The sequence below is a fragment of the Haematobia irritans genome, chromosome 1 (genome assembly GCF_050003625.1).
Source record: "Haematobia irritans isolate KBUSLIRL chromosome 1, ASM5000362v1, whole genome shotgun sequence".
Taxonomy (NCBI): Eukaryota; Metazoa; Arthropoda; class Insecta; order Diptera; family Muscidae; genus Haematobia; species Haematobia irritans.
This window is the reverse complement of record NC_134397.1, coordinates 11,123,451-11,195,539: the sequence shown is the minus strand read 5'-3', so window position 1 is coordinate 11,195,539 and position 72,089 is coordinate 11,123,451. Positions and strand designations below refer to the sequence as shown.

At 33.8% G+C, this 72,089-nt stretch overlaps 2 protein-coding genes across 2 annotated transcripts; one reads left to right on the top strand and one right to left on the bottom strand.

Moving 5' to 3' along the window:
- The first annotated feature begins 4,219 nt into the window (after positions 1-4,219).
- On the top strand, positions 4,220-9,593 carry LOC142220197 (transcription termination factor 2-like). The gene is made up of 4 exons (XM_075289194.1): positions 4,220-5,814; positions 7,254-7,611; positions 7,674-8,512; positions 8,618-9,593. Exons 1-4 carry the CDS (start codon positions 4,369-4,371, stop codon positions 9,395-9,397), a joined length of 3,423 nt encoding a protein of 1,140 aa, XP_075145309.1. The 5' UTR covers positions 4,220-4,368; the 3' UTR covers positions 9,398-9,593.
- Positions 9,594-45,169: 35,576 nt separating this feature from the next.
- Positions 45,170-52,543, bottom strand: LOC142221345 (uncharacterized). Its single transcript, XM_075291057.1, has 4 exons — positions 52,490-52,543; positions 48,611-48,777; positions 45,345-47,299; positions 45,170-45,204 (listed from the first exon to the last, which is right to left on the bottom strand). Exons 1-4 carry the CDS (start codon positions 52,541-52,543, stop codon positions 45,170-45,172), a joined length of 2,211 nt encoding a protein of 736 aa, XP_075147172.1.
- Between the last annotated feature and the right edge of the window lie 19,546 nt (positions 52,544-72,089).

The window sequence follows — 72,089 nt, the reverse complement described above, 5'->3', positions numbered from 1 at the left end:
AAAACATCTAGTTCCATCAAAAAAAATTTCGACACTGGCCTATTTCTGGTAACTCTGACCCCAGGAAAGGACATTTCTCATATTTCCAACATCAGAGGCATTCTGAATCAAATTATTAAATGGGAAGTCCCCAAGAAAAAAGAAACGGACATTCAATGCCGCAGATGCCAAAGGTGGGGTCATATCTCGAAGAATTGCAATTCCCCTTACAGGTGCGTCAAATGTAATCTCGACCATGAACCAGGTGAGTGTCTCCGTTCCAGAGAGGATCAGACGGACCCTTTCTGTAATAATTGTGGTGAAGCTGGTCACCCAGCCAATTGGAGAGGTTGTCCTACATACAAAAAGTATGTGGCCATACGAAAGCAAAGAATAAACAAAGCCATAGAAGAAAAGGCAGCTGCCAGAAACAACGTAAACCGTGCCATAACTTCGTCACTAGTATCTCCTGGACGAACTTTTTCTAATCTTTTTCAACAACAATCCACTAAAATGCACCCCATCCAATATGCACCAAAAAGCATCATAGATCAATTCATGGAACTAGCAAGTTACTTTATGGATCCTGAAGAACTTACGCTGGAACAGGAAATAAACTTATTCTTAAAAAACTACAAAAGTATGTCAAAGTCTGACGCAAAAACTGAGTTTAAGCGTCTATTTAATAAAATTAAACATATTAATAATGATCCATAGATACATTAAATTAATAACATTCAACGTAAGGTCTCTTAATGACACTAGTCGACAGTTAGACCTGGCAAGCTTGTTGCTCCATAACAAGATAGACATCGGATTCATCCAGGAGTGTCACCTGCGAAGAAATAGAAAAATTAGAATCAATGGATACAATATAATAACCGATAACTCACCTGTTGGCACAGCTGTTGTTATCAAAAATTGCATTAATTTCAGTAGAGTATATCTCAACAACATTGGAATGAATACTTGCCTTGTTCAAATTGATTTCATAACATCTGGAATACGCAAGCGATATCTCTTTGGCTCCGTTTATATCCCATGTAACCATCCCTCACAAATATTAGAATCTGACCTTGAAAAACTTTTGCAATTTTGCAAAACTTTTGATGCCTTCGTCCTAGGGGGTGACTTAAACTCAAAAAATACATCTTGGGGTGACTCTAACGAGAACTCAAACGGCAGGACACTTCATTCTTGGCTTGGTAATAATGTGCTCGATATTATACGCATTTGTGATACATCTCCATCTTATCCAAATGGCAGCTCATTTCTTGATCATTTCCTTGTCAGCACACAGCTCATAGACATCATAAACCAAAACTACAAAATTCAAACTCTCCCAACATTTTCTGATCATTTCCCGATCAAAATGGATTTGCAGCTTCATCAGGCCGGACCGCTTATGAGATCACCTAGAATTGTTACTTCATACGCTGCCACAAACTGGGACAATTTTCGTGACGATATTGATGACGCCATCTGCAGGCTAACTCCTATAACAAATAATAACCTCCAAAATCATGAAATTGATGAATTAATATCTGATTTCAACTTATCTTTCAGCGCAATCCATAATACCCATTCACAGCAAATTGAAATTAAGGATGGAAAATTTCCCCTCTCCGAAAGGACAAAAAAACTCTTTAGATTGAAGTACTCCTGGCAGAAAGACCTTAAAAAAATGTTTCATCGTGCTGGAAACAGGACATCCAGTGAGTATAAAATTTTGTCCAAACAAATTCAACTACTGAAAATAATAATAAAAGAGTCAGTAGCTATTGAACAAGCTAACAAATTCAAAAATACACTGGGAAAAATAAACCCTGGTCCTTCCGCCTTCAAACAAATTTACCAAGTAATTGAGAAAAATAAACACCCCTTCTGCAATAAGATAACGCACAATGATTGCACCATTACCAACGCCATTGATATAGCTGATCACTTCAAAAATTTTTATTCCGAAGTTTTCCGGGAAACAATTCCGCAACACCCGGTTCCTGACCTTGTTTCTAGAGTGACTTCATGCATCGAGCCCATTCCACGCCATATATACTCGTTCAATGAAAGCTTTACAGCACTTTCTAATACGGATTCGCAAAATTTTACAACTTCTGAAAAGATTAAAAATATTATCCAATTCATAAACAACAAAAAATCATCTGGCATGGATGGAATTTCAAATTACATTCTTAAAAAATTTCCCGAATCGACAGCAAACCTGTTGGCGGTCATTTTCAACAACTGTATAAATAATTGCTATTTCCCTAATGACTGGAAAAAAGCTAAAATACTACCGATAAAGAAAAAACCAGATAGTATCAACCTCTGCGATTTCCGTCCAATATCGTTATTGTCTAACGTGGGGAAAATTTTTGAAAATGTCATAAAAGAAAAACTGGAAAACAATTTCATTGTAGAACCCATCTCTGATTTCCAATTTGGTTTCAAAAAGACGCACGGAACGCAACACGCTCTTATCAAGTTTCACAACGACATTGTCGCTAACTTGCGAAACAAAACTTGCACCGTAGCAATATCCTTGGATATTGAAAAGGCATTCGACTCAGCATGTCATAAAGGCATCCTGTATAAACTGGTAGAACTGGGAACACCACCTCACCTGGTCAAATTAATTGAGAGTTTTTTAACAGATCGCCAATTCTCAGTATTCATCGAAAATGAATCATCCGCAATGGGTTCTATCAATAGTGGAGTCCCCCAGGGCAGTGTCCTAGCACCCTATCTATTCAACATTTTCCTCAATGACTTCCCTCATATCACAGCTGACTCTCAGGCTATCCTTTACGCCGACGATTGCTTGATATACGCGCATAGTCTGTCGCCGATTGATGCCTTACATAAAGCTGAGTCACATCTTAGCCTCATAAATGAATTCTACCAAACATGGGGCATCAAAATAAACGCAGCCAAATCACAAGCTACCTGCATCAGGAATGCTTCAGGAAAATGTCATAGATCAGTCGTCCCGCAAAGTAAAATACTGCAATTGTTTCTTGAGGACACTGAAATCCCATTTATGGAGACTATAAAATATCTCGGGGTCAATTTCAACAATCTTCTTAAATTCAATGATCACGGCCGGAATTCACTACAAAAGGCAAAACGAGTTTTAGGATCATTTTCATACATCATGAATAGCAGATACTTACCACAAAAGACTAAATTACTGCTGTATAAAGTGGCCATCAGACCGCTGCTTACTTATGGATTTCCAATTTGGTTCACCATCTCGCCGATAGTGATAAAAGAATTGGAAATCTTTGAACGTAAAATACTGCGGAGATGCATAAATAAACACTATGCTTCACGGAACAAAAAATTCTCCAATAAACACATATACGAGGTCTCGGAAGTTAAGCCTTTCAGTGAATATGCGTTTAACCTTCATACGACGTTCGTGCAGAAACTTGCCACTCATGAAAATGACCTTTTAAAAGAAATCTACAACTTGGAAAATCATACACATTGGTCTGGTTCGACCTACTTGTCATCAATCGCCATAATCAATGAGAACACACTTGATTACCCAGACCATCCCAATACGCAGCGATTCTATCACAAGATTCCTAGAACGCACAGAGGTTAAATTCTTACATTATTGTACACTTTTTTTTATATTCTACATAATTCATACTACTCTTACCCGTATGTCATTATTACTATAATTCATTGTAGCATATTGTTATAATTATGTATAATAATCTATACGTCACCTAAAATCGCACAAAATGTACCTGATATTTTCTCCGTAGCAAGCCACTTACACTTGCATTCGAAACTGTGATTTTTATCCAAGTAAAACACTTCAACTTATAAAAGCTTCAACTGAGCATCCGTTTTATAACTCAACACAAATACCACTGTGATATCATTCTGCATATTTTACACACTGTTAGTCATATATTTAACAGTCTAATTGTTATCTCGTTTTAAGTTATTCATTTATTTTTGTTATTTATTTATTATCGGTAATCTCTCTTGCATTACCATCAATCGATATAGGCCGCGAGCAAGCCTTTTCCTACATTTGTTTTGCTACGTATTTTCTTTATACGTTCACTAGTAGCCATTGCAAGCAAGTAGCTAACGTACTTAACCATCGTGTATTAGAATAAGACAACAATAGTTCTAAGTATTAAAAATATACATTCGCTCCTTACTCATTGTATCACAAACAAGAAGAAGACTCAATAAAAAAATACTTACTTACTTACTTAAAGACAAAACTTATTCCACTAAAAACATTAGAGAGCACATAAGACTCCCGTGCTGATAATGCTGTCGCTTAAATAAAATAAAAAACAACCAACCAAAGCATGCACGATCATAACAAAAACTTCGTTTTGAGAATACAACAATAGCAACATGGTGTCCAAGATGAATACAGAGGAACTGAGTATCGCGGGCGATACTCAGGAACTTTGTGTAAGAAATGATTCTTATAACTCCCACGAAGCAAATGATAGCATATTGCTATCATCCGATGAAGAGGATTCTGAAGAAGACAAAATGTCAATTCTCTCCAGAACTTTTCCATATACACAAACACAGTGTAATCGTTTTACCAAGAACAAAGAAAATCAAGCAATCTGGAATAGATCAAATATCGAAAATCAAACACCATCAATAATGAACGCATCGTATCCTTTGGAATTGTTCCAACAATTCGAAGAGGAATCCGATATATGCCTCAAGACTGAAGATAAACGCCTGCGTAGAGTATCTCAAGCCCAATATGACAGTGCTATTAAAAAGTTAAATACATTGAAATTACAATTATCGAATAATGAAAGACTATACAAAAGAACAGCCAAATTCGTGAAAGATGGAGGGCGCCAACTTTCCCAACAAATTAAACGCTTGAACAGAGACATCGAGCGTCAGAACACGTACATTGCGTCTATATATACTGATATTAATACTCCAAAGTATGAACCAGTGGATAAAGATATTAAGCCCTCAGTATCTGGGTTGTGGAAAACTGGACAGACATCTAATGATGCCAAATATTTGACATCAATTTCACCTTTGGGAAAAGTAAAAGTTGAACTTCCATCCATCTCATGTTTATGTACTAATCCATCTACATCCAAAGCATGGACCCCACTATGTTCATGCATTAAAATTGAGCAAGGGTCTTCTCCAACAGTAAATGGAAATAAACTCAATGGACTTGGTCATGTTGCTACCTCCGTTCTCCAGTCAAAAATAAATGGAAATACTCAAGAAGGTATAGACAGAAAGGTTGCATTTATAAAAAATGAAACAAACACGTCACCGAAATCCATGTCTCCATGTCCTAATCAAGGAGTTTTTAGTGCTTTATCATCTATGTTAAAAACTGAGGATGGGAAAACATTAGTAATAAAATCTATATATGCTGAAGTAAAACCTGAGATTGATGGGAAGCCTTTGAAAACTGAAGATATTAAACCCATAGTCATGAGTAGTAAGGAAGCAACAGGTGCACAATCTTCTGTAGTAAAATCTGAAGAGGAGAAAAAGCCAATCAAACTTGAAGATAATAAATTATTCTCGTTCGGTGTCAAGACCGAAGAAGATAAAAAGCCCATAAAATTGGAAGATGTTAAACCTGTGATTGGTGCTTCCCCGTTGATGAAAATTGAAAAAGAAGAAAAACCAAAAATTGAAGATATCAAAGGTGAAGAAACAAGTAGAGATCCCAAATCTGATATTCCCAATTGGAGAGATATATCTAATGCTATAAATCGTATTAGACCTTGTTATATGGGTAGACAAGGAGTTGCTACATTCAATATGCAAAAAGTATTGACCTTGGAGTGTCTTAAGGTAAGTACATGACACAGTTTCTTCCAATACCACTATTAACATTAGCTATATGTTGTCATATGGCCTAATATTTAGTAAGAAGTAACAATACAAAATACATAATGTGAAAAACGTCCAATATTGGAGATTTAAGATTCGGCTTAGAGATTGCCAAAAAACATCAAGAAATGTTCATGACCCTAGTTGTCAATTTTTTTTTAAACAGTGATGGGCAATTCCAAACTGATGATAATTGGAAAAGAAAATAAAACAACATTTTAAGATATAAAAGCCGTAGAAACAAGTTCAGATCCTAAGTCTGTTATTCCCAATTGAAGGTTATGCTATAAATCGTATAAGACCTTGTTGTATGGGTAGTCAAGGAATAACTATTTTCAATATTCATAAAGCATTGGAGTGTCTCAAAGTTAGTATATGATACAGAAATAGAAAAATTACCTTTTATTGTTATCACTTCAAAAAGTCGGCTTTTCGAGTTTTGCAGAAGAAAAGAAAATGATTTTACGTTTTTTAATTTTTAAAATTTTGGTACTATTTAAGAGTCCGCTTCCGACGTAGCGAATTTCAGACTTTTGATGAATTGTCAGCATTAAAAGATCATCAAATTCATAGTTGACTTTTCGTTAAAAATCAATTAAACGTTTTTTAAGCCTAGATTTCAACTGTCATTTGCTATTAAAAACAGGGATATCAAATCCACTATTAGTAGATTTCGTGCCTAATGTGGATGGGCTATTAAAGGTCGATTAATAGATTTTTGACAATATCAAAGTTTTATTACTCGATTAAATATCTGGGATTTTTGCCCTGACTTCTAGTGTGTATGCTATCTCTTTTGTCCTTCCTTTTAGTAAGGAGAGCAAAGGACTGCTTAAATAAACATTCCAACGTATAGGCTTGATATCATATTTTAATGTTAGTTAGGTTAGGTGTGGTGGTGGTCACTTATTGAAGAAGACACACTGAGTCTAACAAAGGTGATACCACAAGTGGTGAGATTCTTTGTTATAAATGAGTGTTGTTCGGTTCTATATTTGGTTCTATGTCACAACGAATAAAACCACTTAGGAAAGCTTTTAACGCACACAGCATTTGCATAAGGAGATAAACGACAGAAGAAAAACTTTTTGGGTAACGTTTTGATCCCAGCAACTGTCGTAGAACTATTAAGATATGGCTCAATTGGCTATTCTGCGAAACTTTTTGTTTTCCTGCAAATATTACATATATGGAAACTTTATGAGGGTATCATAGAAAGAACAAGTTAGAGTGCATAACAAACCGAATACTAGCTTAGCTGTATGTCAGCCGAAATGAGACAGGGAAAACTTTTCAAACAAACCTAATCTAAGCTAACCTTGTTGGGACCAGGCTCTACAATAACTAACTTTTGAAAGACTATAAGTAAGAAATGAAAACATACTCTTTTGTGATTCAAGAAACTTCACGATTCCTTGGAGACATGTCCCGGCGAAGATGTTTTAGCCGATAATCCCACAGGCCTGAAAGTAAATCTAATGGATCATCAGAGACATGCATTGGCCTGGATGTTTTGGAGAGAGACACAAAAGCCCAGAGGAGGAATATTGGCTGACGATATGGGCTTGGGTAAAACCCTCACTATGATTTCTTTAGTATTGGCCTGTAAGAATATGAATATAGACAATAATAATGCTAATGAAGAAAGTGTGCGCTCCCATAGCGAACACAGTGATGATAGCTCATTTGAGTCGGACCTAGATGATCTCGATGATGGATATCCTGAACCATTATGGACATCGCATGGAAGAAAAATTTGTAAAGAAAATTCTCAAGTATTTTAAGGACTTGGTAAGATTTAATTGTTTAATTTTCTACAGATTATCCTGGTGGTACTTTGGTAATATGTCCTGCAAGTGTAATAGGTCAATGGGAACATGAAGCAAAAACTAAAGTTTCTCGCAATTGTCTTAAAGTTCTGGTACATCATGGCAGTAAAAGACATAGAAAGCCTAGATTTGTGAAAAACTATGATTTGGTAATAACATCTTATCATGTTGTGGAGCGTGAACAGGGTTACGATGGAGTCCTATTTAGCATTGATTGGAAACGCATTATACTGGACGAGGCTCACACTATTCGCAATCACAAAGCCCTCATATCCGAAGCGGCATGTCAATTGAAAAGTCAAAAGAGATGGGCCCTTAGCGGAACTCCTATACAAAATAAAGAATTGGATGTCTATGGATTGTTAAAATTTTTAAGATGTCCACCTTTTGATGATCTGGCACATTGGAAGACTTGGATAGGTAAAAGTGCTGGTGGCCATCAACGATTGCATACCATCATGAAAACGCTAATGCTTAGACGTACCAAAATACAATTACAAGGGCGTGGGTTTTTACCTAGCTTACCAAAGAAGACTATCGAGATGATTGAGGTGAAACTGGACAAGGAGGAAATGAATGTTTATCAGAAAATTTTAATATTTTCACGTACCCTATTTGCTCAGTTTCTAATACAACGAGCAGAGCGAGATCCGGAAATGTACGATAGAAGATCATTCATGAATACTATAGATCCTGATGGTTTCTATCACAAAATGTATTTAAAGTTTAGAAGAGTGAATAAGGTTCCCAAAAAGATAAAGACACATGAGATTTTGGTTCTTCTATTGCGGCTGAGACAGATTTGTTGCCATCCGGGACTTATTGATGCGGTAAGTGGTTAGAAGAGGACTAAGGAAGTTTAAGAATATTTAGTATTCTTGAATGTTGTTAAATTGATTACTAATTGATTGCTTTGTCTATTACTCCGTTACCAGATGTTAGAAGAAATCGACCGAGAAATGGGCTCCGACAGTGATGATGATAATCAACCAGAAATTAATTTAATGGCAGTTTTGGATAAATTGACAACCTCTGATATTGCTGAGGATGATGCTAATTTCGCCAGTGTCGCTCTTTGTCTACACACTGAAGAGGATGATGATAGTACAATGCAACCGGAAGATAGATTAATAGCAAAAGCCTCTACGCGTGTCTTGAGGCGCTCAAATCCAGTGTTCAATTTTGATCGACCATCTTCCAAAATTATTAAAATCATGAAAGTGCTTAGAGAACGTGTCCTTTCAACTAATGACAAGGCTATTATAGTCTCTCAATGGACGGGATTTTTAAACATTGTAAAGAAACACATTGAAAGGGAAGATGTGGAAACGTTGTGCTTAACTGGTGCTACCCCAGTAAAAGATCGACAAGATATCATTATGGAATTTAATAATCCTAATTGTCATAAACCCATTTTACTATTATCCTTGACAGCCGGAGGTGTGGGCTTGAATTTGATTGGGGCAAATCATTTATTTCTCATTGATTTACACTGGAATCCCCAACTGGAGTCACAAGCCCAGGATCGTATTTATCGTGTGGGCCAGAAAAAAGATGTAAACGTCTATAAATTTATGTGTAGTAGTAGTGTTGAGGCACGTATTAAAGAAATACAAGATAAAAAACTTGAATTAGCCAATGGAATTTTGGATGGTGCTAATGCTAGTGGTGGCAAACTAACCATAAATGATTTGAGAACACTTTTTGGTGTATAATTTAATATACAAATGTATATTTTTTTCTATATAATATTCATATTTTTTTTGTAATCCTAAACGTATAATAATATATTTATACAGATATTTTTTCTGTATTTCTAATTTTTGTCTCTTATATGTGAATTGCTTTTTTTGTTGTTTTTGTTAATAAAAATGGAACGTATAATTTGCGTTATTTTATACAAAACACTAATTTTACTTATTTTCATCTTTAAACATGATGGCAACAATTCTGATGTGTAGCTTAGGACTACGAGGGTCATCCATTGATGTAGTACTTAGGTATCACCTCAGAGCGGGTGGTTTAAATTCTACCTACCCATCTCTTCCAAATGGCATTGTGATTGTGTCTCATTCGGACGATTCTAAAATCATTCGGTTGCCACTCGAGCCAAAAATAATCTACAAAAATTTGGAACAAATTTTACCAAAAAACTACCAATGAAAAAAAAATATTTTGTAAACATTTTATTTCTACAAATATTTTGTCAGTATTTTATTTCTATAGAATTTTATTTTATTTCTATAAAAAATGTCAAAATTTTATTTCTATAGAAATGTCAAATCTTTATTTCTATAGAAAATTTTGTCATTATTTTATTTTTATAGAAAATATTGTCGACATTTTTTTATGGAAAATTTTTATTTTTTACACAAAATTTTGTCAAATCGAAAGTCGAAAATATTCAAATTTGACTAATTTACTTTGATGGTTGAATTTTTATAGAAAATTTTTCGAAATTTTATTTTTATAGAAAATTTTGTCAAAATTTAATTTTTATAGAAAATTTTGTCAAAATTTTATTTTTATAGAAAATTTTGTAAAAATTTTATTTATATAGAAAATTTTGTCAAAATTTTATTTTTATAGAAATTTTGTAAAAATTTTATTTATATAGAAAATTTTGTCAAAATTTTATTTTTATAGAAAATTTTGTAAAATTTTTTTTTTATAGAAAATTTTGTAAAAATTTTATTTTTATAGAAAATTTTGTCAAAATTTTATTTTTATAGAAAATTTTGTCAAAATTTTATTTTTATAGAAAATTTTGTCAAAATTTTATTTTTATAGAAAATTTTGTCAAAATTTTATTTTTATAGAAAATTTTGTCAAAATTTTAGTTTTATAGAAAATTTTGTCAAAATTTTATTTTTATACAAAATTTGATAAAAATTTTATTTTTATATAAATTTGATAAAAATTTTATTTCGACTAATCGACTTTTGATGTTGGCCAAATTTGATTAAAAAGGGAAGAAATATGTAAAAGTTGGAAAGCCGTTGAAGACTTTATGACTACTTTTAAGGCAGCAATAGTACGCAAGCACAACAGATAAGTGTCACGCAGATTTTTAAGTTTCTCAATCACAAGCCGTGCGGAGGAAGCTCGTGGGAAGTACGCGTGAATTATCGATGTCATTGTCATTGTGCCAACGTCTTACAAAGTCTCTAGAATGACAAATTAGAATTTATAATTTTGGGATAGCAAATCGAAACTTAATCAAAGTATTGACCATGAAACAGTAAAGCATAAAATCTTCTTATTCTTTTTTCTATCACCACAAGTTTCCATTAATTATTCACTTCATTAAGTCATTAACTTAAAAAAAAAAAACAATTATTGAATTAATTTAAAGATACACTACACAAGTCCATCATAAGTCTTGTCCTTGGCCTTAGTTCTCAGTATAAAAGGGTCAGCTTATGGGCAATATAGAACACATAGCAAACAGCGTTGGTCATCAAAGGAGGACAAATCAAAAGAAAGTAAAATGTACCAACGCAGCTCGAAAGTCACACATAATAATTGTTCGCTACGTTTATTGCTTGTATTGATTCTCTCGTTTTGGTGGCAGTGTACATTGGGTTTTGGAATACTCAGTACCAATGACATTGGACAAAATCCCAATATACGATGTCCTGGAAGAAATGAACGAAATTGGCGTGTTTGTGAACACGGTTATTACATTGTCAACGATGATCCTGAAAATTGTGAAAATCGTTTTGTTTGTTATATTGGTGTAAATGAGCGTTGCTATCCCGGAGAAGATCGTTGTGTTGAAGGAGCAATGTGTACTGGCTGTGGTATTTGTCAGAAATGTGAAAGTCCCGAGAAATGTTCCGAATTTCTATTGTGTCCCAATAGGGAATATGACTTTGTTAACTTTTTCAAACGTTTCATGCAAAAACGTTTCATTGCACCGACGAATGATTAAGGCTATACAGAAAATTGGATACAAAAAAGGCATTAAAATTCAAAACGATTCCAAAAACATAACAAAGTAAAAAACAAACAGAACAATTGATATTTGTTATGTGTATGTGTATATATTATCTAGCATAGAATTATATAATAAAAAAATAATGAAAATTAAATACAATTATATTTAAGGAAGTCCTCTTTAAAATGATCATTAACGCTAAATTCTGAAACCAAAATATGTGGGTTTAAAATAAAAACTGAAAAGAAAAAAATAAAATTTAAACTATAAAAATTATATCTTTTATATCTAACTTCAATAATTTTATGACTATCGATATTTCAATTTGCAAAATTCTTTACTTACTCTCTGATTCTTTTGGGCTTGAAAAGTTCGAAAAATGTACTTGTTGATTCTGATGACAACTCTTTAAAAAATAATGTTTGGTATGACAAATTTTAAGAAGACAAAGACTTTTTCGATAATGGGAAAAGTCGACTTTGGACTTTTGCGATAATTGAAAATTTAATTTCGTCTTTTTGCACAAAAAGAGCTGCATTATATTCCCATATTCTGGAAAGGGAAATAAGTTTCCCTTCTTGAAAAACCAAAATTACTACTGCTGTATCGACGAAAAAGTATTTTATTTGAAATGTTAGAGCTGATTTAGGCATTGCAATGAGAATCAAATATTTGACTCTTCTACTTTTTAAAATGTTTAAATAGTCGAGTTTTTGATATTTACAAAATATGAAAAAAACGATTTACGACTTTTTCAAAATTCTTTTTTTCGACTTTTTATTGTTTTTATCTACACCCAAAGAAATTTTTTAATACATACAGAAGAAAACCTTGCTGAAATACCAAACATTTTCTGGTATTTTTTTAAAGTCGATTAACTTTAAGGGTTTTTTTTATTTGGCTCGAACAAACAAAAAAGTTAAGCTGGGGCTATCGTATTGGACAGCTATATATAAAAAAAAAACTATATTTGATTCTTGCAGTTTAGAACCTAAAAAATTTAAGAATTGTCAGTTAGACCACAAAATACAAAAATATAACAGCAAACACCAATTGCTGTTTTTTGGAGACAATTCCTCTATGCATACCAATTTATGCATATTTGTTAAAAAAAAATGATTGAATGATGAGGCTACTATGAGATGGTGTTTAATTAAAGTTTAAAAAAAATTTAATGGTTCAAAAGCTGTAGTAGAAAAATGGGAAAAATCGGTGATAAAAGTGGTAATTTTTTGAAATTTTTGCTATTTTGAGCATGAAGATGAAATTTTTCCGACTTTATATATTCAGCACTTTTATTGGCCGAGTCAAGAGCTACAACTTTGTTGAAGACTGGGATAAGTGATTTTTTGTTTGGAGTCAAAAAGTTGAATTTTGCGTCACAGTCTATGAGTACAATAAATTTATATTTATGGACCGATATGGACCAATTTTTGCATGGTTGTTAGAGACCATATGCTGACACCACGTACCAAATTTCAACCGGATCGGGTGAATTTTGCTCCTCTAAGAGGCTCCGGAGGTCAAATCTGACGATCAGTTTATATGGGGGCTATAAATAATTATAGACCGATATGGACCAATTTTTGCATGGTTGTTAGAAACCATATACTAACACCACGTATCAAATTTCAACCGGATCGGGTGAATTTTGCTCCTCTAAGAGGCACCGGAGGTCAAATCTGACGATCGGTTTATATGGGGCTATATATAATTATGGGCCGATATGGACCAATTTTTGAATGGTTAATAGAGACCACATGCTGACACCACGTACCAAATTTCAACCGGATCGGGTGAATTTTGCTCCTCTAACAGGCTCCGCAGGTCAAATCTGACGATCGGTTTATATGGGGGCTATATATAATTATGGACCGATATGGACCAATTTTTGCATGATTGTTAGAGACCGTATACTGACACCAGGTACCAAATTTCAACAGGATCGAATGAATTTTGCTCCTCCAAAAGGTTCCGCAAGCCAAATCTAGGGGTCGGTTTATATGGGGGCTATACGTTAAAGTGATCCGATATGGCCCATTTGCAATACCATCCGACCTACACATAAAGAAAATTTCATTATAACTCAGCCAACGAAAAATTGTCATTGATATAACGAAACATTTTCATAAATAGAATGAAAATATTCGTTAATAGTACGAAACGTTACGTTAATTAATAGAAACTTCGTTATAATAACGAAATATTTCGTTGTATTAACGAATTCGTTTCGTTGGCTGACTTTTAACGACACATTTCGTTAACATAACGAACTTTTTTCAATAACAACTACTTATGCCAAGTTGCAAGTCGATAGCTTGTTTCTTTCGGAAGTTAGCGTGATTTCAACAGACGGACATGCTTAGATCGACTCAGAATTTCACCACGACCCAGAATATATATATTATATGGGGTCTTAGAGCAATATTTCGATGTGTTACAAACGGAATGACAAAGTTAATATACCCCCCATCCTATGGGGGGACTTTTAAAAGAGTGACTTGGATCCCTAAAAAATGTACAGTGAAACCTCTCAGAAGTGAACACCCAAAATTTTGTCCAATATGTGGAAGGTGACCACATGAGAGGTTAATTTTTATATAGCAAACTCCTCAAAAAGTTGTCGGCTTTTCAGAGTGTCTGAGATTGAGAGGTTTCACTGTGTATCAAATTAATTTTTTATTTTCATTACAATTTATTTTTAATTGGCTCTAGGATTATTCATTTTATATGGTCTTGTCATTTTTGTGTCTACGATTTGCAATTAAAACAAATGTCGTCTCAACCGTGCGATGAATATGGTTTGGTTCGCCCCATAAATAATTGGGCTATACTTATTAACTAATTAAGCATGTTGCTTTATGAGTGGAATATGACATTTGTTGCTAAATTTCATGCACTTTAGATGATGCGACTTCTCAAGGAGTTCAAGGGCCTAAAATTTGCATAACGGTCTATGTGGGACTTTTTCAACAATGGAAATATATAAACATGTATGGGTAAAAAAATCACTAGATTCTAAATGTTAGGTAAATCGGCTGAAAACCATGTATACTACCCCTTATACAGCAGACTTTTGCTGTTTTAGATGATATTTTGTTCTTCTTTTATTTCGATTTTAAATGAAGCGGTCATCTTTTGTTTTTGTTATTTATAAGTTGATTCTATCCATGCAATTTATTCATTTCCTTGTTATATTAAAATTGTCCTTATTCTCTGCAAGGGTGGACAGTTATAAATATTTATAAGTGAATTTCATGGTCATGCTTTATTGACGTCTTTAATTTTATAAATGCTAATAATATACAAATATTTTTTAGAAGAAGCCATGTTATGTGCGTGAAGATAAATTGTAAATTTAACTAGCCGAGACACAAACCAGGTATTTTTTGCCTGCGCACCTAATGGGTTAATTACAATTTGGGGAGGATAAAATATTTAATAAAATTCAGCACTTTCCAATATATTTGCTTAATATATTTTGGTATTAAACGAAAGATCTTGAAGAGCACTATAAATGCAAGTGGTTATTACTATCGAAAGCATCCCAGAAATGTTAGTTTTGCTGCTAATTGGTTGGTTACTTCCAACCAATTGGCGCCTTTAAAATATATATACACAAAGAAAATTTCATTAAATTTTTTTTTCTACCAATGGTGAAACATAATATGTTAGAACAATACAAACAATAGTTTGTTTGGACCAATCCTATATGTATGATTGAAACAAAATGTGTTTGGGGCATATGTTACAGACGCGATTTTTTTTGAGGGTGCACACACTAAACCAGTTTGAGGGTTGTTTTCTATGGGTGTATATAATATTAAAATTAAGATACAGATCTCATGTTATTGTCAAAATAAATCGTAGCCTATATTTGAAGTTGTTTTATCTGTAGACCAAAGATGCAATATCTCATTTGGTTTAAAATTGATTTCTTTAAATTAAAAATGTATGTCTTTACATTAAAGAGAATTAGCCTTACTTCAAGGACACCCGACTTTAATGTAGGGATGACACAAATTTGAAAGATTAGTGTTCAAAAATTGAAGCAGTGAAATTTTAAAACTGCCAATTTATTTTAATCAAAATTTCTTTATTTTAAATAAATTTGCCCTTATTGTTCCGTATATGTTGTGTCCTAAAATTAAGGAAGTCTATTTTTATACCCTGCGGAACAGGGTATTATAAGTTAGTGCATATATTTGCAACATCCAGAAGGAGACGAGATAGACACAGGGTGTCTTTGGCAAAAAGCTCAGGGTGGGCTCCTGAGTCGATATAGCCATGTCCGTCTGCCCGTCTGTCCGTGAACACATTTTTATAATCAAAGTCTAGGTCGCAGTTTTAGTCCAATTTACTTCAAATTTGGCACAAGTATGTGTTTTGGCTCAGAATAGAACTCTAATGATTTTGGAAGAAATCGGTTCAGATTTATATATAGCTCCCATATATATATTTCGCCCGATATGGACTTATATGGCCCCAGAAGCCAGAGTTTTACCCTAATTTGCTTAAAATTTTACACAAGAAGAAAAATTAGTACTATAGTCAAGTGTGCCAAATTTTATTGAAATCGGTTGAGATTTAGATATAGCTCCCATATATAGCTTTCGCCCGATTTACACTCATATGACCACAGAGGCCAATTTTTTGCTCCGATTTAGTTGAAATTTTGCACAGGGAGTAGAATTAACATTGTTGCTATGCGTGCCAAATTTGGTTGAAATCGGTTCAGATTTAGATATATCTCCCATATATAGCTTTCCCCGATTTACACTCATATGACCACAGAGGCCAATTTTTTGCTCCGATTTTGTTGAAATTTTGCACAGGGAGTAGAATTAACATTGTAGCTATGCGTGCCAAATTTGGTTGAAATCGGTTCAGATTTAGATATAGCTCCCATATATATTTTTTTTTCTGATTTCGACAAAAATGGTCAAAATACTAACATTTTCCTTGTAAAATCGCCACTGCTTAGTCGAAAAGTTGTAAAAATGACTCTAATTTTCCTAAATTTCTAATACATATATATCGAGCGATAAATCATAAATAAACTTTTGCGAAGTTTTCTTAAAATTGCTTCAGATTTAAATGTTTCCCATATTTATTACTAACATTGTGTTCCACCCTAGTGCATTAGCCGACTTAAATTTTGAGTCTATAGATTTTATAGAAGTGTATCAAATTCTGTCCAAATCGAGTGATATTTAAATGTATGTATTTGGGACAAACTTTTATATATATAGCCCCCAACACATTTGACGGATGTGATATGGTATTGAAAAATTAGATCTACAAAGTGGTTCAGGGTATAATATAGTCGGGCCCGCCCGACTATAGACTTTCCTTACTTGTTTTGTATTAGGTTAATAGTTTTCATGGCCTTTCGGCTATCCGTGGGTAAGTTCGCTCTTCCTGGTCTTGTGTTAGAGCTAAGCCATTTCACATATTCCATTATTGTCCACAAAATCAAAATTTCACTTGCACTTTAAATTCCATTCAAAAGCATTGCCCAATCATTTTGTTTTAAATATATTTCCTAAGTTGCTATGATTGCAATCTTTTCAGGACGTTTGTATTTAAAAATTGCATTTTTCCCACGTTCAACCATAACACTTTTCCAACGCATTGTTATTCACAAATTTCCTTTAGTTTTTTCTCCTCAAACTCTTTTACTTATTTGTATGGCTTTGCATGCGTGTGGGTTTGCATGAGTGTTTATCTTGAAATCTATCCCCTTCCTATACACTATTAGAAAAATATGTTTTTCATATGTTCCGATATAAACAAAATGTGTTTCGGGCACAATTTTTAAACACAATACATTTAAGTACAAACATGTAATGTTCCTAAACTAACACAAAATGTTTGGGACACATATGTTAATATGTTAGAATATATTATGTTTGGGCCATGAATATTTCATAAAAATAATATGTGTGAATGTAAACATATATAAATTTACAAATTTCGAGTAAACAGATATATGTTGGGATACTTTATTCAGAGAGCGACAGAGAGAGAGTTAGTATAGAGAAAGAAATAGAGATGGAAACCGGGAGGGTTGAATAAAAAGATATCAACATAACACAGCGAGAGAATGAAATGAGAGCAATTTCTGTGAAACCGCTTGTATGTTGTTTCGGAAAACTGTCAAAATTTTAATATGCTTAAGTCTAAATATTATTTAATTTGAATATTAGAATGAATATTCAGAACCAAGAGAATAGACATTTGAAAAAAAAAAACAGCATATTTGTATTACAGAAAAAGATGCGAAGAACTCAAAAATTTCGTGGAAGTGAAAATTATGTGAGGGAATGAGCACAATCTTCTTTGTGGAATTCATCCAAGCATAAACTATTTTTGGACTCAAAATGCTTCCAAACATATAATATGCTCACATAAAACGAACATATTAATGTTTCGGCAGTATCCAATAATATACGTGCTTCCTGCAAAATATGTTTGCAACATATGTTAGAGAAGCGATTTTTTTTGAGGGTGTAGGAATTTTCTTTCCATTCGAATTCATTCATAATCATTGTAGTAACACAATAAGAAAGGATTGTTCAAAGTACATATACTATACAAGGACAAGTGTGTGTGTGTGTGTATGAATGCACGAATGTGTATGGACTAAAATGAAATTGTGACTCCACCAGAAAGTCCACCCAGAAAGTGTAAAGTGTACACTTCCTGTGAAACTAATTTGGTATTCAGTGTAGAACAGCCACATTTAATCAAATCAATTTTGCCAAAGCATAGTTTTATTATAACAATTTCTTTCTTCAACGTGAGAGTTTGAATGTAGATGTGTAAGAGTGTGTATATGTGCGTTTGGGAGAGAGTTTTTGTGTGCATGGCATTGGCCATGTTTTTGTGTCTGTGTGTATGTGCATTTTGTATGCTGCCTTTGTTTTGCGTTGCTGCTGTCGTTGCAATTTTCCGGTTTTGTGTTACAATTTTCCTTTTAAACACTTCTGTTTTTATGCCAGCTAATGAAACATTCAACAACAAAAACAGACAGCTCCTTCCTTCATTTTACCCAGCAATGGCAATAGAACGGAAACGGAAATGATTGCATTGGGCTATGCTACAATTGCAATGAATGCAGTCGGTATAATGAAATGCAATGTGAGAGGACTTGGGTCGAGCAATGTTGGTATGTGAGTGGGTGTTGAAGAATTGTTTTGCTGGTGCGTGAGAAAATATCAATGTTATTTAAACAAATTCCCAACAAAACACAGTGATTCGGAATGGAACAAGGACAAAAGCATTTGAATTTGAAAAAAAAATCGAACAAACTGTGCATAATGTTCTCACATATAGACGGTGGCCAGGTTATTTAGTGAGACAACAATTATTTTCTCCATTTAATTCCAACAAAAATCATTTCTTCGAGATCATATTGTATTAGATGACAATTACGTTATTCCATTGATTGGGGTGAAAATAAAAGATGGTTACCGTAAAAAAATATGCCAAAACACATTTTTACTCTTCGAATGTTATCCTGACAACCATGTCTTTCTCTGCGTAAATATATATGAAAAAGTGAGTTCAAAGCCCTACAAGAAGTTGACGATCTTATAAAAAAAAGTTATACCAGAATGGGCAAAGGAGTTGCTGCGCTTGCCCGAATGTGGAGAATTTCCGAACATCATGTTATCTGATATGTGAAAAATGTCCCAATTGAACAATTTATAAAAATCCGAAATGATGGTGTTTAGATAAGCTTTCGAATGTCCTACCGAAGTAATTTTCCAGGAATGACCGCCAATAAGTTTCTCGAGTTTTCCCGCAGTTTGATTGACAGATGCAGTAATGGCAAACTGCAGGTTTAAAAAACTGGCACAGCTCTGAGGATAAATCTCCGTCATGTCACCAAATTTCATTGATCCTTTGAATCTCATCACGCTTCTCTGCGAGTCTAGGTTCTTTTACTGGGAAATTGAGTCCAAACTACTTGGGAAGTCGACCAGCAGGTGTAAAGAGTGCAACTATTGTGTTCAAAATCACTACACCAAAATTCATTAAAGTTCTCTGAATCTTTCTGTTTGTGCTTGAGATGTTCTTTACAGTGGCCCACAAGTTACATATACCAGAGCTTGTGTTATATAGCTAACCAATTGTACCGCTTGCCTTCGTCAACTCCATCATTGATGGCAACACTCAGTTCTTTAATACTGGATTCAGCCAAGATAATGCATTGAATCTTATCACATTCCTCTTCAAGTCTAGGCTCTTTTACTGGGAAGTTGAGTCCAAATTTGGGAATCCGATCAGCAGGTGTGAAGAGTGCGACTGTTGCGATCAAAATCGGTGCAACGTTTTCTATAGAAATAACATTTTGACAGAATTTCCTAAAGAAATGAAATTTTTACAAAAGTCTCTATAGAAGGTTAGGTTAGGTTAGGTTAAAGTGGCAGCCCGATTAAATTTTAGGCTCACTTAGACTATTCAGTCCATTGTGATACCACATTTAACTAAAAGTACCTATTACATTGGGCACTTCTAGTCTTAACCACTGAACTTTCTCTATTATTTACTTTTGTGGAACCAACCAGATTGCTCCAAAAACATTAACAAACTGCTTAAGTTAACGTTTTCCAGGTCAGCCAGTAATCTAAAGCTATATGCTCCTTAAATTCGCTTACGCCTTACACAAAAAGCAGGACACTCACACAAGAGGTGTTTAATTGATTCCTTTTCCTCCACATCATGACAGCTTATACAATAGTCATTATACTTCGCACCTATAGTTTTTGCAAATTCGCCTATCAGGCAGCGACCCGTTATAGCAGATATCAGGAGTGCTATCTGACGCCTTGAGAACAGTAGCATATCTAGTGTGCGGTTTAAGTTTAAATGGGGCCATATTTGCTTGGTGTCGCTACAACCCTTGCAATTTTCCCATCGAATATTGGCCATCTTAACAGCCTTCTCACGCAGTAAGAGCTTGCAGGTGGCCAGAGGCATGCCAACAGATTCTAGTTCCCCTGGAATATGTAAGGTAGTTCCTAGCCTTGCTAACACATCTGCTTCGCAGTTCCCCGGTATGTTCCTATGGCCAGGCACCCATATTAGGTGAATATTGTACTGCTCAGCCATCTCGTTGAGAGATTTGCGGCAGTCTATGGCCGTTTTCGAGTTAAGGAACACAGTGTCTCTATAGAAATAAAAATTTCTAATGAACTAAAACTTTAGCAAAGTTTTCTACAGAAATAAAATGTTGACAAAATTTTTTACAGAAATAAAATGTTGACAAAATTTTCTATAGAAATAAAATTTTGTCAAAATTTTCTAGAGAAATAAAATTTTGTCAAAATTTTCTATAGAAATAATATTTTGTCAAAATTTTCTATAGAAATAATATTTTGTCAAAATTTTCTATAGAAATAAAATTTTTGCAAAATTTTCTATAGAAATAAAATTTTGTGAAAATTTTCTATAATAAAATTTTGTGAAGATTTTCTATAGAAATAAAATTTTGACAAAAATGTCTATAGAAATAAAGTTTTTGCAAAATTTTCTATAATACAATTTTGTGAAAATTTTCTATAATAAAATTTTGTGAAGATTTTCTATACACTGAAAAAATATTGACCTAATATGGAAGATTATGCAACTTAAATTTTAGGACTCGAAATTTACGCAATGCTAAGGACAAAATTCTTTAAAATAATGACATTTTAATTAAAAGAAAGTTTATAGTCCTTGCTTCAAAAAATTTTTTTTCATTAAATTTAGGACACAAATCTTGAAATTTTGTGTCCCCTTGTTGAAGTTGTAGATCTTTGAAGTAAGGCAAATTTTCCTTAAAATAATGAAAAACATTTTTAATTTAAAGAAATCGTCTTTAACTGACATATTGAATTTTTAAATTTAAGATAAAAATGCTTCAAATATAGGCTAAGACTTATTTTAAGGATTTGCATCTTTGGTTTAAAGTTTTTTTTAGCATTAAGAAAACAGTTTTTACTTTGAAGTACTTGGCATAATTTGGATTTTGAAACTGGAATTTGTTTGTACATGAATACCTTTATTAATATATCGCAAACAGAGACTAAAAATTCGATGAATGAGATCTGTATCCAATTTTAATTTTATCGATCCTAGATTTAAAGCCAGGGAGGCCTCTAAAAAATGTCTTTATTTTAAAGAAGCCGCATCTTTGGCTCGGAATCAATACCAAAATCCTTAAAGGAAGGTCAAAATCTTTGGATCCAATTAAACTTTTTTTTGAGTGTAGAAATAAAATTTTGACAAAAATGTCTATAGAAATAAAGTTTTGACCATATTTTCTATAGAAATAAAAATTTTGAATAGAAATAAAAATTTTACAAAATTTTCTATGGAAGTAAAATTTAGGAAAAAATTTTAACTTTTAAATTATATTAATTTAATTTGGAAAAATGGTCCGCTGGCACGAATTTTGGTCGAATTTTGGAAAAATGTTGGTTCAAAATAAAAATTCATTGTGACAACGCTGTTCACAAACTATTTTCGCCAGAGCGTATGTTATATTGTTAACCAATTAAACCGATTGGCTTAGTCGACTCCCTTATTGGTCACAATGTGATCAGCCCGGATAATCTGTCGAATCTCATCACGCGCCTCTGCGACTTTCGCTCCATTTACATACAAGTTGACTTCAAACTACTTGAGAATTCGACCTACAGGTTTGAAGAGTGTGAGTGTTGTGTTCAAAGCCTCGGCGCAAATCTTAGGATCAATTTGACGTCATTAAATTTGACTGAAGTTTAGCTTATAATTTCTGTCGTGGTTCAAGAGGTCCTTCATAGTGGCTCACAAGTTTCTTATACCAAAGCATATGTTATATTACTTATTAATCGCAAAAATCTTGTAAATAATTCTAAGATCAGCCGTAGTAGTTCGTCGAATCTCTTCATCCTCCTCAGCGAATTGAGCCCCATCTTAGAATTCGAACTTCAGGTATGAAGAGAGGATTCATTTCTGTCATGTCACCAAATGTCATTGAATTACTCTTAATCATTCTGCCGGGGTTTGAGAGGTCCTTTACAGTGGTCCACAAGTTATTTATATCAGAGTGTATTACTAGTCAATTGTATCGCTTGACATCGTCGACTCCCTTATTGATATGAAAATTCTGATTAATAATTCTCAGATCACTCAGTGTAATCCGTCGCATCTACTCACCCTCTTCTGCGAGTCACATTCCTTTTACAGGGAAATTAAACCCAATCTTGGAATTTGATCAGCAGGTATGTATAGAGCGGCTGTTGCTTTGAAGCTATCCGCCACATTCGTCTTAGTAACATGCATGAGAAGCTTGATAGTTCACTGAGAGACCCATAATTTTTGTGGATACATCTTCGTTCATCATATAGAACATGGTGCCACAAATTTATGGTTTGTGTACTTTGTATATCTCTTCACTAATTTCGTAAAAATACTTTTTCAAATATAACTCTACCAATTCTCGAAATCTAACCACTGTCATCGGTAGAGCCTTCATAGTATTGCTTCAACAGTGAATTTATCCATACACAATACATCTTTTGTTTGTTGATGATGGTTGGCATTTGTATAGTTTTTTTTATATAAAAATTGCATTTCAACACCATCCACCATTTATTTAAGCAGAGATCCTTTGCGATACTTTTGTTGTTGTTGTTGTGTATATTTTTTTTTGCATTTGATAGTTTAAGCTTGTTTTTTGTCCTGTTGTTCAATGGTGATATTTTCATTGAAGAAAGGATTCGAGTTGCATTTCTGGCAGTCAAGTCATTCGATGTGTTGTTGATGCTGCTGCTGCTGTGCTATGAAGGTTTTTCATTTTTAATTAAAACTAAAGTGTTTTAATGATGCTTTCCTTCATTTTTTGTTTGTTCTACGGTTATTCTTTAAATTCATTTCAAAAGTGCATTGCATTGTATCAAGTGTTGTCGTAAAGCAAGCGATGAGAATTCTTTGATAATTATTGTGATTTCACTTAAGGACATCTTAAGTAAGAGCAGAACAATTGACCAGATGGCTGACAGGAAATTTGAACTGTGGCGGTGCTGGCATTGCTGCCTTTTATATATCAATTTACAGATTTAGTTTCTAAAGTGTGGGACACAATTCAGTATCTAATCCACCATACATAGTAACTCCCTTATAATATTAGGTGTAGTAATAAAAAAATTAATTACTTTTTCCAATAGATGGACTTGTTTATCTGTATCTCGAGGTCAAAAACCTCTTTTCAAGATTAACTGAAAATGTCAATTTGGGGATACTATCCGGTTTCGATTTTGGACGCCATATATCTCACCAAACCTTTGTGAATTTTTTCTCTGGTGTGTGTACATACACAGAAAAAATGTCACCAAAATATTTCCAATTAAAAAGTTAATTGAAGTTGAAAATTTTTTCAATTAATAAATAAATTGATACAATTCACTTTTTAATCAAATTCGGAAGATTAATTCAGTTAAAAAAGTGCTGATTTTTTTTAATTTTTAATTAAAAATGTATTTCAAACAATCATTTGTTAATCCAAATAAAAACTCTATGCCAATTCAGAAAGTAATAAAAATAGTTACCTTTTTTAATTAATAAATTAATTGAGTTTTGTAATCAGCATCAATTAAATTTTTAATTGAATCAATTAAAAAATTAATTGAAATTTGCTGAAAAAAATCAATTAATTTTTTACTCAAGAATTTTTTCTATGCCCAATTAAAACTGTGATTGATACTATCATTTTCGTGATTGAAGACATTTCAATTAAAAATTAATTGGATCAATTAATTTGGTGATTGAATAAGAAAAAAAATTTTTGTGTGTAGACTCAAAAAAATTGGATACAAAAATATTAACCTCACGTTAAGGATTTTGGCATTGATTTCCAGTCATAGATGCGGCGTCTTTACAATAAAGGAATTTTTTACGGAGCTATTTTGCTTTAAATCTCGGGTTGATAAAATTAAAATTAGGATACAGAACTCACACCGAAAAAAAACATAGTTAAACTATCGCAAAATTTAACTTATTTTTATTGCAACAAAAATATTTGTTTGTACACCCTCAAAAAAATCGCTTCTGTAACATATACCCCAAACACATTTTGCTTCAAGCATATATATTTTCAGGATTGGTGCAAACAAAATATTGGTTGTATTGTTCAAACATATTATGTTTCACCTTTACTTGCAGCAAACTCTCTAGGTCTCTCTTTCTATACACATATATGTTTATAGGCTATTTCCAAATTAATATATTTTTGCATCTAAGCATATTATATTTATAAACATTTTATGTCCCAAACATAATATGTTCTAACATATTAACATGTATGTCCTAAACATGTAATGCTAGTTTATGAACATTATATGCTTGCACTTAAAAATATTGTGTTAAAAATTTTGAGTTCCAAACATATAATTTTTACACCCAAACATATGAAAAACAGTCTTTTTCGTCCGTGTTGTTAAATTTTATTATTTTTTTTTCGAAAATTTCCACAGCTCAATGAAATTTTCTTTTTGTGATGTATGTCTCAAACATTTTATGAACTAAACGGGGGTATAAAGTTCAATGACCTTATATGTATAGTTCAATATTCAATATTGAACTATACATATAATGTTCAATATTAACTAAAGCAAAATAAAATTTTCGTACGATTCCCAAAAATGGTATGTTATGAATGAATTACTGTATGGTTAAAATAGTCATGATTTTATGCCAATGATTTTGTTCTTTACTTTTAGTTCATTTTTTTGTTCATTTATGAGAGGGTGTAATTTTGTGAGTTGTAATTAAAAAGTACACCAAGGCATTACATTTTCCTGGTTTTAACGACGCTTTACGGAAATGTGGAGTATAATTTAGTTCAATTTTCTCACGAGATTCATTCTTGTCGTAGAACAGTTAATTTTTTTCTATGCATTTATTGAATTTTCATTCTCTGTTTGCGATAAATTAACAAAGCTACTCAAAGAAGGTTTACTCCGAAGGTTTTGAACCTTCCTTAAGGTTTTTTTAAACCAGAGATGAAAATCCTCTGAATAAGGATTTTAAGGTTTTCTTATCTTTGATCCATTGATTCAAAATCTCCGTTTAATTAAAATTAGTTATAATTAATAATTAATTAAATGTATATATTATTTATATGTATATTTAAATTTATCCTTAATATTGTATAAATTGTTTATCGCAAAATGTAGGTCAATATTTTTTCAATGTAGAGTAGTTTTGAAATGTTACCCGCATTTCTGAATAGGAATTAATCCTCGCTGAAAAAGAGTGTTCGTCAGAAACTGTCATTACCCATCTCTTGATGTATACCTCTTTTAAAGTAGATATATCGGGGTCAGGATATTTAATTATTCTACGGATAGAAAATTTCCAAACTGTTCGAATTCCAAATTTTTGCTCATCTCTACCATAGCTGTATGGCCTGCAAGTGTGATTACAAAACGAATACAACTGCATAAACTTTTCAATTGTTTTTGTTCGTTGTGTTTTTTGTTTATTTTTGGTTATGCATATTAAACACATAATAAACAGAATTGTAGTTATTTTATTGTGAGTGCAATAAAAGTTTAAAATAAATAATCGTAAAAAAACGCACATAAATATTTTTGCATAAACTTTTTTACGACTTTATGCTCGTCATAGAATTGAATATAGAAAAACTAATGGAATGGAATATCTTCTTTCATCCAATAAAGAGAGAGAGAGAGGAAAGGGAAACAGAGACACAGGCAAAGGAATCAGCCAACTAAAGCCTTTCTAGGCAAGCTAAGGGGACATTGATATTAAATTTCATTATTGTTTTAAGAAGAAACTACGTCTATCGCGTATATTATTAATTTTTATTCCATAAAGACAAACTTAGCAATTAAAAGTATCTGAATAGAGAATCTTTATTTAAATGGCTAAACATATGTAAGTAATGGCAGAGAAGAGACAGAGACACTTACATATGTGGTCATAAATTTAGATTTTACAAAGTGATACCTTTATGCTAAATCGTAAAATCAATTTTTATTAGAATAATTACTATGAGCATACTATTAAGCCTAGTGTGGTCCAAGCCAACTTTTCATACTATACACAGAAAATATTTTTGTCATATTTTGTCAAAATTTTATTTCTATAGAAAATTTTGACAACATTTTTTCTATAGAAAATTTTGTCAAATTTTGCTTCGCCTTGATAAAATTGATCGCCTTAACAAAATAGTTTACACTGAAAATGTTCACTTGATGAGAGTCGACTTTTCTTATGTACTTTGATCTGTTGAATTCGAGAAAAATTGTTTAAAAATTTTTTATGCAATAGTTTTTGAGATATCCCGTTTTTTTAGTTTTTCTTTTTTCACTAAACAAATTATATCATGAAAGGTAAATGAAAGGTATTAAGATGACGAATAATCGTGTATAATCTGTGGAGAATAATCATGTAGGATCTGTGATAAGTCAAGTGGTTATCGATACGATATCGATATCGATGCGAAAAAGCCAAATTTTCAAAAAAAATCGTATTTTACAATGGACCTTTTCCGCCAGAAAAGTATTAACCATTCAAAAAACGTCCGGTTTCTCTTCATGGTCGTATAGATGATACTCTAACGTAAGTAATAAGACCAACTAGAAGAAAAACGGCCGAAAAATGACAATTGAAAGATGTCAAATCATGCAAATATAAGCCACTCACCCACACCAAAATGCATTTCCCTGAGGCCGAGAGGAATTTTTGTGTGGGTGAGTTGTTCATTTTTGCATGATTTGAACAGGGTATATAAGTTAGTGCATATGTGGAACAGGGTATTATAAGTTAGTGCATATGTTTGTAACACCCAGAAGGAGACGAGATAGACACATGGTGTCTTTGGCAAAAATGCTCAGGGTGGGTCCCTGAGTCGATATAACCATGTCCGTCTGTCTGTGAACACATTTTTGTGATGAAAGTCTAGGTCGCCATTTAAGTCCAATCGCTTTCAAATTTGGCACATGTTCCTAATTTGGGTCAGAATAAAACCCTGTTGGTTTTGGAAGAAATCGGTTCAGATTTAGATATAGCTCCCATATATATCTTTCGCCCGATATGGACTAGTATGGACCCAGCAGCCAGAGTTTTATACCGATTTGATTGAAATTTTGTACAAACATAACACTTAGTCGTATAGTCAAGTGTACAAAATTTGATTGAATTCGGTTCAGATTTAGATATAGCTCCCATATATATCTTTCGCCCGATATGGACTTATATGGCCCCAGAAGCCAGATTTTTTGCCGAATTTGGTTGAAATTTTGCACTAGGAGTACAATTAGTAGTACAGTCAAGTGTACAAAATTTGATTGAAATCGGTTCAGATTTAGATATAGCTCCCATATATATCTTTCGCCCGATATGGACTAATATGGTCCTAAAAGCCAGAGTTTTGGCCCAATTTGGTTGAAACTTTGCACAGGGAGTAGATTTAGCATTGTAGCTATGCGTGCCAAATTTGGTTGAAATCGGTTCAGATTTAAATATATCTCCCATATATAGCTTTCGCCCGATTTACACTCATATGACCACAGAGGCCAATTTTTAACTCCGATTTAGTTGAAATTTTGCACAGGGATTAGAATAAGCATTGTAGCTATGCGTGCTAAATTTGGTTGAAATCGGTTCAGATTTAGATATAGCTCCCATATATATGTTTTTCTGATGTCGACAAAATATACCAACATTTTCCTTGTAAAATCGCCACTACTTAGTCGAAAAGTTTTAAAAATGACTCTAATTTTCCTAAACTTCTAAAACATATATATTGAGCGATAAATCATAAATAAACTTTTGCGAAGTTTCCTTAAAATTGCTTCAGATTGAAATGTTTCCCATATTTATACCCTGCTCCACACTGTGGAACAGGGTATTATAAGTTAGTGCATATGTTTGCAACACCCAGAAGGAGACGAGATAGACACATGGTGTCTTTGGCAAAAATGCTCAGGGTGGGTTCCTGAGTCGATATAGCGATGTCCGTCTGTCCGTCTGTCCGTCTGTCCGTGAACACATTTTTGTAATCAAAGTCTAGGTCGCAGTTTTAGTCCAATCGACTTCAAATTTGGCACAAGTATGTGTTTTGGCTCAGAATAGATCCCTATTGATTTTGGAAGAAATCGGTTCAGATTTAGATATAGCTCCCATATATATATTTCGCCCGATATGGACTTATATGGCCCCAGAAGCCAGAGTTTTACCCTAATTTGCTTAAAATTTTGCACAAGAAGAACAATTAGTACTATAGTCAAGTGTGCCAAATTTTATTGAAATCGGTTCAGATTTAGATATAGCTCCCATATATATCTTTCGCCCGATATGCACTAATATGGACCCAGCAGCCAGAGTTTTATACCGATTTGCTTGAAATATTGTATTAACATAACACTTAGTCGTATAGTCAAGTGTGCAAAATTTGATTGAAATCGGTTCAGATTTAGATATAGCTCCCATATATATCTTTCGCCCGATATGGACTTATATGGCTCCAGAAGCCAGATTTTTGGCCGAATTTGGTTGAAATTTTGCACTAGGAGTACAATTAGTAGTATAGTCAAGTGTGCAAAATTTGATTGAAATCGGTTCAGATTTAGATATAGCTCCCATATATATCTTTCGCCCGATATGGACTAATATGGTCCTAAAAGCTAGAGTTTTGACTCAATTTGGTTGAAATTTTGCACAGGTAGTAGATTTAGCATTGTAGCTATGTATGCCAAATTTGGTTGAAGTCGATTCAGATTTAGATATAGCTCCCATATATATCTTTCGCCCGATATGGACTTATATGGCCCAGAAGCCCGAGTTTTGGCCCAATTTGGTTGAAATTTTGCACAGGGAGTAGATTTAGCATTCTAGCTATGCGTGCTAAATATGATTGAAATCGGTTCAGATTTATATATAGCTCCCATATATAGCTTTCGCCCGATTTACACTCATATGACCACAGAGGCCAATGTTTTGCTCCGATTTAGTTGAAATTTTGCACATGGAGTAGAATTAGCATTGTAGCTATGTCTGCCAAATTTGGTTGAAATCGGTTCAGATTTAGATATAGCTCCCATATATATGTTCTTCTGATTTCGACAAAAATGGTCAAAATACCAACATTTTCCTTGTAAAATCGCCACTGCTTAGTCGAAAAGTTGTAAAACTGACTCTAATTTTCCTAAACTCGTAATACATATATATCGAGCGATAAATCATAAATAAACTTTTGCGAAGTTTCCTTAAAATTGCTTCAGATTTAAATGTTTCCCATATTTTTTTACTAAAATTGTGTTCCACCCTAGTGCATTAGCCAACTTAAATTTTGAGTCTATAGATTTTGTAAAAGTCTATCAAATTCTGTCCAAATCGAATGATATTTAAATGTATGTATTTGGGACAAATCCTTGTATATAGCACCCAACACATTTGACGGATGTGATATGGTATCGAAAATTTAGATCTACAAAGTGGTGCAGGGTATAATATAGTCGGCCCCGCCCGACTTTAGACTTTCCTTACTTGTTTTTTACTAACATTATGTTCCACCCTAGTGCATTAGCCGACTTAAATTGTGAGTCTATAGATTTTGTAGAAGTCTATCAAATTCTTCCAGATCGAGTGATATTTTAATGTATGTATTTGGGACAAACCGTTATATATAGCCCCCAACACATTTGACGGATGTGATATGGTATCGAAAATTTAAATCTACAAAGTGGTGCAGGGTATAATATAGTCGGCATCGCCCGACTTCAGACTTACTTGTTATTTCAAAGAAACTGCTTATTTGGCTTGGGATAAATAACAAATTTTATAGTGCAGAATATTTCAAAAGACATATTAAATTAAAAAAAGTAGATAACTAAATATTAAATTGTTTTTATCAATTCAATTAAGTGTATTTACTAAACTGTATTATAAATTCAATAATTATTTATGTTATTTTAAAAACTTTTAGTTTATATTTTATCTTTAATTGTAGTTTTCCATAGCCTGAATACATAATGTTTTTTCCATTTTCCAAAATATACTTTTTTTCATTTAAACTTTGCAATTTTTGTTAAAAGTGATTACAGTAAAAGGAAGAGCAAGTAGAAACTCCCCACAAAAACAAAAATGTAGTAAAATTCCATTAAAAAGCTACGACCATATATAGAAGTCTAATGCATTTTATAGTGGAATCTATATAAGCATTTCATAGCTCCACCCTTACATTTACTGTGAACATAGACGAATGCCAAAACAACGACAACATCGCAAACAGCTCTGTCCCATATACGAGAGTAGTTATCTTCCTATATGCTTTTCGTACTCACACCGCAATCATTGGTTTTCCTATTTCCTGTTTCCGTTGATACAGAATTTCTCTGGCATCTACATGACTTCGTAGAATTTTCAATTACTCCATATCTAACAACGAATAAAAGGGACCAAAAAATAACAAAAGTAAATAAATGTAAAATTGTACATAAATATGGTCGTTAACTCCCATAAATGTATGTAGATTGTTATGCGCGCATACGAGAGAATTACCCAATTCAAATTCCAATGTAAAATTGTACCAACAACAAAAACATGCGAATCTTTAAACGAAGTATTCGTTCTGTATACAACTGCAGATTACTCTAAAGTTTACATCGAAAGAAGGATGCATGCAGCAACCTAAAAAAAAAAACAAAAATAGAAAAAGAGAGAGTTACAAATGTCTATGTGTGTGTGAAAGAATTTTATACAGGACTCTCTGTAGCAGACATGTTGCATTACTCTCTTCTGAACTTTATTTGTGCTGTTACAACATCGAACTTCGAATGTTTCCTGAGGTGCCTCTGAACTGCACTGACAAACAATTTTCAATTGCAGCATAATTAGTGCAAGGATTTACTTCGGAACAGTAAGACATTGCAAAGAGGATGCTGATGCTGGCCCAAGGTATTTCGTAGAAATTGCTATATTACGTAAAATTATGTTTGTCATTATGTTGAATAAAAAAAAGTTATACTTTGTAGTGACTATAAAATATAATAATTAAAAATAAAACAAGAATAAATTAGGAAACAATTTTTAAACAAAGTTAATTTAAACATCCATTCTTCACCAATACACTTAGAAATTTATTAAATTATATATGGAATATGGTATATGATTTATAATTTTTTGTGTTATTTTTGTTTTGTATTTGTACGATATATCATATACAGTATTCCCTCGATTTACGTCGTGATTGGTTCCGGAATTTGACGACGTTAATCGAAACGACGTAAACCGATTTAAAAATTGGTCATACTTAGGTTAGGTTAGGTGGCAGCCCACTTAGACTATTCAGTCAATTGTGATACCACATTGGTGAACTTCTCTCTTATCACTGAGTGCTGCCCGATTCCATGTTAAGCTCAATGACAAGGGACCTCCGAGTCCGAACGGCGTTCCACATTGAAGTGAAACCACTTAAAGAAGCTTTGAAACCCTCAGAAATGTCACCAGCATTACTGAGGTGGGATAATCCACCGCTGGAAAACTTTTTGGTGTTCGGTCGAAGCAGGAATCGAACCCACGATCTTGTGTATGCAAGGCGGGCATGCTAACCATTGTACCACGGTAGCTCATACTTATCAGGCTCACGTAGACTATTCAGTCCATTGTGATACCACAGTGGTGAACTTCTCTCTTATAACTGAGTGCTGCCTGATTCCATGTTAAGCTCAATGACAAGGGGTCTCCTTTTTATAGCCGAGTCCGAACGGCGTTCCACATTGCATTGAAACCACTTAGAGGAGCTTTGAAACACTCAGAAATGTCACCAGCATTACTGAGGTTGGATAATCCAACGCTGAGAAACTTTTTGGTGTTCGGTCGAAGCAGGAATAGAACCCCCCGACCTTGTGTGTGCAAGGCGGGCATGCTAACCATTCCACCACTCAAGTCCTAGCCTACACTCAAAAAAAGTTTACTTGATCCAAAGATTTTGACATTTCCGAGGATTTTGGTATTGATTCCGAGCCAAATATGCGGATTCTTTAAAATAAAAATATTTTTTTAGAGACCTACACGCACGAAAAAGACTGGTTTTCATATGTTTGGGTGTAAAAATTTATGTTTGGAACTCAAATTCTTTAACACAATGTTTTTAAGTGCAAGCATACAATGTTCATAAACTAGCATAACATGTTTGGGACATATTTGTTAATATGTTAGAACATATTATGTTTGGGACATAACATGTTTGTAAATATAATATGCTTGGATGCAAACATATACCAATTTAGAAACAGGCTATAAACATATATGCGCTTAGGAAGAGAGACCTAGAGAGTACACTCAAAAAAAAAGATTACTTGGATCCAAAGATTTTGACCTTCCTTTAAGGATTTTGGTATTGATTCCGAGCCAAAGATGCGGCTTCTTTAAAATAAAGACATTTTTTACGGACCTCCCTGGCTTTAAATCTAGGATCGATAAAATTTGAAGTTTTATTCTCTGTTTGCGATATATTTATAAGGTATTCATGTACAAACAAATTCCAGCTTCAAAATCCACATTATGCCAAGTACTTCAAAGTAAAAACTGTTTTATTAATACTAAAAAAACTTTAAACCAAAGATGCAAATCCTTAAAATAAGTCTTAGCCTATATTTGAAGCGTTTTTATCTTAAATTTAAAAATCCAATATGTCAGTTGATTTAAAGACGATTTCTTTAAATTAAAAATGTTTTTCTTTATTTAAAGGAACATTTGCCTTATTACTTCAAAGAACTACAACTTCAACAGAGGGATGCAAATTTTCAAGATTTGTGTCCTAAATTTAATGAAAAAAATTTTTGAAGCAAGGATTATAAACTTTCTTTTAATTAAAATGTCATTATTTTAAAGAATTTTGTCCTTAGCATTGCGTAAATTTCGAGTCCTAAAATTTAAGTTGCATAATCTTCCATATAAGGTCAATATTTTTTTCAGTGTATGCTGCAAGTAAAGGAATGGAAGTAACCAATTGGCGCCTTAAAAATATATACACAAAGAAAATTTCATTAAAATTTTTTACTACCAGTGTAAGCCTAAGGTAAAATATAATATGTTTGAACAATACAAACAATATTTTTATTTTAATTATAAAATTTCTTAAATGCATAGAAAAAAAGTAAACTGTTGTATAGCAAGAATGAACCACCTCGTGCGTAAATAGAACTAAGAAATTACACCCTCTCTTAGAAGAAAAAAAAAAATGAACTAAAAGTAAAGAAGAAAATCATTGGCACCAAATCATGACCATTTTAACCATACTGCAGTTCATTCATACCATTATTGGAAATCGTACGAAAATTTTCTTTTGCGTTAGTTCATATTACGGTCATTGAACTTTATACCCACGTTGAGTTCATAAAATGTTTGAGACATAACAAAAAAAAGGAAAATTTCATTTGACTGTGGAAAATTTTGAAAAAATAATAAAATATAACTACAAGCAAATAATTATTTTAGAATAAAAATAAGTTAAATTTAGTCGTTAGTCCTTACTATTTTTTCATTTTAGTGACCTAAATATTAGGTTAAAAATCCTATTAAAATAAGATCAATATATATTTCTCACCAAACGTTTATGATTATTAAATAATATATGCTAACACTTTGTGGTTAGAATAGTTGCGAATATTTTACAAAATGTGTGATATGGAAAATATTGAGATTGACAGAATTTTCAACATATGACCGAACTGTTGTGTAATTGTCAATTAAATATGAAACCACAAAATAAAAATATAACAAAATATCTAAAAAAAATATACACACATATATTTACAAAAGATATAAAAAAATTTGAGTAAAACAAATTCTCACCAACAGCCAAGTAAAATAGCCTACGTTGTAGGTCCCATTTCCACTCATCATCCCTCGTTCTCGGACGGAAGTCTTTCATGGTAGGAGTTTTGCTACAACTGCTTGCATTTCAATTAGAGGTACATATTAAGCTTAGGAATTGGTGTTGGATTTTTCTTACATTGCTCCATTATATGAAATCCCTTAACCCCCCAACCCATTTTACTTTCACAAGCGATAACTATAGCCATCGAAATAATAACCCCACCATCAACTACGACCATAAGAGGAGTATAGGCAAAAGTAATACAGACGATGATGTTAAAATTCTACAACAATTCAGCCATCGACTAAACTCCAGTCAGCCAATGGCATTCAAGCAACGCCTTTTTCTTCTTCTGGTTCTTTTGCGTGCAAGGCAAAAGAATAATTTTTCGATGCATGAACAACCATCCATGCAACTGCCTGCCATCATGACCGACAACAACACAACTGCAGAGAATCTTATAATGGGAAAAAATCTACTCAAATTACATAAAAGTATTCCGAAATAGTTGTTGTAGTTGTATATAAAAGTATTGTTGCTGCTGTTGTTATTTGTGTTGTTGTTGCAGTTATAGTTGCTGCATTGCGATTTACGAAGTTTCCCCAAAACTCTTCTCATTATATTTTGGCTGCATTAAGGATGGGAGTAAATCTCACTTGCATCACCACTGGCAGTGATGGCTTGCAAAAAAAAAAACTAAAACAAAAACTTTTAAGTATTTGCTGATTCTGACTATAAAGTTCCATTGAATTTTTGTTTCGTTTTTTTTTATTGTCATGCGTTTAGTTAGGAAACTTTATCTTATGGCTATGCTTTTATGGCACTCAAAGCTTTTATTGTATTTATGTGGATGGAGAAGTTTATTTTTCTTAATTTTTAAAATAAATTCTTTGAGAATAATCATCTATTTCCGAAAATGAGGAGAGTATAAAACCAGAAGCAGAAAATATTCTTACTCTTAGGTAAGCCTTAAGGGCCAAGTGATGGATTATCAGGTGGATGGAATCTCCAAAACCAGGCGAAAATAACAATGAAATTGAAGAGACTTTTTCGGATCCGGGTTGCTATAGGAATTTCCCAAGATACAATAGAAAGTTAATGCCCTATTTTATTTGATTTTAAACTTCCAATGCTGAAATATGAGACTTTCGTGGTCTTGTTCACGCAGAGAAGGAATATGATCACCTCAAACATGTTTCAAGAGCAAAATGTTATTTTTGTATGGTGACCATGTAACATGTTTGTCACTAAAATGTTATTTTCTCGTAAATATAACATGCTTGCCGAAATCGGATACATGATTTCCGCGAAAATAACATGGTTGCGAAAACCATGTTACATGGTCACCACCCAAAAATAACATTTTGCTCTTAAAACATGTTTGAGGTGATCATATTCTTTCTCTGGGTATGCATGGGAAAGCCAATAAAGAAAGAAAGAAAGAAACTCCCAAAGAAAATTCCCTAATGTCAACCAGAACAATATAATCCGATAAAGGCCGCTAAAACCCGATAAAGGCCGCAAACCGTCCAGCTAGGAAGGTGTTGAACCATATACCTTTAATGATTGCCGAAACACTAAACCGGCATAAGCAACCGGTTTCTTGTTTCATTCACGTCGTGGACTAAAGATGTGATGTCCATATACAAAACCCTAAGGATCTTGGTGTAATATTTAATACCCTATCACTTTATGGCTGCGCCGGATTTTGTTTAGGGTGGACCCAAATGGAAATGTACTACTGACCAAGGCCAGAGACTTAGCAAAGAGATATCTCAATGATAATGAAAATATTTGGGGACATGGAGCACCCACCCGTACCCTGCATATGGGCCTGAGTGTTGGCTAACCAATGAATGATAGGAAAATATTTAGGGCGCCGGATCTTCACATCTCTGCTTGCTTTGGTGTCATGGCTATCACGTCGTGCAAATTGCCACAATATTAAAACCTTCTTCAAAATGATCGGGCACATTCATAGGTATCTCTCAAACTACAAAAGAAAGCAAAAGTTTAGGGTCTAAGGCTCCTACCACTAGACAACAACCTGAAAGCCTATATAGACATCAAGCAGATTGTGCTATTTTTCGGCATACTTCTATTGCTTTCTGTCCCTAGATCAATGTCAATATCGTATACGTCTGAAACAAGAATATGCGGAAACGGCTCTGCAGTCATGTCATCCTATCAGTGAAGCACTTTACTGTTTAAGGATCCCCCGTTTTGGTAGCCACCGTGGTGCAATGGTTAGCATGCCCGCCTTGGTCGTGGGTTCGATTCCTGCTTCGACCGAACACCAAAAATTTTTTCAGCGGTGGATTATCCCACCTCAGTAATGCTGGTGACATTTCTGAGGGTTTCAAAACTCCTCTAAGTGGTTTCACTGCAATGTGGAACGCCGTTCGTACTCGGCTATAAAAGGGAGGTCCCTTGTCATTGAGCTTAACATGGAATCGGGCAGCACTCAGTGATAAGAGAGAAGTTCACCAATGTGGTATCACAATGGACTGAATAGTCTAAGTGAGTCTGATACATCGGGCTGCCACCTAACCTAACCTAACCTAAACTACTGATGGAATTGTTATAAAATATATTTCCAATCTGTGTGCCGAATCGGAGAAACTCCATTGTTCATGGAAATTTGTAATTCAAAGTAAAACCTCCAACAAATGGAACGTGATGTTTGCAATATCTTCAAATGAAATCAACACCCACAGCATTTTCCACTTACAGTAACATCCCCTACTGGATAGACGTAAATTTGCTTTATTGCAAAATAAGCAGACATACAGTTTGTTTAAGACACAAATGTGAATCGTCTACATGATAACAGTATAACTCTATCTACCAGACCCCATATTGACCACAGAGGGATTGCCATAGATGCATGCATTCAAAGTTATTTCTATTATCATAGGACTATGGTGCACTTAAACGCACATTAAATCGCCAACTAAACCAGACGATACTCGGAGATAATGGTACTATATGTAGAGTTTTGTGAGTTGGTGTGTCTGTGTGCGTGTGTACAAATGTGCGTGTTGGCCACCATCAACACCGTAACAGATGATTCCTGCTTTATGGTCACGTTGATGTTGTTGATGTCAGTTAAAAAACTACATAGGAGTAGTGGAAAAAAATTCACTCAAGCATAAGAACGTTGCGTTTGGTCAACGTCAAAGTGAACTCAACTATCCGGTTAACTGTTTATGGTCCAATATATCAATGGCCATTTGTTATGTCGGTGGCATCATTTGTCCTGTAATAAAACTTAGTTTTATGATCAATTCCATAGTAGACAAGCAATTGCAAAAAAAAGTAAAAAATAACAATTTCAGCATATCCATGGAGCATGCAAGGTGTAGACAAGGTATACCCTTTTTTCCTAAAAGAAACGAATGCATGTTATGCCCCAAAATAGAGCTCTGCATTATTCTTTAACTATTTTACACACATCAACCGAGATAAGTAAATATTCGCTATGTTTAAGGGACTTCCCTTATTGCATTGCATATCAATTCAAAATAACCCCATTATAGGTACTATTATGAATGAAATACTAATGGCTTCAAGCCATTATCATTCTTATTGTCATTAGAGTTACGCAAGAAATTTATGTGTTTGGTATATACCTATACTATGGAGATTCGTCAATGACAAGCCTCTAATAACCAGATCTAAATAAATGCAATTCTCTAAAAAAGTCTCCCTTACGTTGTTTATGGTCCTTCGTAGCCAGACGTGATCAATTACCAAAAAATGGCGAGCTGCAAAGAGACTATCGATGCACTTTTCCTCGAAATGAGAAATGTGTATTATTACGTAGTACTAACATTTGTAGCGATAAAATGACTGCAGCTTTATTTGTACGAACCGGCCGTTACGCGGCAGTCGCTCAATCAATATCACAGACCATTAGAATATAATCAATGCCCACAAAATATGATCAATTCCTCAGTACTTTCTGAACGTTTATGGCTTTGCATATTTAGCCCATTATTGCCTGGTTCCCCAATATTCTGCTAGTTCGTGAAAAACTTGTGATTTCGGAGATTCTTTTTTAAGCTTTCAGACTATTTCTTATTTCCGAAAAATAGCTCTATTGCTCTTAACTTTCCGGGCTCTTCATACTGGCTATAGCTCTTCGGAATTGTCCCAGTTCTTTTTACTATTTTTAAAAGTTTTTAAAAATGTTTTGTTTGTTTTACTTGTTTTCTTTTACTTTTCCTCTCATCGGATCTTCACGATTTTCCCAGTTCTTCAGATATTCATCGATTACTCAAAACATTCTTGTCTTGTCGGAATCTTCTTGGTTTATCAAAACATCCAAATTTTCCGAACCATCCGAACCTTCTCGATTTTCAGTCTCTCCATATTTTCTCCGTTCCTCCGATCCTTTTCCTGCCCACCTAACTTACTCGGTTTCCCCGAACTTTTTCTGTTCGCCCAAACCTTCTCAATTCCTTCGAACTTTTTTAGTTCCCCGAACCTTCCCGGTTCCTCCAAACGTTATTGGATCCTCCGACTTACTTCGATTCCTCCGAACTCGATTCTCAAACATTCTTGTCTTGTCGGATTCTTCTTGGTTTATCAGAACATCCAAACTATCTCGACCTTCTTAACCTTCTCGAATGCCGAACTTTTCGGTCCATTCATATTTCCTCGGTTCTTACTATCCTTCTCCATTCCATCTAACTTACTCGGTTCTCCCGAACCTTTTTGGATCCTTCCAACTTTATCGTATCCTGCCAACTTTTTCGGTTCACCCAAACTTTCTCAATTCCTTCGAACTTCTCGTTCCTCCAAACATTATTGGATCCTTCGGCTTATACCAGTTTCTCCAAACCTTCTCGGCTGCATCGAACCTCCTCGCTTCCTCCGATCCTTCTCAGTTCTTCCAATTATTTTCGATTCCTCCGAACTTTCGGTTCCTTCTATCCTTTTCCTGCCATCTAACCTACCCGTTTTCCCGGAACTTTATCGTTCTCCCGAACTTTTTCTGTTCGCCCAAAACTTCTCCATTCCTTCGAAATTTTTTAGTTCCCCGAACCTCCACACCTTATTGGATCCTCCGACTTACTTCGATTCCTCCGAACTCGATTCTCAAATATTCTTGTCTTGTCGGATTCTTCTTGGTTTATCAGAACATCCAAACTATGTCGACCTTCTTAACCTTCTCGACTGCCGAACTTTTCGGTCCATTCATATTTCCTCGGTTCTTACTATCCTTCTCCATTTCATCTAACTTACTCGGTTCTCCCGAACCTTTTCGGATCCTTCCAACTTTATCGTATCCTGCCAACTTTTTCGGTTCACCCAAACTTTCTCCATTCCTTCGAACTTCTCGTTCCTCCGAACATTATTGGATCCTTCGGCTTATACCAGTTTCTCCAAACCTTCTCGGCTGCATCGAACCTCATCGGTTCCTCCGATCCTTCTCAGTTCCCCCAATTATTTTCGATTCCTCCGAACTTTCTAGATTAGACAAAACCTTCTCCATTTTTTCGAACTTATTTGGATCCCCCGAACATTCTTGTTTGTCCAAACATTTTTTAATTCTCCGACTTATCTCAGTTTCTCCAAACATTTTCGGTTTCCACGATCCTTTTCGGTTCCTCCTAACTTTCTGCGTTCCTCTGAACCTTATTGGTTCCTTCGAACCTTCTCGGTTTATTCGAATTTTATCAGTTCCCTAAACATCATCTGAACCTTATTGGTTACTTCGAACCTTCTCGGTTTATTCGAACTTTATCAGTTCCCTAAACATCATCGGCTTCTCTGAACTATCGTGGCTTCTTTGACGATTTTCGAACCCTCCTGTCTTTTTGTATACTTTCAAGTCTTCTCCTCTTCTCCCCTTCTTCGATCATTCATGATTCCTATGACCCTTACTTATTCTTCCGAACGTTGTCAGTCGCTTCTTCTTAAATGCATAAATTCTTTTGATGATGTAAACCTTCTTCTTCTTCTCAATTTATTGACTCTCAGTTCTGCCGAACCTTCTCGATTCTTCGATTCGAATCGCAGTTTCTTTTTGAGATCAGAGTTTCTCCAAAGATTTTCAATTCTTGTGAACTTTCTCGGTGCTGTTTCTTTTGCTAGATTTCTCAAATCTAACTCAGTTTCTCAAAACTGGCATATAAGGAACTGATTCGTTTTTCAATTCATCTCTCTGATCTTCAAATTATTCACAGTTCCTTCGAATTGTTTTTTCTTTGGGAAATTTCTTTGATCCTAAACATCCATTACTTATTTATAAGTCCAGATCAGTTATTGTGTGCAGAATTAGATTCTTATCTAATTGGTTCTTATCTTATTGGTTCTTATCTTATTGGTTCCTGGAAATTTCTATATCTCTTAAACTTCGTGGTCGACCTTGACCTTTTTTTTGACGAAACAACGATTTTCGACTTTTGTATACCTATCCTCTCGGTTCTTCCAAAAATTTTCAGTTAGTTTGTATCGAGATACAAACTAACTGAAAATGAAATGATCTAAGTTCTCCGTTTCTTCAATGTTTGTTGATTCTTCTGAACTTTCGTGGGACCAAAGTTGTATGTCGGTGTCAAAATTGCTCCAAGTTAGTCAGTACCTCGAAAACTTATTGGTTCATCACAACCTTTATGGGTTCACTGAGTTTATCATCTGTTTCTTGTCAGTTGCACCTTAACTTTTCTGTTGCTGGGAGAATTTTCAATTTCTATATTTTCCCTGTGCATTAGGATTTTTGTTTTCAAAAATTCCTTCCTACCTTCCCGATAATCATTTCACTTAAAACCAAATCTGAAATGCCCAGACATTTCTTGAATACTTAGTTTTCCTTTAAATATTTACTTTAAATCAAAAGCTTTGCTAGCCTAAATTGAAGAACTACGTGCATAAAACTACATTTAGCGTTTGTTACGTGTTCGTATTTTTACGAGTAACTCATACTAGTCTAGCACCATGTATAAATTAATGTGCGTGTGTGTATGCATTATTTTTACAAATACCCACACACACACACATACACCCACGCACATATTATTACATACATACATATAACATGAGTGATATTTTTGTTTGCCATTATTATTTTACGATGATGTTGTTTTTTCCTTTCTGTTCTGTGACGGAAGAAAACTGAACCAGAAGTGTATCTAAATAATACTTCCGTTTTATGACTTTTTACTTCCGCATTTGCCTTCATTCTAGTTAAATACATCAAATCATATTGTATACAGTGTGTGTCTAAGATATTGGAACATAATTAGCTGATGCATTAGCATCAGAATAATACATGCAAACAATTTAATTTTCTGGTAAAGGAAATTTTAGATAAACGAAGTTTTCTTTCGTTGTTAAAATTGTTTGTTTTTCAGGCTAAACAAAGTTAGTTGGTGTCAAACGTGGCCTTTAAAGAGACAGCAAATAATCAAAAAAAAAAAAAAAAAACTTCATTGGTCTAACATTTCGTTTTGAAGGAAAGTATGATTTTTTTTATGTATAACAGTCAAGGATAGATATGTCGCTTATTTGTTAAGGTACCAATTACAAATTTTGCAACAAATATTAGTGTGCAACAAGTATATACGGCCGTAAGTTCGGCCAGGCCGAATCTTATGTACCCTCCACCATGGATTGCGTAGAAACTTCTACGAAAGACTGTCATCCACAGTCGAATTACTTGGGTTGTGGTAATACTTACCGATGGCAAGGTATCTTAAAACTTCTTAAAATCGTTTTCCAATCGTTTGTGAATTAGTCCATACGTGGTATATATTAGACAAAAAAGGTAAGTCTACAAATAGTTACGAATCGCTACGGACTTTTGCATGGTACGTAGAGAGCCAGAATTGAAATATAGGGGTCACTTATGGACCAATTTTTGTGTGATTGGGGATCGATTTATCTGAGGGTTATATATAACTATAGACCGATATGGACCTAGGTAGGAATGGTTGTTAACGGCCATATACTAGCACAATGTACCAAATTTCAACTTGGCTCCAAAACCAAATCTCGGGATCGGTTTATATGGGGGCTATATATGATTATGAACTGATATGAACAACTTTTGGCATGGTTGTTAAACATCATATACTAACACCACGTACCAAATTTCAGCCGGATCGGATGAATTTTGTCTCTCCAAAAGTCACCGGAGGTCAAATCTGGGGATCGGTTTATATAATTATATATATAATTATGGACTGATATGAACCAATTCCTGCATGGTTGTTGTATGGTATCCAACTAACATTACGTACGAAATTTCAACCGAATCGTATGAATTTTGCTCTTCCAAGGGCCTCTGGAGGTCAAATTTGGGGATCGGTTTATATGAGGGCTATATATAATTATGGACCGATTTCGACCAATTTTTGCATGGGTGTTTGAGGCCATATATTAACACCATGTACCAAATTTCAACTGAATCAGATGAATTTTGGTCTTCCAAGAGGCTCCGGAGGTCAAATCTGGGGATCGGCTTTTATGGGGGCTATGTAATTTTGGACCGATATGGACCAATGGTTGTTAGAGACCATATACTAAGCCGGATCGGATGAAATTTGGTTCTCTTAGAGGCTCCGCAAGCCAAATCGGGGGATCGGTTTATATAGGGGCTATATGTAATTATGGACCGATATGGACCAATTTTTGCATGGTTGTTAGAGACCATATACTAACACCATGTACCAAATTTCAGCCGGATCGGATGAAATTTGCTTCTCTTAGAGCAATCGCAAGCCAAATTTAGGGGTCCGTTTATATGGGGGCTATACGTAAAAGTGGACCGATATGGCCCATTTTCAATACCTACATCAATAACAACTACTTGTCCCAAGTTTCAAGTCGATAGCTTGTTTCGTTCGGAAGTTAGCGTGATTTCAACAGACGGACGGACGGACGGACATGCTCAGCTCGACTCAGAATTTCACCACGACCCAGAATATATATACTTTATGGGTCTTAGAGCAATATTTCGATGTGTTACAAACCGAATGACAAAGTTAATATACCCCATCCTATGGTGGAGGGTATAAAAAAATTAATTACAAAGTGGCATAGAATGATAAAAAAGCAGTACAAAACTGTAAAAAATATAACATTTGAGTGGCACAATACAAAAGTGACTCAAATACACCATCGCTTGGAAAAAGTGTTACAATGGTAACACTGGCCTTAACCTATAGACGAGCACTTTTTTCCTTTCGCCTGAAAGTATGCAATATTCTGTAGTAGTTAAACCGGTAGGTAAAACTCCTTAATTGTCAATTCCCAGGAATGATTTTCGATTAAATGAACATAAAATAACTACTAGTCTAATGAAGATTTGATTTGAATATTTAGAATTTTACATTTATATAGAAAAAAAACGCATAAAAAATTATTCAATTTTCTTTGGGTCCGAAAAGAGAATTTAATTTGTCTGATACCATGACCATCTCACTATTGTGATTGATACTGTGATACAATTCATTAAACACATCCTTGTCCATGTATTCGCACATGTATACATGAAATTTCTCTCCCATTGATGTCATTGGCTATGGTAGTATGTGTGTTGCTGTGTAACAATGCGTTTGTGGGTCTTATTTTTTGAATTCCATTTCATAGTTTCTTGTAATTTCCCCAGAAAAACTTCGTTGTTCTCGTTTCCTCCGATGTGTAGTCACTATATCTCCCCAGGACAGAAGAAGGAAGGTGGTATATAAGTACTTTCTGTTATATCAGTATTTGTGATCTGTCGATATATTTATTTTTATTGTGGTTACGTTTTACGACTTTTCGCTGGAATGCATTTCATCACTTCTATACTCGATGTTCTTTTATGCATTTAAGTTTAAGCATAGCTCAAGCAAGTCATGCAGCAACAATCCATCCATCTAGCCATCCAGGCCAACCAATCAACCATACATTCATTTCATCGTCGTCCATTCTCTCTCAGCTATGGTGGTGGTGGTGGGGGTAATCATGCCATGTAAGCAATGCCAGAGACTTGCACTCAAGGAAAATCGTTGGTATTGTGCTACAGACAGCGGTGCCAACTTTGACGATTTTTCGTCATTTTGACGATTTTTTTTTTTTTTTTTTTTATTTATATAATTTGTACTTTATTGTATCTTTCATACTTCTTGTAGCCTCAGCGCCATAATGGCATTACAGAGGCAATTGACAACATTAGTTTAATACATTAAATTCACTTATTAGTTAAAAGAACGACAAAAAAGAAAAAATTATATATGTACATTTGTGTTTTACAACATTAATTATTATGTCTTTTATGTAAATATGTGCAAACTTTCCTTGTTTGTAAACTACATGCAAATTTAAATAAAGTTTCTCAAATTATTTGAAATAAATTCTTTGCATTTCTTCTTAAATTGTGAAACTGTATTTACTAATTTAACTTCATTTGGTAATTCGTTGTACATAACTCCTCCAATATAATCAATCCTCTGTTTGGTTTTCTCTAAACGACAGCGTGCTACTCTTAAATTCAATTGATTTCTTGTATTGAAATTCATTTGATTTCTTTTAAATTCAATAGTGTGATGACCAACATTGTTTAGGGTTTTATATATAAATGTTAAAACTTGATATGTATATATCGCATTTATTGGAAAAACATTTTTTGCAACATCCATGTACAATCGACTTGTCGAAAAGTTCCGAGGCAAGTTATAAACAATCTTCAATGCTCTGTTCTGTAAGCTCTGAAGAGATTTTAAAGCATTGCAGTTTTTATTAGCAGCATATACAGCCACCATATACCTTATTTGCGACTCAATTAGAGAGTGATATATAACCAATTTCGTCTTCTGATCCAGTTTCCATCTAAGTTTATATAATATACCAAGTGCAGGCGCTATTTTTCCTTTTATCTCATTGATATGTAGGTCCCATGACATGTTACTTTGTAGTGTAATACCCAAATACTTAACTACGTGACTCTCCTTTATGTCAGTACCATCTATATTCACTATGAAATCATGGTTCAAAGTCGAAGAATGGGGACGGAAACGAATCAGCTGTGTTTTAGCTGGATTAAGAACCAATCCATTCAATCTTACAAACTCGAGTAACATCGCAACATCTCTTTCTACGCGTGCCCTCAAAACTGTGTCATATTTGTATGGATAAAATAAACAAAAATCATCCGCAAACATGAAAAGTTTGCCTTCCAATCCCAAGTTACCCAAATCATTCAAATAGAGCGAGAATAGTAAAGGACCAAGTCCACTACCTTGTGGTATTCCATATAAAACAGGACCAACAAAACTTCTACTTTTCCCCAGCTGGACAAACTGTTTCCTATTTTCGAAGTAACTTTTGAATAAATTCAACTCTGATCCACGTATACCATAATATTCCAATTTACTTTGCATTATATTGTGATCAACTAAATCAAAAGCTTTCGTAAAATCAAAAAATAGTCCTGCAACACCACTAAATCCAGTATCTAGGCTATTACATATAAATTGCACTACATTCAATGCAGCATCATTCACACCACATCCTTTCCTAAACCCGTACTGAAATTTGTACATGAATTGATTCTCCGTAATATAGCTCGAAAGCCGATCAAATAGTATTTTCTCAAATATTTTATCAACAGACGAGAGAATCGATATTGGCCTAAAATTCTCTATATTGCGTGCATTAGTCTTCTTTGGTATAGGTATTATCTTGTGCATCTTCAGACAACCTGGATACTCCGAAGTATTAATAATCTTATTAATCATTTCTTTTATAGCAGGAGCAACCTCATCGACACATCTTTTTAAAAATTTCGGCGAGATATTATCGCTCCCAGAGCATTTATTCACATTCATCCCAATAATCACATCTTTGACAGTTTCTAATTCAACATTCTGTAGACGAAAATCTACCCTACTACGCGTAAGCGTACCAAAAAAGTTGATTGAATCATCTTGTCGTCTGACTATTTGACCTTTCATGTTGCTCAAGGATGAAATAAAGTACCCATTGAATTCATTTGCCTTTTGTTGAACCAAAGTTTCTTCTTCATCCAAGCCAAATAAATTCGGAGCGTTACCACTCTTTCTACCCATTGCTTCATTAATGAATCGCCAAGATTTCCTTGGATCGTCCCTTATCTTGTCTAAAGCCATTTTGTAATAATTACTCCTGCAGAATTTTATTGAGAAACGTATGATTCTGCTTATTCTTCTCAGCTGTTCATTTATATCTCCTTTCCTGCAATCCTTCCGTCTTCTCTTCAATAATTTCTCTTTCAAATGAATAAGTTTCTTCAGATCCTCATTGATCCAGGGGGATATATCAAAACGAATATCTTCCTTAGCCTTCAACACAACAGTCGATTTACATATAGCATTCTCCATAGTCCTTATAACATTATCTGCAATACCAGTAGATGTATATGGTAAAAAATTCTCCGGCAAATTCTTCTTCAATACGTCCTTAGCCTTGCTAAAATCGCAATAAGATCTAAAGGACTCTTTAGTCCTCTCTGGTATGACTTGCATCTCCATTTTGCAAAAGATCATATTATGATCAGATAAACTGCATTCTACTGAGTCTATAAAAAGTCGTTCTGAGAAATTACTAAATACATGATCAATACATGTTCCAGAATCTGGTCTAGTCACTAGTTTATGAGCAATTTTACAATCGTAATTTTGAAGCAAAGACAGCAAGTCAACTTTACATGGGTTCTGAATCAAATCAATATTGGCATCACCGACTACTACAAGAGCGTTGCGAGCGTAATCATTAAGTATGTTATCTAGCATATACATGAAGGTGTTGGAATTACATTTCTGTGATCTATAAAAAGATGCGATCATTAAAGGCCGGCTGTTGATAGTAAATTTGGCCTCTGACGATTTGACGACGATTTTAAACAACGTTGTTATGAGATGAAGATTTTTTAAAATACTCGACTCAAGTGTTTCCTTTTAAGGGTTTTTATGTCGAATTGACGATTTTTCAAAGTGATGTAGTTATAAGTTGACGATATTCATAAGTTGTAATGCAAACAAGTTATTTTGGAAAGAAAATGTAGGTTTATATTACAAAATTTTAACTAAAATATTTTGATAATTGCAACATTATACACATACGTTAATAATTTTTGTCAAATTGAAAAACAAAAATATTAAAAATAAAAAAAATTTCCCTGTTGTTTAACAAAATTTTATATTTTAGCAAAAAAAATTGGAATTAAAACTTTGTTAAAACGTCTTTAACACTATATGAAGTAGAGGTGTGCGCGTGACTCCAAATTCTCGTGATTCGCGCATGAATCACGTGAGTCGTGAACAAAACCCAAACAACTCTCGTGAATGTGCGTGAATGGGACTAAAATAAATATGTCGTGCGTGATAAATAAAGTCGGTTCGTGAATGTGCGTGAATAAAATTTCTGCAAAATCACATTCACGAAAAAAAATTAATTCTTATTCGTGTGGTCATTAAAATTAATTTAGTTGTCGAACTATATTTTATTTTTAAATTTTGTTACCTTTTCACACTCCCAGTTAGAAAATGTCGTGAGTCTCGTGAATCACGTGAATTGTCGTGAATCGTGCGTGAGTGTGAGTCCTTAAAAGTAGTTCGTGCGTGAGCGTGCGTGAGTACAGGTTTTCATTTCGTGAATGTGCGTGAGCGTGATTGGCTACCACACGTATCGTATGGCATAACAATTTAACAAAAAGCTATCACAAAAGTTTAACTGGACAGTATGTATGGCTTTTAAGGACACAACAAAAAAAAATGACTCTAATTTGTCATCGCTTGGAGAAAGTTGTGCAACGGTAGCACTGGAAAAGTGCTCACCCTATATAGGTGAGTACTTTTTCATTTCGCCTGAAAGTATGCAAAGAAAATATTCTGTAATAGGTAAAAGTCCTTAACTGTCAATTGCAAGGAGTCATTTTCTAATAATTAGACACAAAAAAGATCTAATTTGCACAAATGTAATTTCACAGTTGTATAAAACAACTGATAGAAATGTATGTAATTTCCACTTTTGGGAAATTAATATGCCAATTTTCATTGCGAATGCAAATTTTTAAAAATTCTCAATGGTTACATTTTCACTGATAATTAAAGGATAACTCTATCAGTCACAGCCTACGTTTCCGCAGAGGGATTTAAACCGTTCAATGCTATTGCCCAATTTAATCTCCAAACCGATAGAATTTTTGTTGCAGCATATAAGCATTGAGCATCTATGTTATTGAAAGTAGATTGCACAGCATTTTGATTTCCAGACCTTTGTTCAATGGTCCTCTCATTAAATAACTGCCAGGATAAAGGTACTTTGCAGTTGAAATTACTTCAAATTCAATTTAATGAAATTTTTAATTGAAAAAATTTGGAGATTCTTAGTGTTAATTTTAAGTATTTGCTATTCGCTAAATGTATTTTGTCCCCACCCATTTAAAGATTTGAATCATTTTTTCTTTCTGGCTGTAAACTCATCCAAACTAGCCAAGGATGCATCTTAACATTTTTGCCAAAAATCATTAAAAACAAAAGAACATTTCGCAAAAGGGTAATAAAAACTGCACAAATTTACGCAAATTTCTACAATTTATATGTGCATTTGCTGCTGCCACCACTGTGGATGGTGCCTGGTGCCTGCGTATTCTTACGTACGTTCTGTTATTCTCATTTTACGATTTACGATTCTTTTGGAAACTCTCTATTCATTGTTCTTTTTTTTTTGGCTTTTGTTTTGATATATTAAAAAGTTTTGCTTTCAAGGATTTCATTTTAATTTTGAAAATAGGAAATATTAGTTTTTGGCTTATGTAACTGCAATCTGCCCCAAGAATGCTTTGAGTTTTGGGGTGTCATGGACGTATAGTAAAATGGAAAACTGGGAAAAGAAGAATGTATCTCAATCTTTCTGTTATTCAATTGATTTAGTTCTATAACTATTTGATTAAAGAAAATTAAATTACTGAGATTGTAGAGTAGAGTTACATTAAGAAATTGATTTGAAAGCATTATGACATAACATTGGAGACATTTAGAACAAGCAAAGTATTCAAATTGCATTGAAATTGATTAAAATATGATTCAGAGTTGACTTTCAAATTCATCAAAAATATTATAATAACATAAACAAGTATATACGGCCGTAAGTTCGGCCAGGCCGAATCTTATGTACCCTCCACACTCTACTAAAGGCTGTCATCCACAATCGAATTACTTGGGTTGCGATAACACTTGCCGATGGCAAGGTATCGTACAACTTTTTAACACTGTAACAGTCCATAACACTGTAAGTTAGTCCATAAGGGGTATATATTAAACAAAAAAAAAGGCCGATTAAACACGTATATAATTCAGTTTGACAAAATTTTCTATAGAAATAAAATTTTGACAAAATTTTCTATAGAAATAAAAACTTGACAAAATTTTCTATAGAAATAAAATGTTGACAAAATTTTCTATGGAAGTAAAATGTTGACAAAATTTTCTATAGCAATAAAATTTTGACAAAATTTTCTATAGAAATAAAATGTTGACAAAATTTTCTATAGAAATAAAATGTTGACAAAATGTTCTATAGAAATAAAATGTTGACAAAATTGTCTATAGAAATAAAATGTTGACAAAATTTTCTACAGAAATAAATTTTTTACAAAATTTTCTATAGAAATAAAATTTTGACAAAATTTTCTATGGAAATAAAATGTTTACAAACATTGCTATAGAAATAAACTTTTTACAAAACTTTCTATAGAAATGAAATTTTGACAAAACTTTCTATAGTAATAAAATTTGACAATTTTTACATGGCTGTTAGAGGCCATATACTAACGAAATGTACCAAATTTCAACCGCATCGGATGACTTTTGCTCCTCCAAGAGGCTCCGGAGGTCAAATCTGGGGATCGGTTTATATGGGAGCTATATATAATTATGGACCGATATGGACCAATTTTTGCATGGTTGTTAGAGATCATATACTAACACCACGTACTAAATTTCAATTGGATCGGATGAATTTTGCTCATCCAAGAGGCTCCAGAGTTCAAATCTGGGGATCGGTTTATATGGGAGCTATATATAATTATGGACCGATATGGACCAATTTTTGCATGCTTGTTAGAGACCGTATACTAACATCAGGTACCCAATTTCAAACGGATCGGATGAATTTTGCCCCTCCAAGAGGCTCCGGAGGTCAAATCTGTGGATCGGTTTATATGCGAGCTATATATAATTATGGACCGATATGGACCAGTTTTTGCATGGTTGTTAGAGACCATATACTAACACCACGTACCAAATTTCAATCGGGTAGGATGAAGTTTGCTCCTCCAAGAGGTTCCGGAGGTCAAATCTGGGGATCGGTTTATATGGGAGCTATATATATTTATGGACCGATATGGACCAATTTTTGCATGGTTGTTAGAGACCGTATACTAACATCAGGTACCAAATTTCAACCGGATCGGATGAATTTTGCCCGTCCAAGAGGCTCCGGAGGTCAAATCTGGGGATCGGTTTATATGGGGGCTATATATAATTATGGACCGATATGGACCAATTTTTGCATGGTTGTTAGAGACCGTATACTTAGACCACGTACCAAATTTCAACCGGATCGGATGAATTTTGCTGCTCCGGAAGGCTCCGCAAGCCAAATTTGGGGATCGGTTTATATGGGGGCTATACGTAAACGTGGGCCGATATGGCCCATTTTCAATACCATCCGACCTACATCAATAACAACTACTTGTGCCAAGTTTCAAGTCGAAAGCTAGTTTCGTTCGGAAGTTAGCGTGATTTCCACAGACGGACGGACAGCCGGACAGACGGACGGACGGACGGACATGCTTAGATCGACTCAGAATTTCACCACGACCCAGAACATATATACTTTATGGGGTCTTAGAGCAATATTTCGATGTGTTACAAACGGAATGACAAAGTTAATATACCCCCATCCTATGGTGGAGGGTATAAAAATATGATGCAAAATGATTTATTCATTGACTTAAAATTAAAATAATTCAACTAATTTTTTAATAAGAAAAAATCAATAAAAGTAAAATATATCAATTATGTTTTTAATTGGATCAATTAATTTTTTATTTGATGTTGGTGATTGATACTATTTATATTTCTGTGATAGAAGAAATTTGAATTGAAAATATATTGGATGGACGACGAAAAATATGAATTTAGTCCTCAATGTATTTGAAAAATATCCATAATCAAAATTGTACAATATTTACATCGAAAATATATTTAAAAAATTACAATAAAAAGTAGACACATCCAATCTTATAAATTTTAATAGAGATTCTGTCGAAATTGTACAACGCGATTTGTCAGGAATTGTATCCGTGAGCTAATACCATGGGTGAATGGGAACCTAAAACAATAATGATTTGTAAGGAAAATTTCTTGAAGATGAGAAGAAGAAGACCATATGACAATGATGTAGCAGAGAGATTGAAAAGATTTAGCGGCGAGCAAGAGAACATTTGTCCATTGTGAGCATGAAATTGAATTTAGTCAAAAGACGGTGAAAATGATAGAAAATTTTCGAATTCGTCTCGAATTGGCATTTCTTTCAATGTACTCACCAATTCTGGTCCCCAGCAAATGTTTTCTGTAAATTTTTATATCTATTAATTATTGAAATTAGCTTTTAAATTTTAACTTCTTACATTCCAACTTAAATGTTGTGGGTTTTGTTCCATTAATTTGTGAATAAAACACACACACACACTCATCTTCATTAATAATTTTAATCTAGAATTTTATTAATTTAATGTAAGCACATGCTCTTATGTTGTATGTCGATAGCTAAAGCATTTAATGGCCACTGGTGCATGGCTTCTTCAACATCTTCTTAGAGGTCTATGCGAACAAAAACAACAACGAAAAAATCAACTCAACAAAAACTACAGTAAAGTAGTAAAATTTAGAAATTTCATTTCGCGAAAGTCATAAAAGAATATGTCGTACTTTTATGACAATTTCGCACAATAAGGAATGCCAAAGTTACAGATGATGATGACGACAACGATGCAGCTGCCATTCTTTAGAGTTTACCTTTTGTTCTTTTTGCGTATTTGCATTTTCGGTGAAAATGCTGAGTTGCATGTTTTTTTTTTCTAGTCGTTTTGCTTTGTCAATAAGGAATTTAATTTTAAGTTATTTTTCATTGCTTCCGTATTGGGGGATTATAATATTTTTGACAAATGTGTAAAGCGAAATTTTCCACTAGAAGGCTATGACTAAATATGCGGAAATAGATTTTTTAAATTTATAAAGACTTTCATAATATGTTGTAAATTTTTTTGAAAGAGTTTTGAATGAAATAGGGAAATCGGGGTGATTTTTAAAGAGTTATAGGAAATTTAAAAAAAAAATAAAATTCTGAATAGTACGGTCCATATATGTTAATATAATTTTTGAAGATTATTTCATGCAAACGATGACCACGACTGCGCCTCAAATGGATTTTGAGGCTTGTTGCAATTTTGGCATGCAACATTTCTGTCTCACGAATAAATGCTTCAATTTTGTCTTCTAATGCGTCAATTGAATCGAGTTTATCTGTACAGACATGAGTTTTAAGATAGCCATACAAAAAATCGCACGATCTAGGCGGCCAGAACGTGAAATAAAATGTTCACCGAACTCGCCTCTCAATAATTACATTGTTTGAGCGAAAAAGTACTTTTCAATAAATTTCAACAGTTGGTAGAATTCATGGTACTTCATAAATTTTCTGTAGATAAATAAAAATAAAATTTTGACAAAATTTTCTATAGAAATAAATTTTTGACCAAATTTTCATCAGAAATAAAATTGTAGTCAATTTTACAACTTTTCGATTTTGGTATTTTGACCATTTTTGTCGAAATCAGAAAAACATTTATATGGGAGCTATATCTAAATCTGATCCGATTCCAACCAAATTTGGCGCGCACAGCTACAATGCTAACTATACTCCCTGTGCAAAATTTCAACTAAATCGGAGTAAAAAATTGGCCTCTGTGGCCATATGAGTGTAAATCGGGCGAAAGCTATATATGGGAGCTATATCTAAATCTGAACCGATAGTGCAAAATTTCAACCAAATTGGGCCAAAATTCTGGCTTCTAGGCCCATATTAGTCCATATCGGGCGAAAGATATATATGGGAGCTATATCTAAATCTGAACCGATTTCAATCAAATTTGGCACACATGACTATAATACTAATTGTACTCCTAGTGCAAAATTTCAACCAAATTGGGCCAAAACTCTGGCTTCTGGGGCCATACAAGTGCATACCGGGCGAAAGATATATATGGGAGCTATATCTAAATCTGAACCGATTTCTTCCAAAATCAATAGGGTTCTATTCTGACCCAAATTAGGAACATGTGCCAAATTTGAAGGCGATTGGACTTAAATTGCGACCTAGACTTTGATCACAAAAATGTGTTCACAGACAGACGGATGGACGGACGGACGGACGGACAGACAGACATGGTTATATCGACTCAGGGAAACACCCTGAGCATTATTGCCAAAGACACCATATGTCTACCTCGTCTCCTTCTGGGTGTTACAAACATATTCACTAACTTATAATACCCTGTTCCACAGTGTGGCGCTGGGTATAATTATGACAAAATTTTCTATATATATATAAAATTTTGACAAAATTTTCTATAGAAATAAATTTTTGACCAAATTTTCATCAGAAATAAAATTTTTACGGAATGTTCTATAGAAATAAAATTTTGACGGAATTTTCTATAGAAATAACAATTTTACAAAATTTCCTGTAGAAATAAATTTTTGACAAAATTTTCTATAGAAATAAAATGTTCACAAATTTTCTATAGAAATCAAATTTTGAAAAAATTTTCTACCGAAATAAAAGTTTGACAACATTTTCTATAGAAATAAATTTTTGATAAAATTTTCTATAGATATAAAATTTTGACAAAATTTTCAATAGAAACAACATTTTTGACAAAATATTCTATAGAAATTAAATTTTGACAACATTTTTCTTAGAAATAAAATTTTGACAAAATTTTCTATAGAAATAAAATGAAATAATATAAAAATAAAAAAAATTCGCGCATGAACTTGTCTGTTTTGCCAAATTTGTAAAAGACAATTATCAAGACTTTCTCAAAATATTAAAATATTTTGTCAAAACTATTTTACCATAAATCTGATATCGGCTCAAAAATGTCTACACAAAAGGTACTAAATCATTCGCGGGGGTACTACGGTACTGACCAGGGTGAAAAAATATTGAAAAAGGTACTATAGTACTGCATTTTCCATCCCTGTGTGGCGCCGTCTTGTTGAAATCACGTGTCATGCAAGGCAACCTCTTGCATTTTGGGCAAAAACAAAATTGGGTATCATCACAAGGTAGAGCTCAGCATTCACACCCAGCAAAAAAAATTGGAAGTTCTTCTAAAGGCACAACTTTAAAAGCACTTCCAAAAATGGGCTACCAAAGATGTTCTTTATTTTAACTGCACAGGAAGTTCATTTGTGTCAATTTTTTTTATAACTCGCTTTTTACATAGTTTTAATGGGAAATTTAAAATTTTATTGTTTCAAATACGTTAAAAACAGATTAAGAATTAAAAAAATAGTGCAAATTATTTAAATTTTGCCGAAAGAAATGTTAAATCCTTTTTAGAAAAATTGCGAATTTTTCAATATATGTCAAACTATACAGACAAGCTTTTTAAAAAATTTTAATAATTATTTATTCGTCAAAATAGCACAAAATTTTTTAAATCACATCCAAAACACTGGATTCGCATCACACCTTAAGAAGTGATGCAAATTCAGTGCAACCGCTGTTGAAATGATGGACATCCGTCCTATGAAAAGCCCATGTTAAATTCATCGCTTCTGCGTCAATTTTGCACCACTTCCGGATCCAAAAAGAACATTTTCACTACTTTTTTGGCGACGCTTTTTTGCTGGGCAGTTGTTACGATTGAAAAAATACGGTACGGCCACCACACTAAACTGTGATTTTTTCTGGATGCATTGGTAGCTTTTGCAATGCTTCTGGCTGATCTTCCAATTTCAGTTCTTTTTAGAAATAACTCTGGAACATATCCACAAAACGGAAATATGAGAAATGTTCCTATAAGTTAGCAAATTTTTGTATCCCTAGTAGATCCAAGGTCCAACCCATGGGTGTTAAAAGTCACACCGAGGGTAAGATATTTTTTTTTGCTATTATATCCTCAATTATCCACTAATTTTCATGATCTGCTTGGCATATGTATATATAACTGATATATTATTATTTGTCATTAAGTAAATTGCATATGAAAATAGAATTTTAATAAATAAATTGATTTGTTTAATATTCAATATTGGTACTTGTATTGCCTGTATACCTCTTTACTGCTTTTCGAGGTAAAATACTCACAAATTGGCTCATTGTCAGATGATCATTACTGATTGTGTAATCTTTGTTGCATTATTAGAACAATATATTTGTTGTATTAAATAACTATTGTTTCTAAGCTTTATGGATATAGAATTAAAACAAAAATAGAAATTTATGGAAAAAGAATCGATTAAAAAAATCATGCAAATTATGACAAAACGTTTGAGTATATTTTTTAGTGACTGGACTAGAAGAGACTGGAAATTATAAATGATTTGATTTATTTGAAATTTATCTAAGCTTACGATACACTATGTCCTGAGATACTCCAATATTTGAACGTGTCACTTAAAAATAAGTTTTCCCAAAGCCTAGAAAATAGGATCGTGTGTTTTATTAAAAAAAAAACGCTAATTTCGTACCAGTATACCTGGTATGTGTGTGATGAGCTCGCATGGGGACAAATCCATCGTATTTTCATACGATGTATTCTACTTTATTAGTTCGTATACTAATTCGTACAGAAATTCGATTATTATTTAACAAAAATTAATGTAAAATTTATTTTAAATAAAATTTTCGTAAAAACCATCCAATTTATTTTTGTCGCTGTGCCCATTACATTATAAAATTAATGTCCTTATTATGATCATAACTTTGCCTAGTAACTATTAAATCATCAAATACAAAGTCTTAATCAGTGCTTTAGAATTATCTTATATTTTACATAGACTTTTCTAATCAATGTAGGGACAGTGGTGGGTTTTTTATGAATATGTCTCCCAAACTAATTAAGCAGTATTTGTATGCTATACACGTTTCCCAAATAATTATAAGAAATTATGTGAATTGAGTCATTCAATAAAAAGTTATGACAATCAATTCATTACATTTGATATGATAGAATTATACATAGTTTTTTTATCTTTGGTCGTAAGCAATATAACCCCCCATTAAACAGGGGTGCGTATAAGTTATATTATTTAAATAATATAACGTATACGACATACATGACCCCCTGTTAGGAGAGAAGATAAATTAAGAGAATATTTTTTGTTTTATTTTGATTACTTTAATGCCATTATTAAAGTACACAATTTATATCCGTAAGCAAACTTGCCAAAATCTCATCTACAAATATGAAGAAAAACATAAAACTTTCCTTAAGAGCAGTAAATAAAAAATAATCTTAAAATTTCTAGCTAAATTTCCCCTTCCAAACTTTCTACTCAAATAACCCCATAAAGATTATGAAATTTATTAAAATTATTAACTTAAGTGAAAGACTTAAGTTTATATAACATATTCCAAAGAACATTTTATCATGGTTCATCTGTGTACGAAAAAGAAGATGAAGAAGAAGAAGAGTTATAATAAAACTTAACATAAGAACTACAACTTAATACTCCCGATCAAGAACACAAAAAACATATATCATAAGATGCATTTAAAACTCGTAAACTTGTGTTAAGCACTTTTCTTGAGTTTTTAAGGAATCATGACGAACTTGGTCATGAGCTCAGAGATACACTCAAGACAAGTGATGTTGAGCTGGTTGCTAGTTCCTCAGCTTGCAAGCATTATGTTTTGTATATTTTGTCATTTAGATTTTATAACTTCACATTTCACACGAAGGAACATCAGGGAAATTCCCTATTTCCTTGTGATATTGTCACTGACTGACACATGGATGGCAGCTGTAAAACATTTACAACCGATTTTAACTAAATAATGACAATACAAACAATAGCAAAAGTATTTGATAGTGACAAGAGGGGAATGTCTAGAGAGTATGGAAAATTCTTATTTAGTATAAAGATTACATAAAAATTCGTATGTTTTTTTTTTTTTTTTCAAACTAATATTCAACAATATCAAATGAAGTTATAAAACTCAATGAGCAGACTATAAGGATAATAAAACGAAATTGCCAAATTAACAAAGAGCAAGGCATGATAACATACGAAAAAATGACATAGATGCAATAAAATTAAAAAAAAAAACAAAAATATTAAAAAACAAGTAAGTAAAGTAGAAAGTCGGGCGGGGCCGACTATATCATACCCTAAACCACCATTACAGAATTAGTAATCATAAGCATTTGTGGGGTAACATATAGGTCTGGGAGATAAACCGCAGTTGCATCTTTAAGAAAATTAAGGGGTACATGTCTATGGGTGCTTTGTGTCAATCTGACTATAGCTCATAGTCAATGTTGCCAAGGAATATGTTCGGTTTACCCTACAAGGACAAAAAAAGTTTCCTACTTTCCCATACATTCCCAAACAATTTTCCCTACTATATTTTTCGTTAAATTTCAAAAATTTTACAAAACAAAAATGGTTCTAAGTACTTTATTATCTTAAAACATGAATATGCAACGTATATAACTTGGAATATAAATTTGTACTACCACAACGGTTGCCACAGTTAGTAGAATTCTATAGAAATTAGTAACCTTTTTTGTTAAATCTCTATAAAAATAAAATTTTGGAAAGAGTTTCTATAAACAAATTTTTGTGAAAAATTTTTCTATAGAAATAAAATGTTGAGAAAAAATTCCACAGAAATAAAATTTTGAGAAAATTTTTTATAGAAATAATATTTTGAAAAAAATTTCTATAGAAACACAATTTTGACAAAATTTTCTACAGGAATAAAGTTTACCACACATTATTAAAGATCAAGCCTTGTCGGCTTCTAATTTCCTCCTCTAGAGCCACCAAATTGTAAAAATTATTACAAATTGTGTTGAGTGAAAATGTCCTACATTATGGGCCTACGTCCCTACAAGACGCTAAATATTAGAAAACCCCTACATATAGGGAATTCCCCCTAATTCTAGCAACACTGGCTGTGTTGATATTGCACCTACGGAGTTAGTATGCCACTAATATTGAGCCCATTATTAAAAAAGAGAAAATCGTTAAATTAGTGTGGGTAATAAATACAAATTTGTAAAAATCGAGCAATATTCTTATATAAGAGCTACAAGTACGTATAAGTACGACCGGCTAGTACATCAAAATTTGAAATTTGAGTAACATTGGTTAATAAATAAGAGTACTATGGTCAAATTTGGGAAAATCGAGCGATGCATATATATGGAAGCTATATCTAAATCTGAACCAATTTGCATAATATTTTGCGGGTTTGATTATTACCACAAAAGGTTACCTTGTGCAAGATTTGAGTACGATCAGTTAAGAAATGTGGCCTGTATGGTCAAACATAAGGTTATTAGGGGCGAATTTTTCAAAATCGGGTGATACATAAATGGGAGCTATATCTATATCTGAACCGATTTCGATGAAATTTTGCACATACCATTAGTACTACAAAGGACTGAATCAAGCCAACTTTGAGTAAGATCGGTTAATAAATAAGGTTTATATGGCCAAATTTGGGAAAATCGGGCTATACATATATATGGGAGCTATATCTAAATCTGAACCGATTTCGATGATTTTTTGCACATATAGTAAGTGCTATAGAAGACTACATTTAGCCAAATTTGGGTAAGATCGGTTGATAAATAAGGGTTTTATGGCCAAATTTAGAAAAATCGGGTTGTACATATATATGGGAGCTATAGCTAAATCTGAACCGATTTCGATGATTTTTTGCACATATAGTTAGTGCTATAGAAGATTACATTTAGCCAAATTTGAGTAAGATCGGATGATAAATAAAGGTTTTGTGGCCAAATTTGGGAAAATCGGGCGATACATATATATGAGAGCTATATCTAAATCTGAACCGATTTGGATGAAATTTTGCAGACTTGAAGGGCGATGGAAAAGATTGACTTTTGCCAAATTTGGTGACGATCCGTTTGAAAAAACGCGCAACGTGACCCCATTTGTCGAAATCGGGCGACACATATATATGGGAGCTATATCTAAATTTGATCCGATTTCTTCCAAATTCAATAGCGTTCGTCCCTGTGCCAAAAAAACTCCCTGTACCAAATTTCATCAAAATCGGTTAATAATTGCGACCGGAATCCTGTGAACAACAAATACATGGACAGACGGACACCAAGCGCTAGATCGACTCAGGAGGTGATTCTGAGTCGATCGGTTTATATTTTATGGGGTCTAAAATCAATATTTCTGGTAGGCACATTTTTTGGCCGATCAAACTTATTATACCCTGACCACTATGTGGTTTAGGGTATAAAAATACGAAAGTCTATATAACAAATAAACAGGGTTAGTTGGGCTGAATGTTAGGTACTCTGGAGGTAGTTTTTTTTATCAATGATTCCAGTTTTCATCCCGTGATAAGAGAATTTCATTTGTACAACCAATTTCGTAGCCATAACCCTCTATATGATGTAAGAGTAACATTCATTATCTTCGCAAATGACTATTGTCGAAATTTCAGCCAGATCCGACTGATACTTTTGTTTGTATCGCCGTTGGAATCGGGAGTTTTCACTGATTCTGGAAAATGAAAATTGAACAAGACTTTGTACAGTAAATCTTCTCTTCTCTTCTCTTCTCTTCTCTTCTCTTCTCTTCTCTTCTCTTCTCTTCTCTTCTCTTCTCTTCTCTTCTCTTCTCTTCTCTTCTCTTCTCTTCTCTTCTCTTCTCTTCTCTTCTCTTCTCTTCTCTTCTCTTCTCTTCTCTTCTCTTCTCTTCTCTTCTCTTCTCTTCTCTTCTCTTCTCTTCTCTTCTCTTCTCTTCTCTTCTCTTCTCTTTTCTTCTCTTCTCTTCTCAAAATCTTCTAAACCAAGTTACAATGTAGTTCCACGTAGTTCAATGTAGAGCAACACGATCATAGTTTTGTCAGTCCATCTATTGAAATTAAGAGATCACATGGGAGACCTTTTCAGAGCCACCAAGGTTCCTTAAAAGCAACTCGAGGGAGATTTTGTGTTGTTACGGGACACGCCACGAAGAAACATGGATCCACTCGCACTAACCTGACACAAAAGTTAGGAACATTGTAAACTCATTTAGATCCTAAAATCCATTGTGATAAAACAGGTGGTGATCTTCTCTGTTATCAATGAGTTCTGACCGATTATATTTGCCAAACATATCATTCTTAAAGCCGAGACCGAACAGCACGCCCAATTAAATGTGAATACGTAATACCTCAGCCACATTACTCACTACATGAAGAGCAGAAGTACACAGACAGTTGAATGTTAGAGTTGATGGCTTAACAATTCCGAGAATAAACTACCAAAAGATTCTAGTGGTCACATTTAATAGCCATCTGTGGTAAGCTCGGTGGTATAAATAAGGTTCTCAAGTCCTTTGGCGGCAGCACTTGGAGTGCAGGCATAGAAATCTTGTTGACTACCTATAAGGCAATTAGCCGATCAGTGGTAAACTTTGCAGCACCAGTGTGGATATCTCGGTAATTATGGATGCAGATATACTAGAATGCTGTCAAAAGAGTATCTCCTGGATTTTTACAGGAGCGATCGCCATCTTGGGGATAGATAACCACCACCCAGGAATGTAAGGATTTTCACATCCGGCGTTACAAAAGAGAGCTTCTGTAGCTGAAGCGGTGATAAGTTACAAGGATAATCCTGGCCTCCGAGTCCGTCCCTGGTCCATAGTATCGGTGGAAAGAGACTTTCCATGGCAGAGGTTTTGGTCCAACTAAGATCAGGCAAGTGCACACAATTCCTCTTTATCAGCGATTGATGCCAACATAGCTGACGTATTTAATGAGGGGCCATTGCAGTCATATTATCCTTTTTCCAGGCTAGGTTAGGTTAGGTATAGTGACTGCCGGATATTTCAGGCCCGCTTAGACTATTCAGTCCCTTGTGATACCACATTGGTAAATTTCTCTCTTATCAATGAGAGCTGCCTGTTTCTAGATTTAGCTCAACGACAAGGGACTTCCCTTTTACAGCCGAGCCCGAACGGCGTTCCACATTGCGATGAAACCAGCTTTGAAAGACTCAAAAATGTCACCAGCATTACTGAGAGGGAATAATCCACCTCTGAAAAACTTATCCCTAAAGGAAGGTCAAAATCTGTGGATCCAATAAACTTTTCTTTTTGAGTGTGGATACAAGCTAATATACCATTAGCTCAACATAAAAATGAATGATAATATTGTGGAATTATATTGATCGAAACCCTTCTATTAGCATAAGGTATTTTAAGATTTTACTAGCGATCAAATTTTAATCGTTTGATTTTGGTTTCAATATTTTCATAGTTGTCTATCGAACCCTATTGTCAAATCGACCTATATCTCTATATTTTATAAATGTCCTTTTTATTATTCTCCATTTGTCCTATATTTTAAATCTCATTACATCCTTAAGTTGATGTTATATCACATTGAACACAAAAGAAAAGTCTCCCTCACCAAAATTATAACAAGTTTTGCTTCAATTTATGTTTGAAAGGACATAAATTCTAGTTTAATCTCTGCCACCACAAATATCCTTGGACAGTGTTAATCGTTGCACTTTGCTGCTCTTTCAAATCTCATTAATAATAATAATAACAAGTAGAAGAAGAAGAAGTAGTAGAAGAACTTTGACAAATATTTACCCTAAGGATAGTAAAGCAAGTGCACAACAATGTCTTCTCATGCCAAGACAATTGAACGATAAATACACGATAATCATTGTTTGTGTGGCAAGCAGAGAATGAAGCCGCCGAGTCGCGCCGCCGATTTCAGTCGCCGCCGACCATTTTTTGCCAGTCAACGCCGCCGCCGAATATGTCGACTCATCTCGACTCAATTTTAGCCGCCAATTAATCAAAAATGTCGATTTAAATCAGAAAAATTTATATATATTTGACGTATTTTTTTCAAAATTTTGAACACAACCAATCATATTTAAGCTGCTATAATAATTTAGCAAAAATTTAGCTCATAAAATTTGAACGAAATGTAAATTTGTTTGTAAGATAGGTTGTACAACTAATCTCATTATCATTCGATTAACTTCAAATTGATTTTGTAATGGATAATTGTCCGCCGCCGAGTGAACAAATTTATATCGGCTCAGCCATCAAGCCGCCGCCGCTGGAGGCAAAAATTTAGTGTCCGCCGCCGCCGACAAAAATGGGTCGGCTTCATTCTCTGGTGGCAAGAGAATGAGTTTAAATGGGTGTGCATGTGTGTGTCCGTATTTGGCTAACAAGTGAGAATGAAGTATGAGCCAGTGTTTATTTAGCTGGTGGCAAAATTGTGTTTGACTTATGTTGGTTCGAAGGTTTTAAGTTGGGTCGAAAAATCATCGTTACGAAAATATTTATGAGTGAAGATTTAAATATAACTGGAAACATTTTGGCTGTTATTTTAGGTTATTTTAGGTTGGGAAAGTCTTTGACAAAACCTGGGCGAAAATAATTGTTGTGGTTAATTGTGCATATATCTTCAAAGAGAGAATGAAGGAAGAACCACCGACTACTACTATAACACAATACATTGCTCTATGTGGGCCATTAGTCTACACTAAAAAAATATTGTCATTAGTCTGACACAAAGATTTTCTGCTTGACCAGCACTAGATGAACTTTTCAATGAAGCTGTTGTGTCCTGAGAGTCAGTATATTAGACTTATATTTTGTATGTTATGAAAATCCTGCATTTTAATTATAAGATCTTGTCTTGTTGTGCATGCAAATATTAAGTATAAATAAATAAAAAAAATACAAACACGAAAGAAAACTGTATAGAACTAAGGTTAATTTGTCCTCAAAAAATAGATTTATTGAAAACGTCCTTAAATTCGATGACTTTTTGTAGAAGTAGGAGATGTCCTTCAATACATTATTTTAAAGAAGTCCTTTACTTCAAACATTGCATGAAGTCAAGTTTGAATTTGGAACTTGAATTTGTGGTTAACACGTTTATGAAAAAACAAAAGGAAAGTGACCTGGTCTTAAATGTATCCTTAGTACAATTTTCCGCTTCTTTGACTCGAAATCAATACCAAAATCCTTACCTATTTTTTGGTGTTAATTTTTTTTATCGACCCACCCTAATGATGTGTGTGCACATTCGTGTATATGTGTGCGTGTGAGAGATCGTTTATGTTATAATTTATTGTCCTTATTGTGGTCACATACATTGACAATAATATGGTATGGATTCTCTACTATTGCTGGGCTTGCGGCAATTTTAGATAGCCAGCATATGGGTACATTGCTTATTAGAGGAGCTAATTATCTTTAAAGGCAGTAATTACTAATGTCGAATTTTGTCGTAAAATTTTTCTTTTCCTTCTTCGTTGGAAAAGGCATGAAGTTTTCGGAATGTTGTGAAGGTATTAAAAATGTATGTGGTGATTTTTTTTTGAGCAATGATACTCTTTACGCTTGTAGATACATAGGTCGAAATTACAAAAAAAAAAACAAGTAAGGAAAGTCTAAAGTCGGGCGGGGCCGACTATTATATACCCTTCACCCCTATGTAGGCCAAAATTTGTGTTACCATCTCAACTACTTCACATTTGCTGGAAGCTATATAAAGGAGACAATTTTTTAACTTCTACAAAATCTCTGGAATTAAAATTTAAATTTAAAATTTAACGCTATCCAGTTAATTGGAGGAAACTTCCATTGAAAATGGGTCTAAAATGTGTAACAGTCTACCATATTTCCCCCACTCTGGTGTACGTATATATGGGAGCTATATATAATCTGAACCTGATTTTGACTAAATTTGACATGTACCACTGTGGTATCACAATAGACTGAATAGTCTAAGTGAGCCTGATACATCGGGCTGCCACATAACCCAACCATAGTTAGAATAATAATTCTGCTATCTATGCGAAATTTCAAGTAAATGAGAGTATAACTTTGACCCCCCTGGTCATATGAGTGCAAATCGGACGGAAGATATATATGGGAGCCATATCTAAATCTGAACCGATTTCAACCAAATTTGGCACAATTACCGATACTACTAAATGTACTCCTTGTGCGAAATATGAAGTAAATCACGGCAAAACCCTGGATTTTGAGGCCATATAAGTTCAAATCGGACGAAAGATATATATGGGAGCTATAGCTAAATCTGAATCGATTTTGACCACATTTGGTACATACAATAGTATCGTTAAAAATACCGCTTGTGCAAAATTTGAAGCAAATCACGGCAAAACTCTGGTTTTTGAGACCATATAAGTCCAAATCGGGCGAAAGATATATATGTGAGCTATATCTAAATCGTCCATAATCCATAATCATATATAGCCCCCATATAAACCGATCCCCAGATGTGGCTTGCGGAGCCTCTAAGAGAAGCAAATTTCATCCGATCCGGCTGAAATTTGGTACATAGTGTTAGTATGTAGTCTCTAATGACCATGCAAAATTGCACCACATCGGTCCATAATTATATATAGCCTCCATATAAACCGATTACCAGATTTGGCTTGCGGAGCCTCTAAGAGAAGCAAATTTCATACGATCTGGCTGAAATTTGGTACATGATGTTAGTATATGGTCTATAATGACCATGCAAAAAAATCCACATTCATAATTTTAAATGGCCCCCATATAAACCGATCCCCAGATTTGACCTCCGGAGTCCCTTGGATGAACAAAATTCATCCGATTCGGTTGAAATTTGGTACGTGATGTTACTATATGGTATCCAACAACCATGCAGGAATTGGTTCATATCAGTCCATAATTATATATAGCCCCGTGCATAAACCGATCCCCAGATTTGACCTCCGGTGCCTTTTGGAGAAGCAAAATTCATCCGATCTGATTGAAATTTGGTACGTGGTTTTACTATATGATATTTAACAACCTTGCCAAAAGTGGTCCATATCAGTCCATAATCATATAAAGCCCCCATATAAACCGATCCCGAGATTTGATTTTGGAACCTCTTGGAGGAGTAAATTTCATCCGAGTCAGTTGAAATTTGGTACATTGTGCCAAGTTCAAGTTCATAATTGTATATAGCCCCCATATAAGTGACCCCCATATTTCAATTCTGGCTCCCTACGTACCGTGCGAAAGTCCATATCGATTCGTAATTATTTGTAGACTTACCTACACATACCTTATTTGTCTAATATATACCACGTATGGACTAACTCACAATTTAGAAAACGATTTAAGATACCACAACCCAAGTAATTCGATTGTGGATGACAGTCTTTCGTAGAAGTTTCTACGCAATCCATGGTGGAGGGTACATAAGATTCAGCCTGGCCGAACGTACGGCCATATATACTTGTTGTTCTTAATAAATATTTTTGACGAATTCTTCCAGAATCATATTGTATTACAATATTATTTTATATTGTTTTTAGATAAATCATCTAACGAAAGACTGCTGGCATCATTAATACTAACCATATAAGATAAATCCTCATCAATATTATAATTAATTTGCTGGCGAGCAATAAATCAAAGGTCTTCTCAGTTTAAGTCCTAGCTAATGTCTTTATTTTTCTTGGACCTTTCAGAAATATATAAATCTCTCCCCCATATATTTTCGGAAAAGTATTCTACTTCGCTATCATAATTATCCATACCATATATTAATGTGAAAATTATATCATACCATATCCCTAAAACATATCAAGCTTCTTATTAATGACAATTAAAATATATTTGCCTTAGATACAGTGGGAAATAGCCTACAGCTGGGTTAGTAAGTAGACACATTTTATAAAATTATCGGCCAAATAATTATTAATCTTCATACCGGTGAGGAGAATTCTCCAACTCATTTTCTATTTTAACAAATATGCTTAATGTTTTTTTTTCCAAATGTGTTGGGTAATTTTAAATTTTATATTCGAAATTTTTTCTTTTAGTTCATTTGTTTTGAAATTGATAAACTTGTAGCAAGCAATTTGTTGTCTCAAAGGATTATCAAAGATGTTGAAATAATATCGTAACAAAACATTCAACCTCAAACACACAAAACAGAAGGATACAACTGTGTGTTCAAAAGCAAAACTATTCGATAACTATTTCAGACGTGCTTCTTTTTGCAATAGCCATTTTTGGTGGTTTGCCATATTCACATGGACACTCATGTCAGAATTGTATAAATTCCCAAACAAAAGGAGTAAATGAAATTATTTTATGTCGATGTGTGTGTGTGTGTGTGCAGTATTTGGATGTGTCTAGGAAATGATGTTGGCAGATAATTGAAGGCAAACCATAGATATGAATTCTTAAGAACATGTTTTCATCACAATATGGAAGATGTATAATTGTTGAACAAAAACTTGGTGTTCTTTGAAGAAAGGATACATTGTCTTAAAGAAAACATGGCCAAGGGATGATGTTAAGTATGCGTTATTCGCCATCTGATTTTCGTGACGGTTTTGCAAATAAGGTACAAAACTCGGCTACAAAATTTCGGTACTTACTTTCTTAATATTTGGATGGGTCCTACCCCATCGTCGCCAGAAATTTTGATTTATTGTCGTTTTGACGATTTTTAGGGCCCGAAATGGTATATGACTAGTTGGACGCTTTTGGTCCCGAAAATTATAATTTTTGAATTTTAGAGACATCTTTAACATCTGCTCTAAGGGTGCAAGAAACCCCGATGAAATAGAGCCTTTCATATGTAGATTTTTACCCCATTACTCGAGAGAATACTAGAGATAAAATCTGGTCAATTTGATAGATCAATGGTTCGTGCAATTTGATGGATCATTGCGCTTTCTATCCGATCAAGAAATGAAAACGATTGGTTAATTTGGGGGCTTTAATAAAACATGGACTGATACTCAACAGATTTGGCACACATATGTTATTTGTGGACCTAATATATATCGATATACAATTCCAGGCAAATCATTTAAAATATGCGGTGTCTAGTAGCCCAAGAAGTCAAACCCAAATATCGGTCCATATGGGGGGCTATATATATTTGTGGAGGTGAAATGACTCTACGTTTTTAATGTTGGGTGAATCGAATAAAAATTGCAATGTCTAGAAATCCAAGAAGTTAAATCGGAAGATTGGTCTAAATGGGGGCTTACCAAACCATGGACTGATACACACCATATTCGGCACCCCTATTTGTGGAAGTCAAATCGCAAGATCGGTCTTTATGTGGGATATATCAAAATAGGGGCCGATACACCTCATATTTGGTACACCTCTTTATGGACCTAAAACATCTCTAGGTTTTTAATTTCAGGTCAGTCGGATATAAATTGCCATGTCTAGAAATCCAAGAAGTTAAATCGGGAGATTAGTCTATATGGGGGTTATACCAAAACATGGGCCAATTCACACTATATTACACACAAATATTTGTGGACCCAAAATACCTTTGGATTTTAAATTTGAAGCAAATCGGATCGGTTATATGGAAGCCACCATGGTTAGCATATCTGTTTGGCATATAAAGGGTCATGGGTTTAGTCCCGCTTTTGCTCAACATCAAAAAGATTTTCAATAGTGGATTATGCCCCTCTCAGTAAGCTGAGTGTTTCAAAGCTTCAACTGGTAGAAAAAGTTTTGTTATATTAATGAAATGTGTCATTAAAATTGAGCCAATGAAACAAAAATTGAGCCCCCTAACTAAATTTTAATAGACATATAACTTCAGTCTATTAATTTTTAGCTAGGGGGCTCAATTAATATTTTATTAAAAAAAAAAATAAATAATCAGACTTAAACATAACTAGACAATTTATTTATAAAAAAAAGAACTAAAAGTAGTTCCACACTTTTTCTAGCAAAAAATGAGAGTAGTTCTCAAGGCTCTACTTTAAAAGCACTTCCAAAAATGTCCTCACAAAAAAGTTAATTATTTTAACTACGCAGGAAGTTTTTATACCCACCACCATAGAATGGTGACGGGGGTATAATAAGTTTGTCATTCCGTTTGTAACACATCGAAATATCGACTTCCGACTATATAAAGTATATATATTCTTGATCAGGGAGAAATTCTAAGACGTTATAACGATGTCCGTCTGGGCTTATAGAAATCGTATTTTTTATCCAATTTGCCTGAAATTTGAAATCGAGAGGAACTTTAGAACCATAAAGAGGTGTGCCAAAAATGGTGAGCATCGGTCCATGTTTTGGTATGGTCCCCATATAAACCGACCTCCCGATTTGGGGTCTTGGGCTTATAGAAACCGTAGTTTTTATCCAATTTGCCTGAAATTGAAAATCTAGAGGTATTTTATGACCATAAAGAGGTGTGCCGAAAATGGTGAGTATCGGTCCATATTTTGGTATACCCTCATATAGACCGATTTTACTTCTTGGGCTTCTAGAATCCGAAGTTTTTATCCAATTTGCCTGAAATTGGAAACCTAGAGGTATTTTCGGGCCATAAAGAGGCGTCCCGAAAATGGTGAGTATCGGTCCATATTTTAGTATAGCCTCCATAAGAACGATCTCCTGATTTAACTCCTTGGATTTCTAGAAACCGTAGTTTTTATCTGATTTGCCTGAAATTGTAAATATTCTGGTATTTTAGGTCACAAAAACGTGTATCGGATTAAGTTTTTACCGGTCCATTTAGTAATGCCTCCATATAGACCGACTTCACTTCTTGAGGGTGTAGAAGGCGCACTGATCATGAAAATTGCTTGAAACTCAATGTAAAATTTCCAGATTTTACTTCTCGGGTGAAAATCTACGGATTTAAGATTTCAAATCAAGACGTTATTTTATAATTTTCTTGCATACTCACAAGAGATGTTAATGATTCGCCTAAAACTCAAAACTCAACTCAAAAAAAATGGTTCTTATAAATCCAGAATCTGATATAGTCCTCATAGGTGAAATCTTTAAATTTATCTTCGGGAAGTGTCCTCAAGCCCTCCTGAAATTTCAATGGAAACCCTAATATTTGGTTCATGGTGGTAAGTATTTAAGATTCGGCCCGACCGAACTTACTGCTGTATATACTTCTTTTAAATCAATTTTTTATATTTTTGTATTTTTAATGCATATTTTTTTTAATAGGCTAAAAAAGAGTAAGAGTTAATAAAATGGTGCAAATTATTCAAATTTTGCCGCAAAATTGTTAAATCCATTCTAGGGGGGGGGGTGGTGAAGTTTTTCTGTGGGGGAGTCTAAGCCCCTCCCCATAGGCCTTCCTACGCCTATGTATATCAGTGAAAAGTTTTCGTTGGCTCAATTTTAATGAAATTTTCTTTGTGTGTAACCTAATATATGGGGGGTTATATCAAACCCCGAATCTATATAGCCCATCTTCGAACTTGAATTGCATGTAGACGAATCTGTGCCAAATTTCAGGGCGTGATTACAACAAACAAATGGTCAGACGGACAGACAGACATATTTATCTCTGTCTCTGATTTTCTGTGTGATCAAGAATTTATGTTTTATATAGTCGTAAATAAATATTTTGATGTGTTACAAACTGAATGGCAAACTTATTATATTCCCACACACAAAGAAAATTTCATAAAAATTAAGCTAACGAAAATTTTTCATTGATACAACGATACATTTTCATTAAGACAATGAAAATGTTCGTTAATAGTACGAAAGGTGTCGTTGTCTAACAGAAAATTCGTTATAATAATGAAAAATTTCGTTATATCAATGAATTTGCTCAATTTTAATGACACATTTCATTAATATAACTAAACTTTTTCTGCCAGTGCATTATTATTCTATGGTGGTGGATAACAAAAATGGGCTAATTAAATAGGTACCAAAAGACAAGATGACATGGAGAAATTGAATTATTGTTTCTTGGAGAAGGAAATTGGAATTCGTCTTCTTGCTTAAAATTCATCCGCTGTTAGGACCTCCATCGGAGGTAGACAATGGTTAGCATGCCCGCCTTGCATACACAGGGTCGTGGATTCAAACCCAGTTTCGGCCAAACACCATAAAGTTTTTCCGTGATGGTTTATCCCACCTCACTAATGCTGGTGACATTTCTGAGTTTTTAAAGCTTCTCTAAGTGGTTTCACTGCAATGTGGAATGCCGTTTGGCAATAAAATGGCTCCAGATTCTCTTAGGAGCAGGAAAATCTAACCATAAGCTAAAAGCTACAACCTAAGTCGTTTATTGCAGCATTTCCAAGAAAAGACTGAGGAAAAAAGGTTGTGAGGCATCATTTTACCATTGCGTTGGATAAATTTCGAATGGCCATGTTTACATCTCAGTTTAGAAGTATCACACGTGCAGAAAAGTAAGTTTTTAGGACGCAGTTTCTAAAGTTTAGAATTCAAGGGAATCGGAGCCACCGTGGTGCAATGGTTAGCATGCCCTCCTCTCCACCGAAATTTATCCAACGTAATGGTAAAATGATGCCTCACAATTTTTTTTTCCTCAGTCTTTTCTTGGAAATGTTGCAGTACGAGTATTTGGTTGATTTACAATAAAAGACTTACGTTGTAGTTTTTAGCTTGTGGTTAGATTTTCCTGCTGCTAAGATAATCTGGAGCCAAGATAAGTTCGTCTCGGACTAAACTCAAATCCTTTGGCCTTTTCATACGTAGTTGTGATGTAATCAATTGAGTTTCTTTTAATTTGTTTTGAATTGAAAGCAACCACTTTTGGGGTACTCCCATTTCCTTTGGAATATGAATCAACAATGCGATTATTTTTCCCTATTTCTACACATTCATAAGGCAAATATTCTCCAATAGTATTCTGGGAGTAATTAATCCAATTATCAATAAGAGATATGATGAGGAACTTTGCACTCGATAGTCATATACGATAAATAAAAGGAATTTATTATGATGAGGGAGTTCAAATAGGTAATACGATATTTGGTTTGGGGTCAAAACTAAATGCTAGAACATTTTAAATCTCATGTTATTTTCTATCACTGCCTCTTTACTGCCAAATCAAGGGAGAAGGGGACAGGTAATTACATTAAACTCTCACTTCCTTTTAACAATGCAATTTTATTGTTAATTGTTTTTCTATTAGATTTTGTTTGTTATAAGTTTCGTATTACTGTGCGTGTAGACAGAATTAAATTGTCCGAAACATGTTAAACTACTATCAAAATACGGACGGGTATGGAGGGGAAAACTCGTATGGTAAAAAAACAATTTAAATTGGAGCGATTTTGGGGAAGCTATTAAGTAAAGGTAAAGTTATTAGGAAATAATTGAAGTAAAAATATTGTTCTAATACAATTTTTCATATAAAACTTTTATTGAATAAAAATTATTTTAAGTTTATTTATTTTATTTTCATTTTTTGTATTGCTATCATTGCAACTATTTGTTATTATTTCTAAAATTCTCATATTTACTTGAAA

Coding starts and splice junctions, on each gene's coding strand:
- LOC142220197 (XM_075289194.1), top strand. CDS start 4,369: ATGGTGTCCAAGATGAATACAGAGGAACTGAGTATCGCGGGCGATACT. Junction 7,612..7,673: donor ATCGCATGGAAGAAAAATTT/GTAAAGAAAATT, acceptor AATTTTCTACAG/ATTATCCTGGTGGTACTTTG. Junction 8,513..8,617: donor ATCCGGGACTTATTGATGCG/GTAAGTGGTTAG, acceptor CTCCGTTACCAG/ATGTTAGAAGAAATCGACCG.
- LOC142221345 (XM_075291057.1), bottom strand. CDS start 52,543: ATGGCAGCTGCATCGTTGTCGTCATCATCATCTGTAACTTTGGCATTC. Junction 48,778..52,489: donor TAACTTTGGCATTCCTTATT/GTGCGAAATTGT, acceptor TTATCCTGGCAG/TTATTTAATGAGAGGACCAT. Junction 47,300..48,610: donor TTAAATCCCTCTGCGGAAAC/GTAGGCTGTGAC, acceptor ATCTTTTTATAG/ATCACAGAAATGTAATTCCA.